Below are 72089 nucleotides of genomic sequence, written 5' to 3'. Positions count from 1 at the left end.
ACCCAAAAGTCTTATTACTATCTCTCAAGTCTCTTGCAAGCAGCTCTGATACCATAAATGTAGCGACCCGACCCGGATTCACTACCTAATCAGAGTTTAGATCATAATTAAGAATGCATTAAATAAAATTGTTGCGGAAGACTTAAATACAAGCAGACCGGCAGAATACAACTGGTTAACAAATTCAATTATACAACCCAATCTAATAAAGTTAAATAAAACCTACAGCTAATCTTGTTATCCTCAAGGGTCACTGGCCTCTCCAAGCTCCTGGTGCTCAATCTTGCATTTACACCTGCCCCGTCGAATGGGGTGTCCAGATACACAGAAAATACTGGACATGAGCTCTCAGCTCAATACGCAAATACGGATAAACATACAAATATGATACATGCAAATGATAGGGTATCCATATTTGGGATAACTATATACAAACTGCTCAGACTGGCGCCTGAGATATAAGCTTGTCACACCGGGGTTGCTAACCACTGTGCGCGACCACTCACTCCTGAATCTTGGATGCGGACCACGGAGTCCTTTGGATGCTAGTACCTGGCTAAGCCCGTCGGCCGCAACGGTACTCGACATCAAAACGTCCAAACAGGGCTGAGCAACCCTAACTGGCTCATCTCAAAAGATGTACAAGTTCAAGATGATATGCACATGCCACATAACCATGCAAACACATAAATGCAACATATAAGCATGCATATTCGCTGTCAATCTCAGTCCGTACTTACGTACCTTTCTACAGGCAGTTCTTAGCAGTCTTACTCTAGGTTCTCAAGCCTATCCTCAGCTCTACAATGCAAATACCCATAAATCATTCAATAAGCTTCATAAGTGCATTTTATTCACTTAATTTATATATTATTTGACTTGAATTTTGTGATGTATCAAGTGGATATTATGTGTATTTGTTGTTGTTTTTGTGAGTTGCAAGGATTTGAAGAAAAGTAGCAAGAAAAAGCGGAAAGATGAATTATAGACAGCAAAGTTCATAAAATTAATGGGGATAATAAAGACATTCAAATCCGATCTCCACCAATCATAATAAATTTTAGGATGTTTTTAAGCTTTTGTCAAAATTTCATATTGATCTGACGGCTAGAACTCCGGATATGATTTTATCAATAATGTTGCGCGCTGGACAGTGGACACAAGCTAAGGCGCCCCAGCGCCATAGAACTAGAGCTCCAGCGCCCGACGTTTTTTTCCGACAATTTTTAATGCCGATCAGCGCCCCAGTGCCTGAAACTGGCTCTCCAGCGCCTCCTGTACGAAAAACCAACAGAATTTTGAAATCTTTAAAGTCTCAATTTCACGGGCTTTATTTGACGGGCTTCGAGGAGCAATAAAAGGGTAGAACACGTGCACACAACAAGGGAGAGCCGCACAAATCAGCCGCACATTTTGGAGAGAATCGAGAGGAGAATAAGCGACCCCCAAACAAGAAAACCACACATAACTACATATTCAAGTAGGCTTGGGACACGGATTTGAGACGTGGGAGCGAACGACAAGGGATAATCGAATCACACGACAGAGGAAATTCATCTGGGAACGGACTGTGATTTTTATTATATGCCTTGATTTATTATGAGATTTTTGAATATGTCTATGTGTTTAATTATTTCATTATAAACTTATTAGTTGTTTCGAGAGATTGACGAATCTTGATTGGAGTTTCATGTTTTGACTATTATTTTGCCTAATATTATTTGTTCTTAGCAATTTATTTGAGTATTTCTGCTTTGATTGTCTTTCAATTATTTGATCAATAATTAAATTATTATATTTATTTGAAATCTAGCACTCGAGAGAGGCGATTTTGAATAGGATTATAGGAAAACACAACATAGGATTTTTAAAGGGTTCGAGAGGTTTACAAGTTCCTTTGAGGTCATTGAAAGAGAACCATAGAACTTGATTAAATTATTTTGTTGTTAGATTTCTGATAGGGATATCGAAATTAGCATTAGAATAATAACATTTACTCGGCTCTCGAGAGAGGCAGTAAATAACAATTAAGGGTTCTTCGCCTATAAATTGGAATAGATGATATAATCAATTGATATGACTTGCACGAATGAAAATTGAGTGATATCTTGTATCTAGAACCCGTCTAAGATCATGTACCCAAAGCCATCCTTCAAATTCTGGATTCTTTATTTTATTTTATTTTATTTTATTAAATTTTAAACTTTGATTTTCTAAACAAAGTTGAGATTATTTTAATTACAGGACTTGGTGTGAATATAAATTTTCAATCCTCGTGGCAAAGATACTCTACTCATCATATATTAAAACTTGACACTGTGCACTTGCGGGCAAAAAATTACGTAACAAAGCTCTAAAATACTTAACTAAGCTATTGCATACTCCTAAATATTTTTAGGAAGCAAAAGTTATACATGCGTCCGTCGTCAGCCCGCTGATGTCAATTGCCTCAAAACTATGTCACAGCTCCGCTACGACGCCTGGATCGCTATGCCACTTCCGGAATCCCAAAAGAACGCCTAGAATTCCCTAGATCTAAATTATAAGGCTAAGGAATTGAGAGAGAAAAAGTGGAAAGGCGCGTTTGAAAATGAAATCTCGGCCCCTTATTGTAGTAGCCCGGTTTCATTTTACAAGATTACGTGATTTTAAACATGTTACAAAATGATATATAATTTTAAAAGTGTCAAAACATGTTTAAGGATTCATTATTTTGGTAAAATAAGTAGAAAATTGGATCCGAAATGTCCGAAAATGGTGGGGTACGTCCCGGGGGTCCAAAACCAGCTCGGAAGCACCCAAAAATAGTTCGGAAGAAGCGGTGCGATCGGAGCTTCCGAACCAGTTCGGAGCTTCCGATACCCGCTCGGAGCTTCTGATCCCTATCCAGTGCCAATTGTCTTCAAGAATTGAACACGTAGATGCAGGTGGAGATTGGAGCTTCCAATTATGGCCTAAAAATAGGGGACGAGGGGGTCTCATTTTGAATGCAAATCACACCTCTCCTTGGCCCATGTTAGCTCATTTTTTATGAGCTTTTGGGTACTCTTATTTTAAGAGTTGGAGTAGGCAGTAGTTTTTATTTAGCGGACAGTGTCCGCAGTAGCAGCCAGATGGAGAAGCTCTGGCGAGGCGTCCAGGGGTCGTAGCTAGGCTATGCCCAAGCTCTGGGGCATGCGATATCAGCGGGCTGACGACGGACGAAGGTATGGCTTTGGTTCCCTATAGTAAATAGGGAGTAGACTATAATTTAATTAAGAATTTTAGAGCCTAGTAGTTGATGTTTGGCATGCTAGGTAATGCATGGTTATTTATGTTGTAGTTTTACATGGTAGGCTTGGACCCAGATGAGAGCTTCTAGGATCTGCCTTAGTAAGGTATGGAAGTATTATTCGAGATATCCAGATTGAGTATGCATGTATTATGTGTTTGCATATATTATGTGATTGCATGTTTTATATGAATTTATATACAGCATGTCATGACTATATGTTGCATACATGAGCATATTGAGCATTTACCTTAGCAGTATCCTGTAGTAAGGGTGCTCACCCTGCGAGTTTGTGAATGGTTGGATACGTAAGTCTTGTGTCAGGTCACCTTTATGGTTGAACACATGTACTAGTATCAGGTCAACATTATCTACTGGGTATATGAGCCACCTCCTGAGGCGACGGCGCAGTGTGCTATATACCCTAGGCTCAGTCTATGAGCTAGTTTCTTGACCTAAGAGTCTTGACACACAGTTCATTTTCATTCATGCACATACAATATTATATACTCATACTCTCGTATTGAGCATATTAGGCTCACTTCTGATTATTTTCTGTTGGCTGGATGCCCTATTCCATGGGGCAGTTGCAGGTAGTTCTCTCGGAGACAGGGAGGTTAGGTGGTGACCAAGGCTGGATAGCAAGGTTGACCATTAGGTTTTGCTTACCTGGTTTTTACTTACTTTAATTTCGTAGTTTCTCTAATTAAGATTATTTTATTGATTAATTGCATGCTTAAGTTCTGATTAGTAGGTGATCACGGCGCGGATCACTATATTTATGGTATCAGAACTTGCAATAAGATTCTTTGGGACATAGTATTGATTTTGGGTTATCCTTTGTAGGATTAAAATTTGGATTCGAGGACGATAGCAGTATCAAAAATTGGAATAGCAAGATATCTAGGCTTTTCCAAGATCATCATCGCCAAGGTCAACATCAAAGTTTTGTATTATGTGGATCCCAGCAGGATGGAGCTGGAAGAGAAGATCCAATTTTCAACGCCAGGCACTGTTGGAAAACTGGCGAGTTCCCAGACCAATTACGATTGATACCCGGTGCAGCGGAAGTTTAAAAATTTTTCATGGAACGTTTCCATGGTATGGGTATCAACCGTTCATCGATTGAATTACGTGTGTGTAAAATTTAAATAACAATTAAATAAATTTTACCTCAAATCTCGCAACGAGATTAATGGACACCAACAGAACAATTCTGCTCTTGTTGTCTCTCCCTGGAACCGATGAACGCCTTCAATCAGGTCCACGAACAGAGGTTTAATCCCTCTGATAGATTGCACTAGAAAATCTATCAGAAGTTTTCTGCGAAGAGAATACACGAATCTGATTCGTTATTCCTTACTGCGATTCAAAATCACAGACCGGAATTTTCTCGGGCAGAGTGAAGGGGGCGGCCGAAATATGTTTGAGAGAGAGGGTAGGGTTTTCGAAAATTGCTCTCAAAAATAATGACCTGTTGTGTGTAATTTCTGTACTGAAATAACTTATTTATAATGCAGGCCACTAACACCTTAGGGCCCATTAGTCATAAGCTGGGGCCCGACAAGCAAAGCCCGCTCGTTCAGAAATTAATATAAAATTCATCGTGACTCCGATTGATGAAACGATTTCACCAATGTGCACAGAAACCATTTCTGCACGTTTTAAAGTCAAAATAAATTTTCCTGAATCCGTATTCAGTGGTTTTCCAAAAATGTCCATCCCTATGTTCATTTTAGGAAATCCTACTCCCTTACTCTTATTTAAGAAGTCCAACTCCTTAGTTCATTAAATTTAACTCTTTAAATTTAACTATCTCAACGGGGATTAAAACTCCATTACACTGTGTGACCCTCAATGGTTCAGGATACAGCTAGCCGTGGGCTCACAACTCCTTGTGACTCGGAACAACACTTTCCGACTTGCCCAACGAATCATGGTAAAGCGCCTAGCAACATCGCCCCATGATTCCCTAGGTATCACTGATAGTGCCTACAAGAACCAGTAGATTTTGGTTAACGTACAGTACGGTCCCTTCATCCATATATCCCGATCGAATCAACAACCATTGGTATATCGAGAGTCGCTCAAGATTCGATAACTATGCAATACATCTTGAAGATCAAATTAGTGACATCGCATGTGCTACTAAGAAACCATTTCTTAAATCACATCAAGTACTCTGGCCAGAGATTTGTCACACTAATATCTCCTCAGATCGCATAGGATATCCACACTCGCAAGTATGTGGTGAATCCTTGACAACAATGCATTGACTCCTATATGTGTCGTAACTGTACCCAATCTCGACACCTGATGACCCCTCAGAGTCGGTAAACGAGTCAAAGCACAGTACTAGCATATAGAGTCTCCATGATGTTTCAAGTCGTAAGGACTAATGGTGTACAACCAAAACCGCGGACTTTATCCACTCGATAAGTGATAACCACTTGGAAAGTCCGGATAGGGTAGTTCGACTATTCATCCTATGAATATCCATTTGCATGCTTCGAACATCTCCATGTTCCCTACCAATGAAACGTGGTACTCCGCATCGCAAATGCTAGTCTCAAACTCGAGCGATCCTTATCCTTATTATCGGACGGCTCAATCGACTAGGAACGGTTTTAGAATATACAGTGACTATAAGATGTATTTCATGATAGACATCTCCATGTTCTACCACATCTTACATACACTATAGTATATTCAAGGTCTTTATCAAAACACAATAGTATATCACAATATAACAATATGAAGTAATATAAAGTCATTGCCATAAAAGTGTAAATAATATTAAACAAAAGATTGTTTATACAAAGAGTCAACAAAGCCCATAGCCACACAGTTGGCTCACTGGGCCCACTCTTACAATCTCCCACTTGCCCTATAGCCAACTAGTCATACTACGTAGACCCATTGCTTCGCGATGTTTGTCAAACAATGGTCCTGGCAAAGGCTTAGTAAGTGGATCAGCGATATTGTCTGCAGAGGCCACTCGTTCGACACTGATGTCTCCTCTTTCCACAATCTCCCGGATTATGTGGTATTTCCTCAGTACGTGTTTGGATCTTTGATGAGACCTTGGTTCCTTTGCTTGAGCAACGGCACCCGTGTTGTCGCAGTACACCGGGACTGGACCAACAAATTCAGGAATGACGCCCAACTCTTGGACGAAATTCCTCATCCAAACGGCCTCTTTAGCAGCAGCTGATGCTGCAATGTATTCAGCCTCAGTGGTGGAATCCGCTGTGGTGTCCTGCTTGGAACTCTTCCAAGAGACAGCACCGCCATTGAGCATGAACACAAATCCAGAGGTTGACTTCGAGTCATCCACATCACTTTGGAAGCTAGAGTCGGTATAGCCTTCCAGTTTGAGTTCTCGTCCTCCATAAACCATGAACATATTCTTAGTCCTTCGCAAGTACTTAAGAATGTCCTTCACGGCTTTCCAATGCATCTGACCAGGATTAGACTGATATCTGCTCGTGACACTCAGAGCAAATGCTACATCCGGTCTGGTAGATATCATACCATACATGATACTACCTATAGCTGACGCATATGGTACATGTGTCATATTCTCTATCTCTACATCAGTCTTGGGACACATAGACTTGGATAGAGAAACTCCATGACACATGGGTAGATGTCCTCTCTTGGACCCATCCATTGAAAACCGTTTCAATATGGTATCGATGTAGGTTGATTGAGTGAGTCCTATCATTCTCTTAGATCTATCCCTATAGATCTGTATCCCAAGAATGTAGGATGCCTCACCCAAATCCTTCATCGAAAATCTACCTGATAACCATATCTTTGTTGACTGCAACATCCCTACATCATTCCCAATGAGTAGGATGTCATCAACATAAAGTACTAAGAATGTCACCGCATCCTTAACTACTTTCTTGTACACGCAAGGTTCCTCCGGGTTCTTGATGAAACCAAAGTCTTTAATTGTTTCATCAAATTTCTGGTTCCAACTTCTTGATGCTTGTTTTAGACCATAAATTGATCTCTGAAGCTTGCATACCTTATGCTCGCTTCCCATGGATGTGTACCCCTCAGGCTGCTTCATATAGATTTCTTCCTTAATGTCTCCATTAAGAAAAGCAGTCTTCACATCCATTTGCCATATCTCATAGTCATACCATGCAGCTATGGCAATAAGGATTCTTATGGACTTGAACATTGCAACTGGTGAAAAGGTTTCGTCATAGTCAACTCCTTGCCTTTGAGTATAACCTTTAGCCACCAATCGCGCCTTGTAGGTCAATACCTTACCTTCAGGCCCAAGCTTTCTTTTGTAGATCCATTTACACCCTATTGGAACAATTCCATCGGGAGGATCCACTAAAGTCCAGACTTGGTTAGTATGCATCGAATCCAATTCTGATTGCATAGCTTCAAGCCATAAATTCGAATCCGCATCAGAAATTGCTTCCTTGAAGCTTCTTGGATCACATCCAATGTCGGGTTCATCTTGACCCTCTTCAAGAAGAAGACCATATCGAACTGGAGGTCTAGAAGTCCTCTCGGATCTTCTAGGTGCAGGCGTGTCCAGCAATGGTTCCTGAGGTGTGGGATCGTTATTTTGTATTTCGGGTTCTTCTCGAACTTCTTCGAGTTCCATCATCGCCTTTCTTATCCAATAAGAACTCCTTCTCCAAGAAGGTGGCATTCCGTGAAACAAACACCTTTGTTTCATCAGGATAATAGAAATAATATCCGATTGAATTCTTCGGATACCCCACAAAATAACACAAGCTGGATCGACTATCCAACTTATCTCCCACTGTCCGCTTCACGTAAGCAGGACATCCCCAAATCCTCAAGTATGAATACTTAGGAGCTTTGCCATTCCATAACTCGTATGGTGTTTTGTCCACTGCTTTAGTGTGGACGTTATTTAACAACAATACCGCCGTTTCAAGCGCATAGCCCCAAAACGAAGGTGGAAGCTCAGTGAAGCTCATCATGGATCGAACCATGTCCAACAAAGTTCGATTACGACGCTCCGATACACCATTAAGCTGTGGTGTCATAGGAGGAGTCCACTGAGAGAGAATCCCATTCTCTTTTAGATAGTCCAAAAACTCGGTACTTTAGTATTCTCCACCTCGATCCGATCGAAGTGCTTTAATACTTTTACCTAGCTTGTTTTCTACTTCAGCCTTGAATTCTTTGAACTTTTCAAATGCTTCAGACTTATATTTCATTAAATATAAATACCCATACCTTGAATAATCGTCAGTAAAGGTAATGAAGTAGGTGTGGCCATGTTGAGTCCCTACTCTAAATGGACCACAAACATCTGTGTGGATCAAATCCAACAGATTCTGACTACGCTCAGGTTTCCCCTTAAAAGGAGATTTAGTCATTTTTCCTTTTAGACAAGATTCACAAGTAGGTAGAGAGTTAATATCAGACATATCAAACATGCCCTCTCCCACTAGCTTGTTCATCCTTCTTGAGAAAATATGACCTAGCCTAGCGTGCCAAAGGTTTGCCGGATTTTGACCATCGTTTTTCCTTTTGTTTGTTGTAGCCGGTTTATCAACATAATTCATTGGAACGTCTTTTAGTTTTAAGTTGTATAGATCGTTTTCAAATTGTCCATTTCCAATTAAACATTCATTCTTGCAAATATTGCAAATCCCATTCACAAAATTACAAGAATAACCATCTCTATCAAGCATAGAAATAGAAATAATGTTTTAATTAAATCTGGCACAAATAAAACATCTCTCAACAATAATTTAAAACCATTCTGCAAAATCTAAATAAATATTTCCCATAGCTATGGATTTAACTCTGGAACCATTCCCGAGCCTTGACTGGGTCTCACCCATCCTTAGCCTATTACTTCTTATCATCATTTGCAACTCATTGCAAATATGAGATCTACATCTGGTATCCAATACCCAAGAAGTAGTATTAAAAATATTTATTTCAATGTATAACATACCCTTTGCAGTTCGCAACTGCTCGAGGTATTCCTTGCAGTTACGTTTCCAATAACCGGGTTTCTTGCAGTGATGGCAAACTTGTTTAGACTTGTCCAATTTTGTATGTAACATTTTGCCTTGAGATCATGGTCCAACCATTTCTCTAGTTACATCAGCCGGGGCTGTTTTCGGAGAAGCCTTTTCTAACACTTAGAAAATCTTTTTCCGAACTTAGGACAATCTTAACTTATGGAATCATTCTGTATTGTTTTGCGTCAATAAGTTTGTTTTGTTGGAGAACAGAAACATGTGGATTACTGAGATAAAACAGACAATTATCGATGATTGTTTAAATAATTTACTAAGACATAAAATTGGCGAATTTTATTTTATGAATCTCACTCCCACTATTTTAACGATTTCACCACCCTCTAGTGAAAACGGGAAACTTTTTCCTTAGTGAGAACATGGAGTCCAATTGACAAACTTATGGTCCCGAATAATATCAGCCAACCATAATTCTCAAAAGGTAGAGCCCAATTGCTTCCAAAGCAACCCCCATGTATTTACCTCATGTCCAATAAGGGCCCAATAATATGACGCCGTTTAAAGTGACATGTCAAGATGACCCATCAATATTAAGTTGTGATGGACGGTCGCCATGTGGATCCCTCAATAATATGAGCCGATCCCATGGGAGTTCCACCCAACTTACAACATTTGTCGATCCAATGTACAGCTTTCCGACGGACGGGCCCCCCCAATAATATGAGCCGGACCGTATCCGCGGGTAGCATCACATACATTGACCGTTGATGGAAGGTAGGAACATTTAAACAATATTTAAATTTCCTTTATTTATCTTGATATAAATTTTAAATCATATTTAAAATGAGGGATTTTATTTATAAATATTTGTCTCATCATATTTAATTTATTGCATGCATTGCCGGATTCACGCAATTTATGTCTAAACATGCATACAATCATAATATCACATATTATATAGGATGATCGATTCCATTTCTAATTGACCCGTGGTTGCCAATCACGGGTCTTAGTCCAATCCTAGGTAATATGCAGTATGCAAATGCAATCCTATTACATATGCTTCCAATTTACATTTCTTCAGTCTTCATTGTCTGCTGGGCCCACCATCTTCAAATCTTGATCTCCCACTAAATCTAATGTATTTACAATAAATAACAATGACAAGTAGGGGATACATTTTTAGGGGGTGGGAACGGGCTATAAACCAAGCCCACTTTTATTACATATGACATTCATATCGGGCCATAAACCAGGCCCATTAATAAAACCAACAACAATAAAGACAAAATGTAAATTCCTAACATACACCTACAAAATTGGTCATGGCAATCGATCATCCTTATCCAATAACATTTAATTCAAAATTAATTTATTGGATAACATGCTGTGGCAATTCAAATTTAAACAAGATAAAAATCATATTTTATATATAAAATCACATTTCACATATAAAATCATATTTTATCTCCATATCAAATAAAATCATATTTTATCTATAAAATCCAATTTTACAAATAAAATCATATTTTATCTAATATATCATAAGATCATATCTTATCATCAATTGTACCAAAATAATTGATTTCAAAATTCAATTTACGGATAAAATATTAAAATTTTCCAAAAATTCAAATTTATCCAAAATCAATTTTAAAATTTACGGACTCGAACAATTCGATCCGAAATCTCGTGAACCAATCAAAACAATTTTTGACCGGACCAAAAATAAAATTTTAAATATTAAAATTAATAAAAAATATAATTTTTTTTCCCGCGGAACGCCCGGGACACTCCCGGGCCGGCCCGCACCCGGGGCGCGGGCCGGGGGCAGCCCGGCTGCCCCCTTAGGGCAGCGCCTGGCGCTGCCCTGGGCGGCGCCGAGCGCCGCCCTGCGCAGCGCCTGGCGCTGCGCTGGGCGGCGCCGAGCGCTGCCCCTGGGCAGCGCCGAGCGCTGCCCTGCGCAGCGCCCAGCGCTGCGCTGGGCAGCGCACAGCGCTGCCCTGGGCGGCGCCGTGCGCCGCCCTGGGCGGCGACGGTCGCCGCCTTGGGCGGCGCCGTGCGCCCCCTTTGGGCGGCGCCGTGCGCCGCCCGGGGCAGCAACAATTGCTGCCCCACCGGGCAGCGATCCAATCGCTGCCCGGGTTTTGCCCCGAAAAAAATTTTTTTTTATTTAAAATATTTATTTTGTTTCAAAAACCGAGACTCAAAAATTTTGTACAATTGATTAATTCAATCGATTGATCTGAGCAACCTGGCTCTGATACCACTGTTGGTAAACTGGCGAGTTCCCAGACCAATTACGATTGATACCCGGTGCAGCGGAAGTTTAAAAATTTTTCATGGAACGTTTCCATGGTATGGGTATCAACCGTTCATCGATTGAATTACGTGTGTGTAAAATTTAAATAACAATTAAATAAATTTTACCTCAAATCTCGCAACGAGATTAATGGACACCAACAGAACAATTCTGCTCTTGTTGTCTCTCCCTGGAACCGATGAACGCCTTCAATCAGGTCCACGAACAGAGGTTTAATCCCTCTGATAGATTGCACTAGAAAATCTATCAGAAGTTTTCTGCGAAGAGAATACACGAATCTGATTCGTTATTCCTTACTGCGATTTAAAATCACAGACCGGAATTTTCTCGGGCAGAGTGAAGGGGGGCGGCCGAAATATGTTTGAGAGAGAGGGTAGGGTTTTCGAAAATTGCTCTCAAAAATAATGACCTGTTGTGTGTAATTTCTGTACTGAAATAACTTATTTATAATGCAGGCCACTAACACCTTAGGGCCCATTAGTCATAAGCTGGGGCCCGACAAGCAAAGCCCGCTCGTTCAGAAATTAATATAAAATTCATCGTGACTCCGATTGATGAAACGATTTCACCAATGTGCACAGAAACCATTTCTGCACGTTTTAAAGTCAAAATAAATTTTCCTGAATCCGTATTCAGTGGTTTCCAAAAATGTCCATCCCTATGTCATTTTAGGAAATCCTACTCCCTTACTCTTATTTAAGAAGTCCAACTCCTTAGTTCATTAAATTTAACTCTTTAAATTTAACTATCTCAACGGGGATTAAAACTCCATTACACTGTGTGACCCTCAATGGTTCAGGGATACAGCTAGCCGTGGGCTCACAACTCCTTGTGACTCGGAACAACACTTTCCGACTTGCCCAACGAATCATGGTAAAGCGCCTAGCAACATCGCCCCATGATTCCCTAGGTATCACTGATAGTGCCTACAAGAACCAGTAGATTTTGGTTAACGTACAGTACGGTCCCTTCATCCATATATCCCGATCGAATCAACAACCATTGGTATATCGAGAGTCGCTCAAGATTCGATAACTATGCAATACATCTTGAAGATCAAATTAGTGACATCGCATGTGCTACTAAGAAACCATTTCTTAAATCACATCAAGTACTCTGGCCAGAGATTTGTCACACTAATATCTCCTCAGATCGCATAGGATATCCACACTCGCAAGTATGTGGTGAATCCTTGACAACAATGCATTGACTCCTATATGTGTCGTAACTGTACCCAATCTCGACACCTGATGACCCCCTCAGAGTCGGTAAACGAGTCAAAGCACAGTACTAGCATATAGAGTCTCCATGATGTTTCAAGTCGTAAGGACTAATGGTGTACAACCAAAACCGCGGACTTTATCCACTCGATAAGTGATAACCACTTGGAAAGTCCGGATAGGGTAGTTCGACTATTCATCCTATGAATATCCATTTGCATGCTTCGAACATCTCCATGTTCCCTACCAATGAAACGTGGTACTCCGCATCGCAAATGCTAGTCTCAAACTCGAGCGATCCTTATCCTTATTATCGGACGGCTCAATCGACTAGGAACGGTTTTATAATATACAGTGACTATAAGATGTATTTCATGATAGACATCTCCATGTTCTACCACATCTTACATACACTATAGTATATTCAAGGTCTTTATCAAAACAACAATAGTATATCACAATATAACAATATGAAGTAATATAAAGTCATTGCCATAAAAGTGTAAATAATATTAAACAAAAGATTGTTTATACAAAGAGTCAACAAAGCCCATAGCCACACAGTTGGCTCACTGGGCACCCACTCTTACAGCACTTCTTCGGGTTGAAAGGAATGTGTGACATGTAGTCATCCATTCTGAGTCGACCAAGGAAGCCACCCCGGAATACTCTCCACTAGTAGTTGGAGAGATTGACGGGAATGTCTCATCTACCAGATAAGGAACCCAACAATATTGGAAGGATCCGGTAGATTAGCAAGATTTTATTCTTTTAGATCTTGCAAGGTAGAAGTTCTGCTGACATGAGTGGCAGAGAGGAAACTTCATGTTCAAGATCAGTAGACGGAATGAAAGACTTGCGCAGGAGTTTAAATACTGTATTTTGTTGTAAACAATATATCAGTTGTAATCAAATGAACCAGATGTATTAAATATTTCAGTATTTGATGTACTCTATTATTGTTGTATTGTACATCTTTCAGTGTATTCTTTTGATTAAGTTATGTATTACATGTGATTTTAATAAAGATTGTACTAGAACATGGATTAGTGGTTCAAGTGTTGTAATATTTTGAGATTATTTTGGTTTTTATAAAGGATCAGTTAATTGTTTAATCATGTGTACTTGGGATTTTGCATGTTTTCATTTGAATAGTTCTAGATGTTTTAACTAGAATATTCTAGTAAGCCAAATGTTTTTCAGGGATGATGTGATTCATCAGGAGGCATGGATGTTTGTTCTAGACGGATTTCCTTAGAACAATTGGTTTTTTTGACCTTTTTAGTTTTTTACCTAGTGGTGATGGATTTTCATCAGGATAACAGGCTAAGAAATACTAGGAGTTGTGGATTGTAACCAGGACTAGATGTGAGGAAGCGCGACCCTTAGTCGGTATTACTCTGGAAGTTTTCATACTTTAGAGGTTGTTTTGAAAGCCTTTGTGCTCCAGAGACTATTTAGGGGAGGCTAATTAGTCTGGGGATTTTGACAATAGTCACAAAAAGGTATAGCTTTAAAATTTGGATAGATACCATATGTGGTATCAGGATTTAGTTATCGTCTGTTAAGGATACAGATGTCCCGTTGTCAGAACAGTCTTGGAATAGATTTTCCTTGACAAGTAATTGTTCTGAGTAGATAAGTTTTTATCTTGATTTATGATTTTGAGGATTAATTTGAGAGTTTAGTTGAATTGATATTCAACAGGATTTAACTTTCATATGTTTGCAAACTCGGGATTTGAGTTGTTCTTCTGTAGATAATTTTCCTTGACCAGTGATTTTGGTCCAGATAGGGATGTTGCATATTATCAGAGACTCAGGGATGAGTTATGCCAGGATGCTCTTGACTGTCGGGTTTCGAGATGGTATAGTAAGTACGACTTTATGCCGGTGTACTCTAGAAGGATTATTTTGTTCCAGTTTGGCATTATAGGAAGACTTACCTCAGTCTCGTTGTATGTACAGTCATTGCAATGGGCATAACTATCAAGAGAGTATTCATTATTTATTTGAGTCTTCTAGAATTATACTTGATGCTGGATTAGTGCCAAGGGAATGTGGTGAGTTATTGTCTGACTTCATTATAGATACAGACTTTGGTTTCCGTGGACAGAATAGTCTTGGAAAGGATTTCTTGACAAGTAAATATTCTTGACGGGTAGTTCTCGCACGTGATACTGGGGGAGAACCAGGAGGTTTTACCAGTATTGTCTGATTCTATCAAGATGTATAATTAGTGATTAGGATCTTGATTTTGGGATGAACAGAAAATTCTAAGTGATGAGTTTACTTAGGTAATTTCCATGTAAGAATTGAAAGATGATTGATCTAGTTAGTAATTGACATATGTCATGAATCTGCTAAGTTATAGCATGGATACGACAATATAAGAATTCACTTGGATGATGGAAAGATGAGCACTTAGGTATTCATGTGTGTGTTTTGAAATGGCCAGTTAAACTGGTGCAAGTTTGGTGCCTAGTGACTATTTGCAACTATTTATCTGAGGTAGATACAGATGTTATAACCCCGTGATGGGGGAGATAAATATTCTTTTGCATAAATAACGATTGAAATTGTTCATTTTTTGGTAGACTAATAAGATGAATATAGTATTCAGATATTCAGTTCTCAGGAGTGATTTGCAGTAATTCTGGGACTTCAGTGTCAGAAATTGATCTAGAAAGCGTTTGAATTTTAATGGATACTAACAGGATAGCATCAAGTGTTTAGATATGGAAAAAGGATCGCAGTTGAGATCTAAGGTTATCAGATCCAGCGGGATTGTTGTCACCAATTTTTCGGGATTTCTATTGGATACGTTAGGTCATTGATATGTTAGAATTGATGAGATCGATTCAGGGGTTTTGCTAGGTTGTATTGGTTTTAGGACCTTGCCTAAGAGGGATGAAACAATTTTGTTCATCTAGTAGCGTAAGTCAGAATTCAACAATAAATTATTGTTCGTGACAGGATAATCAGTATTCTCATTTTCAGGTGTTATCTCAAGTTATGAGATAAATGTCAATATATATTGGCACTAGAGATTGTACTAATCGATTTGTGAATCAACAGAATAATTGTATTGATATTTCCAAGAAGAGAACCTGAGGGGTTCAGGAAATCAAGAATTGTGGACAACGATATTGTTACTGGTGTTATGACAAGTGTTAGTCATAAAGTATAAGAATCCTTTGGTGTACAAAGATTTGCGTATGAGGTTCTTTCTGGTCGAAAGGAATAAAGAAAAATGTGTATCAGTGTGTTTCTAGATGATTGATGTATCAGTAGGTCAAGGCAGAGCACCGACGACCTGGAGTATTGCTTCATAGTTTATCCATTCCTGAGTAGAAATGGGAGTTGATCACGATAGACTTCGTGACTCATTTACCGATGAGCTCGAGGAATTATGATGTTATCTGGGTTGTGGTGGACCGACTCACCAATTCAGCACATTTCATTCCTTAAAACCAAGACTTCAGTTTTGACAGGATGGCACGATTGTACATTTAAGGATGTTGTTCGATTTCACGGAGTTCCTGTGTGCATAGTCAGCGATCAAGATCCCAGGTTTACTTCCAAGTTTTGGGGGAGTCTTCAGTGCGCTATGAGAACTACTCTCAGTTTGAGTACAGCATATCACCCAGAGACTGACGGACAGTCAAAGCGCACGATCTGTACTCTTGAAGACATGTTGCGAGCATGTTCTATGGATTTTGGTCTAGCAGGCTGTTGATATTGTTGGACAGATCAAGAAAAGAATTAAAATTGTGCAAGATCGACAGGCTAGCTATGCGAATGTCAAGCGCAAACCTTTGCAGTTCGAAGTGGGAGAGCAAGTGTTCCTGAAAGTCTCCCCATTTTGCAGAATTTTGAGATTTGGTCTCAAGGGTAAGCTATCTCCTAGGTACATTGGTCCATTTGAGGTTCTGGAAAGTGTTGGAGATTTGGCTTACAGGTTGGCTTTACCGCCGTATTTGTCTAGTATCCACGACGTGTTCCATGTTTCACTATTACAACGGTATGTGGCAGATGAGTCTCATATCTTACAGCCGTCTGAGGTACCGTTGGACTCAGATTTGACATACGTGGAGAGACCTTTGCATATCATAGGTCATAAGGATAAAGTGTTACGCAACAAGACAATTCCTCTTGTTCTAGTTCAGTGGCAACGCCGAGGCACTGAGGAGGCCACTTGGGAACTTGAAAGTCATATGCGTACAGATTATCCAGAGTTATTTTGAATTGTTGTATTTTCAGATTGTAACTTGTAAATGAATCAGTTTGAATAAAAGATGTTTATTCAGTATTTTAACTGCATTCAGTACTTAAGATTGTTCGAGGACGAAATATCTTAAGTAGGGAGAGAATGTAGTAGCCCGGTTTATTTTACAAGATTAAGTGATTTTAAACATGTTAAAAAATGGGGATAATTACATTAATCTCCCCTGTGAAAAGTCTAAATATCATAAAACCACCTAAGAAATATTAATAGGCTAATGCATCCCTCAGTTTTTTAAAATGTAGCACATTTCACCCCTATGTTATACAAACTCGGGCACATTTACACCCTCTCATAGGGGTTTTTATGCTAATTTTTTTAAAACATAGGGTCATGCTATTAATTTTACACAGGGTGTTTTATGCTTTTTAGACTTTTCACAGGGGATGTGGATACAATTAGCCCTAAAAAATGAAATATAGTTTTAAATGTGTCAAAACATGTTTAAGGAGTCATTATTTGGTTAAAATAAGTGGAAAATGAGATTCGAAACGTTCGAAAAAGGTGGGGTAGGTCCCGGGGGTCCAAAACCAGCTCGGAAGCACCCAAAAATAGTTTGGAAGAAGCGGTGCGATCGGAGCTTCCGAACCAGTTCGGAGCTTTCGATCCCTGTCCAATGCCAAGTGTCTTCGAGGATTGAACACGTAGCTGCAGGTGGAGATCGAAGCTTCCGATTCTACGATCGGAGCTTCCGATCATGGCCTATAAATAAGGGATGAGGGGGTCTCATTTTGAATGCAAATCACACCTCTCCTTGGCCCATGTTAGCTCAATTTTTATGAGCTTTTGGGTACTCTTATTTTAAGAGTTGGAGTAGGTAGTAGTTTTTATTTAGCGGACAGTGTCCGCAGTAGCAGCCAGACGGCGGAGCTCTGGCGAGGCGTCCATGGGTCGTATCTAGGCTATGCCCAAGCTCTGGGGCATGCGACATCAGCGGGCTGACGATGGACGAAGGTATGGCTTTGGTTCTCTATAGTAAATAGGGAGTAGGCTATAGTTTAATTAAGACTTTTAGAGCCTAGTAGTTGATGTTTGGCATGCTAGGTAATGCATGGTTATTTATGTTGTAGTGTTGCATGGTAGGCTTGGACCTAGATGAGAGCTTCTAGGATCTGCCTTAGTAAGGTACGGAAGTATTATTCGAGATATCTAGATTGAGTATGCATGTATTATGTGTTTGCATGGATTATGTGATTGCATGTTTTATATGCCTTTATATACAGCATGTCATGAATGTATGTTGCATACATGAGCATATTGAGCCTTTACCTTAGCGGTATCCTGTAGTAGGGGTGCTCACCATACGAGTTTGTGGATGGTTGGATACATATTCTTGTGTCAGGTCACTTTTATGGTTGGACACATGTACTAGTATCAGGTCACCATTATCCACTGGGTATATGAGCCACCTCCTGAGGTGATGGCGCAGTGTGCTATATACCCTGGGCCCGGTATATGAGCTAGTTTCTTGACCTGAGTGTCTTGGTACCCAGTTCATTTGCATTCATGCGCATATAATAGTGTATACTCATACTCTCGTACTGATCATGTTAGGCTCACTTCCGGTTATTTCTGTTGGCTGGATGCCCTATTCCATGGGGCAATTGTAGGTAGTTCTCCCGGAGACAGGGAGGTTAGGTGGTGACCAAGGATAGATAGTAGGGTTGACCACTAGTTTTGCTTACCTGGTTTTTGACTTACTTTAATTCCGCAGTTTCTCTGATTAAGATTATTTTATTGATTAATTTCATGCTTAAGTTTTGATTAATAGGTGATCATGGCGCGGGTCACTACACCTATTTATAGGCGAAGTTCGGAGCCTCCGAACTCGACTTCGAAGCCTTCGATCTAGTTCGGATCCTCCGTTCCTGACTTCGGTGCCTCCGATCCTGACTTCGGATCCTCCGAAGTCCCATCAGTGACGTCACTAATGACGTATTTTTCTCGGACAGCTGGCCATGCAAGTTCGAATCCTTCGATCTCATGTTCGGATCCTCCGAACCCTCCGAACCCTCTGAACCTTCCCGGCCATTTTGAGTGTCCTGGATCCATTTCTGGACTCCATTAATCCATTTGAAATTTCATTAATCATGTTTTGCTTAATATAACATGATCTCATGGTTAATTACTCATTAATAATCAGTTCTGGATACGGGTCACTACAGCACAGATCTCGCCCGAGCCGCAAAAATTTGCGGCTCGGGCGAGCTCACTTTTTTTCCAGCGCGCAGCAATTTTAAAAAATTCATATCTAAATTTCTACTCATCGGATCGAGCCGAAATTTGGACTGCTTCAAAACATCTTGAAATTCAATTTAAACGGTGATGATCGAACTTGTATAAATCTAGCATCAAAAATAAATTTTTGACCATTGCTGCTTTGTAATTCATTCTTGCGGCTCTTCTCTTGCTCCAAATTCTTAATTTATTCAGTGTTCCTTCATTCAAACCGAGAAAAATGAAATGTAGACCACATGCATGAAATAATAAATAAAAAAATGAAAAGCACTCATGAGACACAACAAAATCATGCAAACTAAACATGAAAATGACACAAAATAATGTAAAAAAACATATTTATCAACTCTCCTATACTTAAATCTTGCTCGCCCTCGAGTAAAACATATGAAAACAAACACAAAACACAAAACGAAGGTAGGATGATTATATGGAAAAGTATTAGCCTCAATGAAGTTCAACACAAACTAAAATCACAAACACCCTCAACTCTTCATGATACACTTTTGATTTAACGTGAACGTGTGTGTGTGCAATATCATTCCAATTACATGAAACTTAGACAGAATCAATTTCAGGACTTCTAAGTGACCTATGACAAATCAGTGCAAGTTTCACTCTCAAATATCCATTTCTTCCAACGATCTCTTAACAAAACACACCTCCTTTGAGATAATTAATTGCACACCTCCGGATTTTACACCCGGTTTTGCTTTAGCTCCAATAATTACTCGCAAACTTAGTTATAACTGTGTTAAGATTCGAATTTTAATCCCCTCGTTTATAGCCCGGATGAAGCATCAGCCCCATTTCATCCGCAGATTTAGCCTTGAACGTGGTAATTAGGATTTCAATTCCTCGTCCATGACCCGGATGGATTTGAATTTTTCAAAAATTTGTATCAATTTCATTCTTAAAAATTATTTGGTGCGCCCAAGATCATAAGTGAAATTGTCAGAGGATCATCAAAAATAAAAAATACAATTAATATCACTTAGCACCTAGTGTCGTGCAATGGTCAAATAGACACAAACATCATCAATGGTATCGCTACACTTCACTGGTCTAACATAAGTGCGTAAAATTATTCACGGTTCAACATACGGTCTCTCATGTCAAGTCAAGAGCAACATTTTCACAAAACATTTCATTTTTCTAATGTCATATCATCATTGACTCTCAATTATCATCCTACTCAACACACATGAAAACAATTTACGAAAATGAACGAGATGCAAACAAACACGAAACAAACTATATGCAAACAAACTAAAACATGACAGATGCAACACAAACACAACACAAATAAAAACATAAAAACTAGGGTGTCCAGAAACAAAATAGGGGCGTGAGTATAAAACGCTCAGTACGAGAGTATGAGTATACGGTATTATACGTGCATGTATGCAAGTAAACTGGGTACCAAGACAATCAGGTCAAGAAACAAGCTCATATACCGGGCCCGGGGTATATAGCACTTTGCACCGTCACCTTAGGAGGTGACTCTTATATCCAGTGGATAATAGTGACCTGAGACTAGTACAAGTGTCCACCCATAACGGTGAATTGACACAAGACTTACGTATCCAAACATTCACAAACTCGTAGTATGAGCGCCCTACTACAGGATATCTCAAAGATATGGGATCAATATGCTCATGTATGCAACATACAGTTATGGCATGTTGTATCATATAAATCATGCAATCACATAATACATGCAAACACATAATACATGCATAATCAATCTGGATATCTCGAATAGTACTTCTGTACCTCATATACTAAGGCAAGCTAAACCAGCTCTATGTCCAAGCATATAGTTCGCACTACAATGCAAAGTACTCATGCATTATAATCTTATTCTAAAAGTCTTAACTAAGCTATAGCATACTCCCTATTTACTATAAGGAGCTATAGTTATACCTGCGTCTGTCGTCAGCCCACTGATGACGACTGCTACAGAACTTGGGCACCTCTCCGCCGTAACCCCGGAGCACCTTGCCAACTCCCGGACCAAGCCTAAGAAGGCTAGAAATCACCTAAAAACCCTAAAACCGAGAGAAGAGTTGGGAATTGGTGTGAAAATTGTGAAGCTCGGGTGGCCTATTTATAGGCAACGATCAGAAGCTCCGATCGCTTGATCGGAAGCTCCGATTGCTTGATCGGAAGCTTCGATCCTCACATGCATGCCACGTTCTGGACAGCTGTGATCGAAAGCTCCGATCTTCACTTCGAAAGCTCCGATCTCCCGCATGCAGCTATGTGTCCAAGCCTCCATGTCACATACGGAAGCTACAAATCGGAAGCTCTGATCATCTCCGTTGCTTCCGATCAGGGTTCGTTGGTTCCGATCTCGGAACCCCCGATCTTATTTCGGATGTTCCGATCTTTACCAAGTTCATTTAGCCAAATTCTTCCCTTCCATATCTGATTATATTTGTCTTCATTGTGGTTGAATTTCCATATTGATTGAAAGGATTCAGTTAGAAGCACACTTATATTTAATTAATATAGAGTTTAAATCGCACAAGAAAATTTCAAAATGGTGATGATAGTTAAGATTCAAATTTTTGGACCTCTAATTGGTGAAATTTTGGTGTTAGTACTAAAACAAATTAAACAAATTTCGTCTTGATTTTCAATTTGTGTGAGACATGTACATAGCTATGTAATATGAGTGATCGCGTGTGATAATTTTACATATACTAGTCGCATGCAAATTCATCAGTAAATTATGAAAATTTCCCAGAAAAAATAATCAGTATCTTTTCAAAACCTTAATTATTCGATCTGTTTGAAAATATAAGCATACAAGAGCTCGTTCCAAACATCAGGAACTCCCGGAAGACACCAATGTATACAATCAGCGTAACTAAAAGGGTTAGAAATCTGGTCTTTACTCAAAGGCTCCCATTGTTTCCTGTAAATTGAGGGATGCCCTTCTTTTCTATACTCCGAAAGCTGAGTTATATTTATTATTTCTACGCTTAATCCTCTTTTTCTAACTTCATCGATCGATTTTTCGACTATTCCCATCATTTTAGGATCCGATCCTCTTCCCCTATATCCTTGTTTCTTGATAAGTTCGGTTTCGTTGAGGCAATTTTCACCCACGGACTTTCCCCATTCTTCCGCCCTGAAATCAATACGAAATGATTTAACACACTGATCTAAATGCATGCTTCAATGCGATAGTAAGTGCTATATATATGTACCATGAAAGTTATAAACACGGTTTCACGTTAACTTTGAAATTACAAAACTCTCTGCATACATGTAGTATAATTAATATGGTGATACCTTTCATGTGTAGGAGACAAGGTCATGAAGAACAATTGAGTCTTGCTGCGATTCACATGGATTTCCAACCAGTCGGACCACGTTTTCATCGCCATTTCGTAGCTACGTAGCATGTCTACATCCTTGTAGATTCCATCCGAATTCTCAAACGAACCCCATCTATCATGTACAATTATATATTAATTATAGGAAACTAAATGTCATGATCGATTGAGTTCAACACATGAGATAAAAAAAACAAACAAATAAAGCCCCTATATAATAGTTAGAGAGTTTCATTCAAGTGTCCACCTACCATGCCCACCACCATGCCCATCAATGATGTGGCACTATTCTATTGGATGTGATAAAGATGTGATCCAATAGAATAGTGTCACATCATTGGTGGGCATGGTGGTGGGCATAGTAGGTGGGCACTTGAAAGAAACTCAATAGTTAGATATATATATATATATATATAGCTACTTACAATACTTTCATTTGAGGGCGTCGCCACCAAAGATAGGTGTTGAACACAAGTATTTCGGCATCGGTCCAATGTCGGGCATGCTTTTCAATAGCCTGTGCTCGTACTATCCGATCTGGTAACCGATGGTTCACCGGATCATCCGAATTTGACTCCACTAGCAACGGTTCCCAGTAGAACTCAATTTTCGCATTGTACTCCTTTCATTAATTATTGCATTATAAAAATTAATATAATGATCATTGATGAAAAAATTGCATGCATTTAATTATAATAATTAATGAGACTTACTTTGGCCTTGAAAGTGATGAGAGAGCTGCCATTGTTGTGCATGTATTTTTGGCCTTTTGGGATTGCCTTGTCAAGAAGACATACCATAGACACCCATTGCCCTCTATTCAAAGAATCCCCAACAAATACTAGCCTTTTATTCCTCAATCTCCCTAACAATGTTGTGGCATTGAACCTTTATTTATGTTAAGTACAAGGCAAAATGTAAATATATATATTGTTAATTATCTTATAAATTATATTTTGAAACATTTAGCAAGGGTACCTAGGGAGGTTGCAATGGTGAGGCTGCCATCTCCAATTTTGGTAACTCAAGTCTTTTCTTCCAAATTTCGCGCAAGCCAATTGATCCGACATGAACGTGCACTCTTCCTCCTTGTACAAAGGATACGAAGCATCATCGAAAACCCATTTTCCAGAAAACAGATCACATTCCGAAGACGACTCATTTTTCCTTTCTATCACGTTCGGATCACCTCCATCTCCTTTCTTAACTAGGTATTCGCCACTCTCTGCCGTCAAATAAATGGCTCCAGCCACCAAGGCCGCCACAAGAAGTCCTATAAGGGAGTGGAAGCTGCACCTTATGTCGCATATTCCGGCAAGTGAACCCATCTTTTTCGCCATTAGTTTCGGATCATTCATCGATGCTCAACCTCAAAACATCCTAGCTCTTACATGAATGCATGTGCCTCTAACTCGTCTAGTGCTGATCTTTCTTTAAGTTGCTGGCATTTGGTGAGACTAAGCTTTCAGAATCTGTTGGGATTCAATATTGGGAATGGAAAATTGGGTGGTTTAGTAAAATCAGTACTTTAAAAGTTTTTGGTGTAACGACGACATGGGAAGTATATTATTTAAGGCAATGTCGACTTTTATTAGGTGGTAACAACTAAATTGTTAATTCGATAGATACAATATATATATATGGATAGAGTTGTTGGAACTTTCCGGGAAGTGGTTGTCATATTCATGAATCGTTGGCTTCAAGATATTGCTTCTGAAAATCCTCCATTTACTCCATTATACGTACACATAAGTATGTATGTATTGTATATATGTGTGCAAAATTATTTTGAAGTTATGATATTTAACTCGGATTAATGTTCGAATCGAAGGATAGAATTTGAAATACATCGACCAGGACTAGTTTAGTGAGTTAATTTCAAATTAATTAGAGCCAAAAAAAAAAAAAAAAAAGTCCAAACGTGTTGCGAAGTGTACACAAATTTAATGTAGAGGAGAAATATATATTTTTCCTAGTGTAAATTTTAATATGTTTTTTTATTATCAAAGTTAAATAATAGGTAAAATAAAAAAAAGGAATGATTAAATATTTCAAATTTATCTTTAGAAAAGATCAAATTATTTTTAATATCAAATTTTTTTGAAAAAAAATTCATCTAGTATTATTACGGAACCTAAAAGGCTCTCATAGTTAGAGTTGTCAAAGTGGGTTGGACCCATTGGATTGACCTTCCGTCCCGACATATATAGGCGGATTGGGTTGACAAATTTACAATTCGCCTAAATGGTAGGCCACCCCACCAAGTGATGGCTTGTGGTGGGTTGCGAGCCAACCCCGCTTCAACCCGCCAAATATAACTAAAAATCGATGAAACAGCCTGTCCCGCGCGCACCTCTAAATAGACTGGTGGATTGATTTTTTTCTCAACCCACCTAAATATTGGGTTGGCTCACACCATCCTGCCCTGCGCCGCTCACTAAAGGGTTTTGGTGGGTTGTGGATTGACTCATCTCGTCGGCCCGTTTTGACAGCTCTACTCCAACTTCGTTGTATATTAAACATGCTCAGTACGTTCAAGTGTCAACCACATATGTTCCATAGTTTTAACCTGTTAGGATCCAAAGAACAAATTCGATATTTTTCAAAAATTCACCTAACAAACACACACAACAAGAAGAACACAATCCCATAAATCCGATAAAAAAAAAAAAAAAAACCCAACACACAGATCAATCACCAACTCACGCGAAAGCAATTTAACCAACACATGTATTTACGTGGTTCCGCAGTGAATATGCCTACGTCCACGGAGAGCAACACAATCACTTTATTAATCACGAACCAAGAAGAAATCTAGCTCTAATCATAGTTTTTACAGATCAACCAGAAAAAACTCTAACGCTGAATATAGACTAAATTTAAAACTCAAATCCTTGAATTTTCCTGTCATAATCGGCGCCTCAGTTTTCTCTCTTGAATTCTCTTCTTCTTTCTCTCTCTCGAATCAAACTATGGAGGTTGAAGAATCAGTTGTGTTTCGTAATTCTGTTACAGCAGCTTCCATCTTCTTATATAGAAAAACCACCGACTTTCATGTTGAGCTTTTAGGTTGGTAAGTTGCTTGGCCCATTCTTTAATCAACATGACCCAACCTAATAAGTTCTTTACATCTTGAAGCATTCGATCTGCCCTCACATTTTGATTTTCTTTGATCTGCGTCCTCGCACCAAGCTCCAAACTCCACGGACAATCGATCTGCTAACATAACTCATTTGCCCAGCAACTTCGATCTGATCTCAGTGGTTGATCTGACCATGAACTTATCTGACACTAAGCTCATTTGATCACTGCTCTTCGATCTGATCCCTTCTCCAGTCGAGCTGATAGAAGAACACTTCAGCATAACCAAATCTTTCATAGTTTTAACCAGGGGCGGAGCCAGAAATGTTTAATCTGGTGGGCAAAAAAATTGTTTCGAAATATAAATATATATATATATATATATATATATGTAAATAAAGATTAATTATCAAAGATGTGATGAAAAAATTATTAGATTGAGATTTTGATTAAAAAAAAATATAAAGCAACATGTCATACACTTAGAAAATTTTCATATTAAAAACTCCGAAAAAAACTTGTTTGACAAAAACCCAAAAACAACTATCTTATCACAAGTGAACTTTATATTATCATAAATAAAATTATTCATACCAATACACAAACAGTGGACTAACATTTAGCAATAAATAAAAAAATGTATTATTTTTTTTTAATCCATAAAAAAAATATGTTGTAACTGTAATTAATCTGGTATATATATTATCAATATATTATTAATTTTTAACTTTTGTCTCGATTTATTTCCCAACTGAATTCAAATGTCACGAATTCTGCGACTTAATTCTAATTTGTATTTGCATTTATTTTTGTGTTATTAAATTTAATAAAAAATGAAAAATTTTCTTGTAACTAATTGCACGGTCAACTCAACTAACACAAAAAATTAGAACAAATTCAAAAACAAAAGGTGCCTAAACTAATGGCCAGTGGGTATTAGAAATTTTGGGCAAAATCTGCCGAGCAATTGCCCGGTTTTGCCCATATAATACAACCGCCCCCGGTTTTAACCAAATCATTGTGTTGTACGTAAAAATACTCATGCATGTTTAGCGTTTAATTTCGTTTAATGTTACGTTGAAGGGTAGTTATCGTAAAACATTATACCGAGAAAACTAAGAAATTATTCGGTTATACATTCTCATTTTGTGTTCTTTTCGAGTTTGAATTAATTAGTTGATTTCAAGAAATTAATTATGAGACGTTTATGGAAATTAGAGGCAGATGGGTGAAGCTTAGAGCCGGACTAAGCAAGCAATGGACTCATGGCCCGGACCAATAAGGGGCCCAAAGTTTTTTTAAAAAATTATATGTATATTATGGCCCAAAAAAAAATCAATACATAAAAACAAGTCTTTGAGTCAGGATTAGGGGTGCAAACGAACCGAATCGAGCCGAATAATGGTAAAATTTTAAGGCTCGAATTCGGCTCGATAAGAGTATTCGAGTTCGAGCTCGATTCGAAGTTCGATAATTTCAAATATTTTGGCTCGAGCTAGGCTCGAAATGAAGTTCGAGTTCGAGTTCGGCTCGAAATATTCGAACCTATTCGTGAACTATTCGGATATTATGGTTCGAAAAGCTCGAAATGTTCGAAAAAAGTTCGAAATGTATATATATTTATTATATAATTATATTATATTAATTAAATATTAAGGTTCGCGAACTATTCGCGGACTATCGAACAGTATAATTTCGGCTCGAGCTCGGCTCGAAAAAAAGTTCGAACATGTTCGATTTCGGCTCGAGTTCGTTAAGCTCGAATACGAATCAAATATTTATCGAGCGAGCTCGTAAAGCTCACTAGCAGGTTCAATTCATTTGCACCCCTAGTCAGGATGAACGTTCAATATTAACGGTGATGAGATGAGTTCGGAGTTGATTATTTTGATATGCTATTTAACAAATGGGGACCCAAAAAAAAAAAAAGAAGAAGAAAAAGAAGAAGAAAAAAAATTGATAATTACATTTTTTATTCCCAAATAAGTATATTGTATATAAGATTTTGTTAAACATACCTGTAACAATTGCATAGTAGAAAGCAGCTTCTCGATTTTGAATTTAATTAAAAATTATTTTTGATTAACAATGTCGCATAATAGACTAAATAGGCTCACTATATCTTGTCGATCGAGAAAGAAATATTCCGACACTTTTGGATTATAAAGATTTGATAATAATGATCACCTTTAAAACAACTAGACAAATAGTATGTATGTAGTTAATTATTTCAAATATTTGTGGACTTGTTGCTAACATAATATATTGTTATGGTATATTTATGTATTGTTTAATTTAGGGGTGATTTTTCGGTATACCGTACTAAAAATATTGGTATGAAAAAAAATTCATACCGATAGCGATAGCGATAGTGATAACGATAGCGAAATTCTGAAATTTTGGTATGGAAAAAATCCATATTGATACCGTATAAATACCGAAAAAATTCGTTATACGAAAAAAATGTCTTTATATCGAAAAACTTTCGGTACAATATATCAAAAATTCGGTATTTTGATCTCGTATGTCAGTCCTAGTTTAATTAATTAGTTTATTGTTATTTGCGAATCACCACACCTCTATAATTTGTGTAGGTTAATGTTCCATAAGCTATATATATATATATATATATATATATATATGTATATATATGTATATGGCCCCGTTTGGTTTTAAAAGTTAGGCCAAAAAATCACTTTTTTAAGTGCTTTTCAGTTAACAAGGTGTTTGGTTGACTAAGCACTTTTTAAAGTCAAAATTAGAGTTTTTTTAAAAGCCAAAAATTGTAGCTTTTAAAAGCACTTATTTTAAAAAATCTCTACAAAATCCATACAGGCTTTATATATGCCGTACTTGTGTTCAACAGAGTTCGAAACCGGCAAAGAAAAATAAATGGTAAATAAAATAACTATAAAATTCAATTCCCGGTTCCATGCTTAGACTATAGCAAAGCGACAATGTTGCAAGTACAAGGCTATCCTAGTGATGGCCTTTTTTTAATTTTTTGTTATTTAATTATGGGAATTATTAAATGCAATGTATTTTTAAGTTTAATTATCAATAATCTGATCATATTATTCTGTAGATTTTTAAGTTTTTACTTTAAAAACTATATTTATTCGATAAATAATTAAATTAATAATGTTTTATAATTTTATTTTTAACTGAATAAGATAATCAACCTTTTTAATTAGATAAATATGAAAACCATATTTACTTGGTTAATATTAATATTATTTTCATGTGTAAAATTTAAATTAATTAAGCAACAAATTTAATTATTAAAATTATTAAAATTTATGACATAAGTTAATTAAATTTATTGTTTTAAAATTTTATTTTATTTTATTTTATTTTATTATTTCATCAATTTCAGTACAGAAACTAATGAATTATCTATCATTATAGAAATTAATTAACCATAAAATGATATATTGATATTTTAGTTGATGTGACAATAATTTTTTTTGTGTAATAAATTAGTTGTTTAAATAAAATAGCCGAAAATTTTCTAAGAATATTTTTTTAGTACGGAGTTTAGAGTCGATAAATTGAAGATAAGTTTTATATCTTATAAAAAAATTGCATTATTTTAACGTTAGTACTACGCTAAATTACAGTAATGAGGATGGTAAAAATAACTAATTATCGCATATATGTCGTCGAAAACTAAGAAAAACAACGAGCTTTTAGAAGTCTGAAAAAAAGAATGAGAAGTCGAGAGAAGAAACTCTAACAAAGTAACAAGAGTGCGATAAAATTGGCAAGATAACTTCCACTTTGTTAGATATGAATGGAAGTTATTATTAATATACATATTTTTAGAGAAAAGTGTACTGTGTAATTGTGGAAGTTTACCTTCAAACACCATGATATTTTGATTCAATACTCTCGAATCAAACTATGGAGGTTGAAGAATCAGTTGTGTTTCGTAATTATGTTACAGCTGCTTTCATCTGCTTATATAGGAAAACCACCGACTTTCATCTTGGGCTTTTAGGTCGGTAAGTTGTTTGGCTCATTCTTTAATCAACATGGCCCAACCCGATAAGTTCTTTACTTCTTGAACCATTCGATATGCCCTCACATTTTGATCTGCTTTGATATGCGTCCTCGCACCTAGCTCCAAACTCCACGGACAATCGATCTGCTAACATAAATCATTTGTCCATCAACTTCGATCTGATCTCAGTAGTTGATCTGACCATGAACTTATCTGACACTAAGCTCATTTGATCACTGCTCTTTGATCTGATCCCTTTTTCAGTCGAGCTGATAGAAGCACACTTCAACATAACTAAATCTTTCATAGTTTTAACCAAATCATTGTGTTGTACGTAAAAATACTGATGCATGTTTAGCGTTTAAATTCGTTTAATGTTACGTTGAAGGGTAGTTATCGTAAAACATTATACCGAGACAACGAAGAAATTATTCGGTTATACTTTCTCATTTTGTGTTCTTTTCGAGTTTGAATTAATTAGTTGATTTCAAGAAATTAATTATGAGACGTTTATGGAAATTAGAGGCAGATGGGTTAAGCTTAGAGCCGGACTAAGCAAGCAATGGACTCATGGCCCGGACCAATAAGGGGCCCAAAGTTTTTTTAAAAAACTATATGTATAATATGGCCCAATAAAAAAAGCCCAATACATAAAACAAGTCTTTGAGTCATGATGAACGTTCAATATTAACGGTGATAAGATGAGTTCGGAGTTGATTGTTTTGATATGATATTTAACAAATGGGGACAAAAAAAACAAGAAGAAGAAGAAAAAAAATTGATAATTACATTTTTTATTCCCAAATAAGTATATTGTATATAAGATTTTGTTAAGCATATCTGTAAAAATTGCATAGTAGAAAGTTGCTTCTCGATTTGGAATTTAATTAAGAATTATTTTCGATTAACAATGTCGCATGATAGACTAAATAGGCTCACTATATCTTGTCGATCGAGAAAGAAATATTCCGACAAATGGATTATAAAGATTTGATAATAATGATCACCTTTAAAACAACTAGAGAAATAGTATTTATGTAGTTAATTATTTCAAATATTTGTGGACTTGTGGCTAACATAATATATTGTTATGGTATATTTATGTAATGTTTAATTTAGGGGTGGTTTTTCGGTATACCGTACTAAAAATATTGATATGAAAAAAATTCATACCGATAGCGATAGCGAAATTCTGAAATTTTGGTATGAAAAAAAATCCATATTGATAGTTGATACCGTATAGATACCGAAAAAAAATTTACTTATACCGAAAAAATATCTGTATATCGAAAAAATTTCGGTACGACAAAAATTTGGTATTTTGATCCGGTATGCCAGCTCTAGTTTAATTAATTAGTTTATTGTTATTTGCGAATCACCACACCTCTATAATTTGTGTAGGTTAATGTTCCATAAGCTAAATATATATATATATATATGCCATACTTGTTCAACAGAGTTTGAAACCGGCAAAGAAAAATAAATGGTAAATAAAATAACTATAAAATTCAATTCCCGGTTCCATGCTTAGATTATAGCAAAGCTACAATGTTGCAAGTACAAGGCTATCCTTGGCGGGCTTTTTATTAAAATAATATACAAATTAAAAATGCATATACAAATACAACATTTTAGAAAAGTTGATCAAAGTATTGCAATCCGGGACTAACTGTCCCGGATTTGTCGGACTTTTTTGCTGGCAGAAAGTCTGACATATATATTTATATATATTGTTCCGATTGGATTCGAAACGGGTTGATTGTTTTTAAAAATATATCGAAATTAATATTAGTTTTATTCCAATTTTAAAATATTTAATGAATTTAAATAAGATAATATATGTATTTCAAATTAATAATGGAGATAATAGATAATCAAATCAAATTATACTTACATAAAGATAATAGTAATATTTAATTTGACATAGTTGCACTTGAATTGTTAAATTTTTATTGTTTGGATATATCTACAATAAAAATATTTATTTTTATTATTTTATTATATGTATTGTTTACTGAATTACGGATTCTATTTTTATATATTTAATTATGAAATGATCGGCTAGTTTAACATGTCTTGTTATAGTCAATTTTTTTCGGTCAACCAATCATTTATTGACCAAAAAACAAAAATTACAAAAATTTGATATTTTTTGAAGTATTATAGTTCAAACAAATTCATTAGTTTTATAATTTTTATATTATTTTAAAAAATATTGTCATCTAGTTCTATTTTATTCCATTAAAAACAAAATATTGTATATAGATCGATCTATATACAATATTTTGTTTTTTGTGAAATAAAATAAGACTAGATAACTGGATTTTTTAAAATTAAATAAAAATTATAAAACCAATGAGTTGTTTGAAACTATAATAATTCGAAAAAGATTAAATTTTTGTAATTTTTATTTTGGGTCAATAAATGATCGGTTGACCAAAAAAAAAAAACTTAAAAAAGATATGTTAAACACTTAAACTAGCCGACTTTTCATAATTAAATATGTACTGAATTCAGTAAATAATAGATATAAAAAATAAAAATAAATTTTTATTATTATAGATATATCCAAACAATAAAAAATTTAACAATTAATTCCAATTATGTTAAATTAAATATCAACTATTATCTAAGTGTGAGTATAATTTGATTTGGTTATCTATTATCTCGATTATTAATTTGAAACACATATATTATTTTATTTAAATTGATTAAATATTTAAAAATTTAAACAAAAAATATTTATAAGTTTTGTATTTTTTTAAAAAACAATCGGCTTGTTTCGGAACCAATCTATATATATATATATATATATATATATATATAAATGATACTCTGCACACCCTTACCCTGCACACATATGGGCGCCTGCCAACGTGGCGCGCCCACAACCACACAATTTTTTTAATTTTTGTTTACAAAAAACGGTTGACCAATCATAGACCGCCACGTAGGCGGTGCCCATGTTACCCTGCACCACTAGTGTGCAGGGGATCCATGGGCGCAAGCTGAGCTGGCAGCCCAGCTGGTGCCCACATAATTTTTTTCTTTTTTTTTTTAGTTTATTGGGCCCAATATTGCAGCCCAGATGTAGAAGATGTCTTCTCTGAGATCCTAACGCATAGCTTCTTCGCTATCTTCTTCTCTCGGAACGCTCCGTCGCCGCGACTCAACCTTTTAAGTTCTTGACTAATTTCATTTTTTCTTGATTAAATTTTTGTGTTTTCTCTACCTTTTTTTCCCCCGATTCCCACATACCTTCTCTCCGACCCACCCACCCACCCACCTTCTATTTCCATTATTTGTGTTCATGTTCAGCCCCGATAATCGATCCACCATATTTTATTTGTTGGAATTTCTGTTCCCAGCAGCATGAATCCGGACTCTAGATCTAAACTCTTGAAAACATCACTGGATTTTAATTACTCTGTTTGTTTGGTTATTAAAATTAAGGAATTCAATTCAAGGGTTGACTCGATAACTGTTGATTTGAAGGAACAAAAGTTGACGGTGGTCGGAGAAATGGTGCGGTGGCGGTGGTGGTGGTGAGAAGCTGATGAAGGTGGGAAAGGCGGACATGGTTTCTGTCGGGCCGGCAAAGGAAGAGAAAGCCCGGCTGCCATTACTTTTGCCCCATTAGTTAAAAAAAAAAAAAATTATGTGGGCGCCAGCTGGGCTGCCAGCTTAGCTGGGCTGCCAGCTTATCCCTGCACACTGGTGTGCATGGGATCATTCCTCTATATATATAAAATCCGAAACTTATTGTCCCGTCAAGTTTTCTGCCAACATGGGCCACATGACTGAAAATCTGACAAATCCGGGACAGTAAGTCCCGGATTGCACTACATTGACCAACATTTTACAAATGTTGTATTTTCATATGTTTTTTTATTTTTATAATATTTTAATAAAAAATCCGGCTATCCTAGTGATGGCCTTTTTTTCAATTTTTTGTTATTTAATTATGGGAATTATTAAATGCAATGTATTTTTAAGTTTAATTATCAATAATCTGATCATATTATTCTGTAGATTTTTAAGTTTTTACTTTAAAAACTTTATTTATTCGATAAATAATTAAATTAATTAATGTTTTATAATTTTATTTTTAACTGAATAAGATAATCAACTTTTTTAATTAGATAAATATGAAAACCATATTTACTTGGTTTATATTAATATTATTTTCTTGTGTAATATTTAAATTAATTAAGAAACAAATTTAATTATTTAAATTATTAAAATTTATGATATAAGTTAATTAAAGTAATTGTTTAAAAATTTTATTTTATTTAATTATTTCATCAATTTCAGTACAGACACTAATGAATTATCTATCATTATAGAAATTAATTAACCATAAAATTATATATTGATATTTTAATTGATGTGATAATAAATATTTTTTGTAATAAATTAGTAGTTTAAATAAAATAGCCGAGAATTTTCTAAGAATATTTTTTTTAGTACGGAGTTTAGAATCAATAGATTGAAGATAAGTTTTATATCTTATAAAAAAAATTGCATTATTTTAACGTTAGTACTGCGCTAAAATACAGTAATGAGGTCATGTCTCATTTGGATGACATAAAAATATGGACGGCTGAATGTTGCTATTTTTATCCTTTGTTTGAAGGTTATTTATTGAATTTCATTTCTAAATATCATACTATATATATATATATATATATGTATATATATATATATATATATATGTATTTTTTTTGTTTCAAATCAATAAAAAATTTGAAAAAAAAATGAAAGCGAAAAAATAGAGAAAGTCATAGACAAATGAAGTTTTATATAAATATAGAGATTTTTTATTTTTTGTTTTTGTTTTTTTAAGGATAGTTTAGATATTTTGTTTTGGTTTCACGAAATTAATTTTAATTCGGTTATTAAATGGTCATCTTCTTTAATAATATAATAAGATAGTAAAAATAACTAATTATCGCATATATGTCGTCGAAAACTGAGAAAAACAATACACGAGCTTTTAGAAGTTTCTAAAAAAAAGAATGAGAAGTCGAGAGAAGAAACTCTAACAAAGTAACAAGAGTGCGATAAATTTGGAAAGATAACTTCCACTTTGTTAGATATGAATGGAAGTTATTATTAATATACATATTTTTAGAGAAAAGTGTATTGTGTAATTGTGGAAGTTTACCTTCAAACACCATGATATTTTGATTCAATACTCTCTGCGAAATGCGAACAAAGTAGCTTATGTTTTAGCTACACGTGTCTTTTCTACTAATCAAAGTGTTGAATTTTTTTGATTCACTAACTCCATATATAACCGATATCGTAAACAATGACTTCTCTGTTAAGCGTTCATGAAAATTTTAAGTTAAAAAATGTTATATCTGGTACTAACACATATATTATATATTAATTGAATATTTTAAATCGTACAATTATGTAAAGATCATGTGTTTATATTTCTTAGCATGAAAAACTTTCAAGTCCTCAGAGAAATCAGAATTTAACATTAATTATGTCTTACAAAAAAAATTATCCAAAAAAATTATTATCTATTGTTTGGTATATTAATTTTTTTGTGGTCAGATTAAACAATCTAAACATAATGCTTGAATTGTTGTGCAGTTTTAAAATTTTGAATTACATAGTTAATTAGCACCGACTAAAATTTTGATAAATGGAACGTTTGATTCTTCGTCTTTTAGGTCCAACATTTTAGGGAAAAAAAATTAGATAATAAAACTCGATATGGTTTGTAAACTTGAGACCATGAGCATTACTATAATATAAATAATACAAGTAGAAGCAAAGCTATTAAAAGACAGCTAGCTCGAGCCACTTGCTCTCCAAGTTGCAGCCAAAACACATAAACACAATTCGCAACTTGCATGCATTGATTAATCGCCACAACCCATAAATAATATTACGTCCAACTTGCCTAACCTACTGTATGTTACACACTTTACCGTTTTGGATAATAATAAATATAATATAATACACCATAAAATTTAATCATTATTATCCAAAAACGTAAATTTGGTGTTTTATGTTTCATTATTCGTTTTTAGCTGAAAACGAACCGTACAAACACATAATATATGTTACACTCATATATTAGTTACTAGTTATATAGGGATCGATTAATATAGATCTTATACCAAACTTTGAATACCAACTGGATTATTATTGTGGCAAAAACATATTCTTTCATCATGCTAGCTGTTTATTGCCTTCACGCATATGCTATGAATAATAATTCAGTTTAATTTCCCCCAACTATTATGTCATTGAGTTTTATGCTTCATTTCTTGAACAACCAAATTGCAAAAATTTAATTCTTGGTTCATTTTTTTTTGGGCTACTATTATATATAGATTGGAATTAGGCTTTCAGTATTTAATATTTCTCTGACTTGTTCATAGCATTTTTCAGACATCCAAACGTCGTCGGCCTTTCGATTTATGAATTGTTCCTAAAAAAAAAAATCACTTTAGAAATAATATTATGAATATGAAGATATCGATCGAAAGATTGTAAATAAAAACGAGTTTATACAAAACATAGGGAAAGGATAAAAAAAAAATATAGGAAAATTAATCATCACATCCCAAACATAAACCACATTTACAATTACATTATACAAATTTCATCACAGACAATTAATAATTTTGATTTGTGGATGAAATCTGATGTAAAAATGGAGAATATAATTATTTTCAAATATTTATTTATGTAGAAGCGTTACGCCTAGCTGAAGCCTGGGCAGTATGCGCCAAAGACTGGAGATTGCATTTGACGATAGTGTCCACAAAAACACAGGTTTCTTCTTTAGTGTTCCCTTGCGGCACGTCCACCACGTACGACTCCACCACCACCGTGCCTCCTCCGTCCTCCGCCGCATGCAGCGTCGTGACGGACCTGTAGTTCGCCAGGCGGTGGTCCCCTCCGACGACGCTGAAGCTGATGACGTGCCTCTCGTCGTCCAGGATCTCCAAACGCTCCGTGCTGCTCACGGCGGGGAGCCCCGAGATGACGTGGATCTCCCGGAGAGTGCCCACGTCGCCGTCGCCAAGGATCACGTGGCAGCTCTTGATGAAGTGCTTGTACGCCTGCGGGTTGTCGAAGCGGCGGACGACGGACCACACGGTGGAGACGGGGGCGGAGACGTGCTGGGAGACGGCGGAGCAGCACTGGTTCGACCCCACGGCGTGGTTGTGGTGATGTAGCACGTGGTCCGGGACTTGTGCGGCGGAGGGATGGCGGTAGGTTTGCTTGCAGACGGCTGCGGCGGCGGTGGTGGGGGTTTCTTTGATTCTCTGGAGGAGAAGAGAGGATTTGGGGAGGTCGGAAGGCATTTTCATATGGGATAGAAGAAGAGTACTGGGTAGTTGGTTTATATTAATATGTGACAAATACAAGAGAGCAAGTGGGGTTTCGTTTCGATCATTTTGGTTTCTTGTGTAATGAATGAGATCATAAGTCGCATGTTGAGTACTACTTCTAATATTTTATTAGGGGAGGAGACATACGCAAAATTTGTACCAAGTTCGCAGTACAATTTCATTGTTTACTAAAAAAACTGTTGGATCAATATATTATAATATAATATAATATAATATAATATAATATAATATAATATGTAACTTCAACCTCTAAAATAATAAAATTTAAAGGGTGTGCATGCACTGAGTTTTTACGGTTATCATGTTTTGATGCACTCATTTTGAACTTTTTTTTGGCTTTCGAGATCTTACTCCTTTACGGTGCATGATAAGATATAAAAAATTGTCGTGTTGCTCCATGTCATATTAATAATTAGATCCAAAAAAAAAAAAGAAAAGGTAACGATTAGTGTAGAAAATCAAATATAACAAATTTAGTGGATCATAATCCAAAAACATTTTTATCTTTCAATAATATAGTATTTCCAAAATAATGGTAAAAAAAATAAAACAAACCTACTTGCTTTTGAGTCAAATTTATTTTATCAACTGCCTTGAATTATTTGTGACGAAGAATACGTCTTGATTTTGGTGATTGTTGGTATTAGACCCACACCAATAAATCTACCAAGCACACAATCAGCAACCAAGAACAAGAATTTATTCGACACTAAGAAGGAATGAACAAAGCAGATAAGCACACACGGAATTTACTTGGTTCGGATTATCAACCAATCCTATATCCAAGGTTCTGGGATTCACCCATATGAATTCACTATAATACGATCAGTGCGCACAATCGTTTCAATCCCCCTTTTGTGTACAACACATTAATCAACAGAAAAAGCTAGGAACAAAAGAAAAGAAACTTGAAAACACTTTGAAAGACTCTGATCTTGATGGTTTCATCTCTGTCAAGAAATATCTTCGAAGATCAATCTTGTTTCCAGATGAGCAATCTTTTGTTCTCCTTTCTATTTGGGAATACGATTTCAGAGAGATAAGAGAAATATGAACTTGTTCCTTTTTTAATCAAGAAGTGAGACCCAAAACCCGATCTCTCAGCTCATAAAACCGATTTACATCCCTGTAACTAACCTAATGACCAACTCCAACCATTGGATCAATATTCAGTTAAATGATGAATCTGAGCCATTGATTGGCAACTAATAAAAGTCAACTCAAGTCTTCACAAATCTCCACCTTTGACTGAATTTGTTGCACACATAATGAATCCAGCTGAGATCCCATAAACATGAAGTTACAATTACTCCATCATGTTGAGCATACCCAATGCATGATTGAGTTTGCTCCCTGGTACTGTTTTTGTCAATATATCAGCCGGATTAACCATGGTATCTATTTTCTGGACTTTAACCAGGCCATTAGATACGATGTCTCTTACAAAATGCAATCTAACATCTATGTGTTTTGTCCTTTCATGAAAAACAGAATTTTTGGACAAATGTATTGCACTTTGTGAATCACAAAAGATTGTTACATCCTTCTGCTCTAAACCCAGTTCATTGACAAAACCAATGATCCAAATACCTTCTTTTACAGCTTCAGTTAGACTGATATACTCAGCTTCGGTAGTGGATAATGCAACCACACTTTGTAAGTTTGATTTCCAGCTCACTACATTGCCTCCAACAGTAAACACATATCCTGAAATCGATCTTCTTTTGTCTAGATCAGCTGCGTAGTCAGAGTCACAATAACCAGTGATCTCACATGTGTTTGAAGTGGATTTGGAGTACTTTAGCTTAAGCTTGGAAGTTCCCTTTAAGTATCTCAACAACCATTGTACTGCCTTCCAATGTTCTCTGCTTGGTTTGCTCATGAACCTGCTTACAAGACCCAAACCATAGGTAATGTCTGGTCGAGTTGAAACCATCATGTACATGATACTTCCTACTGCATTTGAATACGGAACATTCTTCATATGAATAGCCTCCAACTCCTCTTGATCATGTACTGCCTTCAGTTTAAAATGAGCACCAATAGGTGTGCTAGCTGATTTTGCTCTGCCATTTTGAAGAGATTAAGAACTTTATTTATGTACCTTTCTTGTGACAAAGTTAGAATTCTAAGCTTTCTGTCCCTTCTAATCTCAACACCTAAGATTTTTTTTGCTGCACCAAGATCTTTCATTTCAAATTCAGAGTTAAGTTGATGCTTTAGATTCTGAATTTCCATAAGATCTTTACAAGCAATGAGCATATCATCTACGTATATCAATAGGTAGATGAAAGACTGGTTTGGCAACTTCTTGTAGTACACACAACTGTCAAACTTTGATCTACTATATCTTTGTTGTAGCATGAAGTCATCAAATCGTTTGTACCATTGCCTCGGTGATTGCTTTAGGCCATAGAGTGATTTTTCCAGCAAACACACTTTTCCAGATTGGTCCCCAGCCTCAAAACCTTTTGGTTGAGTCATCAAAATCTTTTCTTCCAGATTTCCATGTAAGAATTCTGTTTTTACATCTAATTGTTCAAGCTCCAAGTCATGAATTGCAGTCATTGCTAGTAAGATTCGGATAGATGAATGCTTAACCACAGGAGAGAAAACTTCATGATAATCAATCCCTTCCACCTGTGAGAATCCCTTTGCAACCAATCTTGCTTTGAATCTTGGCCCTTCAACCCCTGGAATTCCTGGTTTCCTTTTGAATATCCATTTGCAGCCTATCACTCTTTTGTCCTTAGGCTTGTCCACTAATACCCAAGTTTTGTTCTTGATTAATGACTGGAATTCTTCTTTCATAGCTCTCAACCATTTTGCACTGTCTTTGCTTCTCATTGCCTCTTCATAAGTTGATGGTTCTTCTAGATCCATCAATTCTGCTACATTTAGTGCAAAGACTGTAAATTCAGATGATGCAAATATAGATGGTAATCTGATCTCCCTTCTGATCCTATCTCTTGCAAGCATATAATCCTCTAGATGCTGGTCATTACTAAGATCATCACTTTGTTCATCTCTGTTTGCATCCAATATATCATGAGCTTGCTGAGATATCTGAGTTCCAGCATGTTTAATTTCACAGGAATCTTCGGGTAAGACAAGATCAGCTCCACCTTCTTCCTTATTCTCATTGCTGTAATTTAGAGGTTGTTCCCTGTCACTCAAAATCTGCTCAGCTTGTTTAAAGCTGGCTGTATCTAGCACAAGTTTGTTAGTTTTATAAAATTCAGATTCATTAAAAACTACATCTCTACTGATAACACATTTAAGTTCATCTAAAAGCCAAACCCTGTAGCCTTTTATTCCAGTTGGATAACCAAGGAAAATTCCCTTCTTTGCTCTAGGTTTTAACTTACCTTGGTTAGCATGAATGTATACAACACAACCAAAAGGTCTTAAATGTTTATAATTCGGTTTTAAGTTGGACCACTTAAAATCTGGAACCATGAACTCAATAGCAGAAGAAGGTGATAGATTGATCAGGTAACAGGCAGTAGAGGCTGCCTCTGCCCAAAACTTAGGTGGTAGACCACTCTCACTTAGCATGCATCTTACTTTATTCATGATAGTCCTATTCATGCGTTCTGCAACTCCATTTTGTTGTGGAGTGTATGTGCAAGTTCTATGTCTAGTGATGCCATGCTTAGCACAATACTCATTAAACTCACGGTTGCAAAACTCCAATCCATTATCTGTTCTTAATGTCTTAATTTTCTTTCCAGATTTGTTTTCAACTAAGGTTTTCCACTCTACAAACTTATCAAAAGCTTGATCCTTAGTTTTTAGAAAATAGGTCCAAACCTTTCTAGAATAATCATCAATTAAAGAAAGAAAATATTGGCATTTGGATAGGGATTGAGGTACCTGAGAAGATCCCCAGAGGTCTGCATGTATGTACTCAAGTGGTGACAATGTTTTGTGGGTTGCTGTACTGAAACTTAGCCTATGAGTCTTGCCAAGAACACAGTTCTCACAGAAATCCAGCTCTCTGACCTGTTTGTTGTCCAGTAGACCTTGTTTACATAGCTCTTGAAGACCCTTTAGGCTCATATGGCCAAGTCTCTGATGCCATAACATTGTATCATTCCCTTTTGATATAGACACATTGATTTCTGAGGATAGGGTATTTCCTTGGAGTACATAAAGGCCTTGTTTCAAGATTACCTTCATAACAACCAGTGAGCCTTTTACTACTTTCAGAATGCCTCCTTGAGCTTTGTAGCTTAGCCCCTTGTGATCCAAGGTACCTAATGAGATCAGGTTCCTCTTTAGATCAGGGATGTACCTGACATCAGATAGGATCTTCACTGATCCATCCCACATCTTTATCTTTACTGATCCAGCACCCTCAATTTTACATGATTCATTATTTCCCAGTAGCACATAACCTGTTTGTGTTTCTTGAAAATCTGTAAACCAGTCCCTTCTTGGAGACATGTGGTAAGTGCATCCTGAATCTAAAATCCACTCTTCTTTTGGGTCATCAGTGGAAATGGTTAGAACCTCAGCTTCCTCATACCCTTCCAACACATTTGCTGCATCAGTGACAGTGACTGGTTCTTGGCCTTGATTGATTTTCCTTAAAGGACAGAACCTTCGGATATGACCTTCCTTTTTGCAAGACCAGCATGTTCTCTTTGGTCTTGACTTAGACCTGGATCTAGACTTCCATCTGTTATTAGAATTCTTCCTTTCAACAGACCTACCCCTCACATTTAGACCTTCACCAGAAGGCTTTTGAAGTTTACCATTGGCTTTCAATTCTAATTCCTTAGAGTATGCAGCCCCTGTTACTTCTTCAAGTGTGAGTGTTTCCCTGCCATACTTCAATGTATCCCTTAGTTGATCATTGGCTCTTGGTAATGAATTCAATAAGAATATTGCCTGATCCTCTTCATCGATCTGAACATCCATGTTCTCAAGATCTGACAGTAACTTGGTGAACTCATCAAGATTCTCATCAATTGACCTATTCTCATCCATCTTGTAGCTGTAGAATTTCTGTTTTAGGTATATCCTGTTAGGCAAAGCTTTTGACATATACAGTTGTTCCATCTTTAGCCACATATCTGCAGCTGTCTTTTCCCTAACAACCTTTCTCAGTATCTGATCGCTCAAGCTTAGAACAATAGTGTTTCTTGCTTTCTTCAATACTTCAGTCTTGTTTTCAATGGTGCTTGGAAGTTTGGATTCACCTTGTAATGCATCATCTAATCCAAGATTTCCAAGATGAGCAATCATCTTCTCTCGCCATAGATTAAAATCGTTCTTTCCATCAAACTTCTCCACCTCAAATCTCGAAGAAGACATTGCTAGAGAATGCCCCTGGCCAGTAGAAATCCTTCTTAAAAGAATCCTCAAAGAGAGTCGAGACAGAGATCACAAGTGAATAAGAGGAATTGATTTAACAAGATCGAATCCTTGAGCCCAAGATTTTAGAACCTCAGGCTCTGATACCACTTGTTGGTATTAGACCCACACCAATAAATCTACCAAGCACACAATCAGCAACCAAGAACAAGAATTTATTCGACACTAAGAAGGAATGAACAAAGCAGATAAGAACACATGGAATTTACTTGGTTCGGATTATCAACCAATCCTACATCCAAGGTTCTGGGATTCACCCATATGAATTCACTATAATACGATCAGTGCGCACAATAGTTTCAATCCCCCTTTTGTGTACAACACATTAATCAACAGAAAAAGCTAGGAACAAAAGAAAAGAAACTGGAAAACACTTTGATAGACTCTGATCTTGATGGTTTCATCTCTGTCAAGAAATATCTTCGAAGATCAATCTTGTTTCCAGATGAGCAATCTTTTGTTCTCCTTTCTATTTGGGAATACGATTTCAGAGAGATAAGAGAAATATGAACTTGTTCCTTTTTTAACCAAGAAGTGAGACCCAAAACCCGATCTCTCAGCTCATAAAACCGATTTACATCCCTGTAACTAACCTAATGACCAACTCCAACCATTGGATCAATATTCAGTTAAATGATGAATCTGAGCCGTTGATTGGCAACTAATAAAAGTCAACTCAAGTCTTCACAGTGATGATAACATATCATTTGATAAGATAAAACAAAACCAAGAACAGAGTACATAAGCTCAAGTAGGTCTAATATTATATTGGTCTGGATGGATAAAAATGTTTAATAATCTATCTTGAGAAAAAATCGTAAATCAGATCGGATAAAAATGATTTTAGATCAAAGTCATACCAAATCAATCTACGCAGCTTAAACATCAATCCAAGTTGTTAGACTCAAAGACAAGAGAATTTGTTGGTGATATAGATGTTATTCTCCGATGATGTTTGTTGCGAAATTTACGCTCGCAAGCGCACGATTGTTAAGTTTTAATATAATGATGAATAGAGTGTCGATCCCACGAGGAGTAATATGAAATTATCTAGTACTTGTAATTAAAATAGTCTAAAATTTATCTAGAAAATCAATAATTGAGAAGTTTGCAAAAAAATAAAATAAGCAATGGATTTTTATAGCACATACACAGTTTTCAAAAATTATCAATCAGATGAAAAATGGTCTAGATGTTTAGGTTTCTCCTGGTTTCGACAACAATCACTCCTAATTAACTTGTTTTCATGAATTCCTTTAAATTAATAGCCAAGAACACTTAGATTATTCTATTTCCCTCTTCCGAGTGTCAAATAGATTTTATCAACTACAGTTCAATTTCAATATCTCTATTAAGAATCTAATTGTAGTGATATATGTGTAAAACAATATTCTTTTAAAGGCCCTATTAAAGTTATATACTCTCCCGAGTTATATAAACAATTAACAATGTTATTTCTATCGGTCATATTCAAAATTTCCTCTCCCGAGTGCCAGATTTCAAATAAATATAACAAATCAATTATTGATCAAGTAATTGAGAAGACATTCAAAACTAGAAAAACAATTAATCTAAGGAAATTCAATTCAATAAAATTAAGAACTTGTAAAAGTGTCTACACTAGGTTACATCGTCCCTCTAGACTAATGAAATTTAGTTCATGATCAAAATATTGCAAAAATAATTCATGTTCACAATAGACATTAATTCAATAAAAATAAGTTCAAAAGGATGAAAACAAATCCGAATATTCGATGTCGTGTCTGGTCGATCGATCTTCGTCTCTGTTCCTTTTGTTCTTCACGTCTTCATATTTCTCTCGCCTTCAAATTCTCGTTCAAGCTCTCTCAATTGTTCTAAAGTTGTGCGTGCAACTGCTCCTATTCTCCTCTGAAAATTCCCTTTTTATATGTATATAAAAGCCCACAATAAAGCCCAGAATCTAGAGTTTCAGATTTCCAAACTTTGATTTTTTTCCCTAAATTTCACAGATGCGCAGATGCGCTTGAATTTATGCGCAGAATTTCTTCACTTGTGGCGGAAACTTGCCTTCTTATAAGCGCATATGCGCTTGTTCAATCTCAAGTTTTTTGACTTTTTGCGCGGCTTCTCTTCTCTTGAGCGCATATGCGCTTCTTCAATTCCTCATTAGCCCAGTTGCTCTATTTCTCTTGCGCTTCTGCTTCTTTTTCCTTCCATCAGGTGCATATGCGCTCCAAGCAAAGAGCAAATGCGCTTATTCTCTTGTTTTCCCGTCCAAGTACTGATTTTGGTGCAGCTGCTCCTTCGATTTCGCGCAGGTGCGCTACAGCTCACTTTCCAGCTGAGCGACAATTTTCAAAAAATCATATCGCACAATCTAGCCGTCGGATTGAGCTGATATTTTGACAGAAGCTTCAAAAAATCTTAAATTTAATTATGAACGGTGTAGATCGGATTTGGTTGTATCTAAAAAGCCCAGTAAGTTTCTGAAATTTGCTGTCCAAAATTCATCTTTTCGCTTCTTCTCGCTACTTTTCTTCCGATCCTTGCAAGTCACAAAAATAACAACACATATGCATAATATCCACTCGATATATCATAAAAGTCAAGTTAATTCATATATAAATTAAGTGCATAAATTGCACTTATCAATGTTCAAATTTTTCCACTATATTTGGAAGGCTACGAGGACACGTAACAATTTCAGATTGAATATCGGACATATCAGAAACAAATATTCTACCGGATACTTTTTCGAACGATGAAGAAAATCACCTATAAATACCTGATGACATTTAATGATTCAACACATTCCGAATTAAAGATCATAAAGTCTTCATAAAAAATTTTGAGATCACACATATAGACAAGAAACAGATCCAACTTAGATTACAAGTTTATTGCTTTATCAGATCGATTGATTGAGATAATTAATTCTGTGATATTTAGAACATCTTTTGAAGCATATCCCACACTGATTTTAAGTTGTAACTCAGTCAGATAGTGATCTGATTTAAGAAGTTGTTACTATGAGTTCCTTTCAAGTGTTGATCGGATCAGATTTGTACAAGGTGTTGTGTGAATCAAATTCTTATAGTGAAATCTTTCTGGAAACAGGAGAAGGTAAGACGTAGAAATTTTAGTTTCGAACTTCCATAAAAATCTCTTGTTCCTTACTCTTACGTACTGCGTTTAGTTATTTGATCTTCGTAAGCGTAACAGTTCAATTTTGTAAGAAAAAAATCTTCCACCTGACCAGATCCGTTCTTTCGAGCAAAATTTGCTTAACCAAAAATATTTATTATTTGAGCTGATTAATCAGCTTAAGTTTTCAAAATTATTTAAAGTACATATTCACTCCTCCTATGTACGATCTGGATACTTCGATCCTAACCATGAGCATTACCCCCATGGGATAGGTAGAACTATTTCATTGGTCCAAATCATGAGGGTCCCAAATTATAATTTGACCAATCATGTGCTTCCACCTATCACATGGGGTAAAACCCATAGGATAGGATGATATTTTCCGTACGATCCTAAATATTTGTGTTTCAATCATCAATATCATATACAGATTACCATAAAAAGTGTACCTTTTAGCTAAACAGTTAGTTTAATTAATGAATTGAAACAGCACTTTTCAGGTAACTCTCTACCATAAATGATAACTTTCGAAGTAGTTGTTTACTGTACCCATTATGATATTTGGATATATCCGAATGCAAATTTACTTGAGAAATATTTGGTATCATGCTTGTACCGAAACTATGAGAGTTTTATAAAAATTTTGAAAAATATTTTTATTTAGAAAAACAATAAATAAACTTAATTTTTAAATAATTGATATGCACAAATGGTCTCAGAGAAAATCCAGTGTACTTTTAATACAAAAAATGAATAGATATGTTATGAATCTTTATTGTGTAAACTATTAAATGTTCAGAAAATTGATATATTTTTACATCTTGATCTTGTAATATAATCGTGATTTCTGTATCCGTGCAATGTACGGTCCTAAATAATAAGCAACAAATATGTACACAACTTTTCAGTTACCAAAGTTGCAATAATATTGTTTCGACGAATAATTACTGAATGAAAATTAATAGAAAGTACTGCGCCTCGATCTAGCCATATAGCCTTTTTAATCATATCGACATTGTGTCAACTTAAATTAATTATCAAAATAATGAACTTCTTGTCAAACATCAATCATTTTCAACCCAGAAGTCTACTTACATGTATTCATGATATGCAAAATCTATTTTACATAATATTAATTATTAAATTAAATACGATATATAATCACTCAATAATTTCTATTTTTTTATGATGTGAAAACATGATGTTAATAAGATAATATATTTTCGACCAAGAATTCACATACTCCATCAATTTAAACACCACTTTAGGAGCTCTATTTGTATAACATGGTGTAATTTAGATAATATATTGTCGAAATATGTCTCACATCGATCGAATAAAGTTCCCATGAGTTTATATATAAGATGGTGTTATATATTTAAACAATATATTCTGAAATATGTCACACAACCCTTTCTCATTGAGCTAGTTTTTAGGATATAGTTAAGTCTAAGTTCAAAATTTTAACATTATATCAGAACTCAGATATTCCGTTATGTGTTGGACCGGTCACAGTTGAGCTTCATATAGTTAGGTGACATGTTAATATCTTGATCATGCTCCAAATGTTCATTCTTGAGAGTGTGAGTTATATATTTATTTATGGAATGACATCGTAAACCAATATATTGAGACGTGATTGAAAAATAATCAATAAATTTGAATGAAAAATGTATGAGATTAATCCTCTCATCCAAACATTATTTCATGATAATTTTAAAAATTTATCTGAAAAATAAATAGATTTATGTATTTGAGACAGAAAAAAAATATAGTTTAAACTAAATTTAATCAAAATCCTTGCACTGCACATGAAAAAAATGTGAATTAAATAATCACGAGAGGCAGCAATTGGGATAATGTAAAAAGGAGGCAAATGGGTTCAACTGCCCCCACCCCAATTAAATTCAACTGGTTTAGCTTTAAAAATTAATGGGGCGGTCAACTTGTCGCAGATGACCTGCCTTGATGGGATTGGACGGGATGGGATGGGATGGGATGGGATGGGATTAATAATGTTACAAAGTCAAACAAACTTCATTCCACAAATTTATCTACGTAATCAACGTATCATTTTATTCAACCCTGTTGGAGCTCTTGTTCAACACAAAAACTTACGCAATGCAATTTTATGAATCAATTTCGTGAAAGAGATATTTTATTTGAATTATTTATTAAAAATATTATTTTTTATGTTAAAATAATTATTTTTTTTATTATAAATATGAATGCGGTTGACACGTCTCACGGATAATAAAATGCGAAACCGTTTCACAAAAAATCTAATTCAACAATACATCCATATATATGGATAAACAGTTAAACACAAATATTTCTAAAATTTTTGGATATCTGCAATATTGCAACAATTATATGTGTGTTAATAATTATTATCATTTCATGTTTATATACATTTAAATTTCAACATACTTTTGTGTCAAAATATAATTGTGGTATTAATTTTTCTATTTAATATAACGTCACGCACTAATTGATACTATATGGATATAAAATATGAAATACTATTTAAATGGATATAAAATTAATAATAGAATGACGCAAAATTTGTACAATACCCCATTTATAAGGTTCGAGTTAAAATAAATTGATGTTACTATCACAAATAACAATAATTTACTTGAGTTATATATATATATTTAAACCATGGCCGCAGCCGAGACAAGTATATTTATTTGCTCCAAATAATTGCATTCATTCGTTGTAATAAATAAGAATCGAACTCGCGATCTTAATTTTGATATCAATTATAGAAGTGATCGTTTATTACTTTACCAAAAATTATAGCTGATGGTAATTGTGCAACTTAATTTTTAAAAAATACTTTTGTCTAAATTACAAATATCATGATTCGATTGCTCTATGAGCAGAGTGATGCACTCAGACAACAACACATAACATGATATATATGGTAATTTTGGTAGTATTGATAACTGGTAGGTTCGTGGTAGCTGGACAATATCAATCCATCTATTCTTTGGTTAAAGTAAATATAATAGCATTATTCATCGACAGTGATGAAGTAACCAAGATTCATGTATCATCCTTGTGTTGAAGGAATCTTCCAACAAAAACAAGATTTCTTTATCACCCTACATATTTGTGCGTGAGAAAGTGTTTCTCATTTATAAATCACATACATATTAATTTAAATATTTATTGAATAAATAAGATTTTTAATACTTATGAACAATACTTTTTATTTCTTTTTTGAGTAGGTCAATTATAAAACAGTTCTATGATTTTATATCCGTGTGGTGATCAATTCGATCCATATTAATATTAAAAAATAATATTTTTTACAAATCGCTTAATCCGTATCATAATTACCATGTGAGAAGATTCTATCAGAGTTTTTACGTTGTGTTTTAGACATGTCAAGAGATTCAACCTTCCTTTCTATTTATCGGTGAGAAAATGTAGATAACAATTAATAATTAAAAATAAAACTTGAATTTAGTGTTCGGTTAGGTTTGATTTAAATTAAGTTGAGTTTAGGGGAAAAACTCAAAATAATTATTACTCTTTAATTTGTATTCGGTTTCATTTTGTTTCCACGAACAGATTTTTGGAGAATATAATATATGGGTGATGGGTCAATTTAAGTTATTGTAAGACACTAAGACCCAAGAACAATAAAATAAGATACATGATCATAATATAAATGATAAATTTAATTTAAAATGAAATAAAATATTTTTACAATCAACAAATTTCAATAAAATAACCACTTTTTTTCCAATTTTTTTGCAATGTATATCTAATCATTTGTATATTTACCGTAATCGTTTGGTTCGCTTAGATTTGAATTTTTTGTATATAAACTTTGATTCAAACCAATTTTTTTACCTTCTATTTTTTTTAGAGTAATCTAATTTTAAACTAATTCAAACTATATATGATAGACTAAAAAACATATAAAATTAGCAACCCGGTTTGGTTTTGTTTCTGGTTCCGATCATCCATACCTTACATAATTAATTATAGTCTGCTTGCATTATTTATTTATGACAAAAATTTCTAGTAGTTTTTATGTAGTAATCTGAATTCCATTTTCACGAGTTTAAATGATTAAACTTGATTAAGGTATTTTAATACGATGAATCGGACCAAGAAATCGAATCCAAGATATCAAAAAATGGTCCAAGAGTCAAAGTTGATCAGGTAGTTCGGAAAATCCGAACATGAACCATGAGATATTGAAAGACCCGAAGTAATCGGACCAAACGAACGAGTTCGGAAGCAAGATCAAAACTTTCGAACCAGATATCGGAACTTTCGAAGATTTATGCCATGCGCACTAGTGACGTGTCGCCAGCATTTTGATACCCAATTACATGCATTGCATGAGATCGGAATGTCTGAAGATGCAGATCGGAGCTTCCGAACAAGGCAGTTCGGAACGTGGAAGACATGCGAGTTTGGAGCTTTCGAAGTAGGGATCGGAGCTTCCAAACCCTTTCTTATAAATAGGGGTTGAGTTTCTCACTTTTGGAGTGTGTTTGGAGGTATTTCAGTACATTTCAGTGTATATTCTTAGGGTTTTAGTCATATACTCAAGGGTCGGGCATTAACAAGGTGCTACGAAACTTGTAGCGAAGTTGTGCCCAGGAGTTAGGGTTTGAAAACAAAGGGCTGACAACGGATGCAGATATAACCCTAGAATCCTAATAGTATTAAGGAGTATATATTAGCTTAGTTAAAGCTTTTAGATCAGTAATAGTGATATGATAATTATTGACTTGTAGGCTTTGACCCTAGAATTGTGTTACTAGGACTGCCTAAGAGAGGTACGTAAGTACTGACTGAGATTGCCAGCGAGTATGCATGTTTATATGTTGCATTTTATGTTTCATGATACATGTTTTACTGCTTTGATATAACATGTTGCATGAGCATATTCATGTTGAGCCGAGTTTTCTTCGAGATAGCCTTGGTAGTAGGATCGTGACCGCTTAAATTGGTGTGATAAAAATCTACTGGCAAGCGTACCAGTTCAAGTAATAGTAAAGTGGACAAAGGTTCATATGTCGAACCCACAGGGACTGTATACGTATGAGTACCAGAATATGATTATTCTACTTAATCTAGACTAATCAATAAAAAAGATGAATTTTTAGATTTAAGCTAAGAAATTAAATTGCAAATAAAATTCAATTAAAAACGCAACAAAAATTTTGGATTAACTTCAAATATGGAAAAAGCTCGATCAAGGACACACGTAGGTACCAAAAAAATTATGTAACAAGTAGTAGATTTAAGATTCAGAGTTAACCTTAGATCATGAAAATTATCCTATCTTGTTCAAAGATCTATTTCTAGAACAATCAAACCTACTCAAATATTGACGGATTAATCTTTCGTAATTCAAATCAAATTTGAATGCATTAAATATTTGTGAAAATTCAGTTTACACCCAAACCACACACTGAAACCGAATTCTATTTCTAGTCGGTTTTACCATGTGTTAATTATCAAAGTGATCAAAATCAATCCCTCCTCTGTCGACTTGTAATCGATTAAACATGCAAGCAAACAGTTGATCAGGCTATTCACAAGACAAATATAAATCTGACAATCAATAAAATAAAATCAACTCTGAAAAATCCCAAACAAACATCCAAGTTTTCTACATAAATTTGTTCGGCCCAATCACGTGGCCTTGATAAAAAAGAAAGAACTACTCCATAAACGAAATCATGATTCAAACAATGTTTTTAACCATGAACTAAAAAAAATAAGAAGAAAATAAGAAAGAAAAGAGAAATATTATCTCCCAAGCCTGTAGCCGCCTCTCTTCTATGATAGAACACGTCTGAACCCTTCATCTGATGATAAAAAGCCTATTTATACGCCTCAAATCTTCAAAAGATTGCATCCTTCGGGAATAAGAGTTTCCAAAAATAAAAAGTCAGCACGCCGTCTCGCTCGAGCGGGCTCAAGGTGCACTCGAGCGAGAGATATTCTGTATTATTTTTTTTCCTGTCCGTAATTCTCGCTCGAGCGAGCTCAAGGAGCGCTCGAGCGAGCAGTTTTCTGTCCCAATTCTGAAATTTTCGCGATGTGCACGGACCCTGTGCCAGGTCCGTGCATGTGTTATTTCCAACGCCCAATTTTTTTGAAAAAAATCATATCTCAAGTTCTAGCCGTCGGATCGAACTGAAATTTTGACAGCAGCTTCAAAACATCTTGAACTTTATTTTGAACAGTGAAGATCGGATTTGGATATCTCTAAAATTAAAAATGAATTTTTGACCAAGGCTGCTCTGTAATTCATTCTTCAAAAATCCATTTTCCTACAAAATTAACCCGGAGAGTTAAATACACACAAATGCACTAAAACACATAAAAACACATAAAACCAATATGAATATACACAAAATAGACATAAAAATATCATGAAATATTGCATACAAAATGCACTTATCAGATCGCTCAGTCCTACCTTCCTTGATATATTGTCTGACATCGGGAGACGCCATGATGACGGAGACTGACGCTTTGGTGGTTTAGATAAGTGTGTGGAGGTACCCAACAGAGTTGATACCAGATGTTAATACATACTCATTGGTGCCCAAATTAAGCAGATATCATATTAACTAGTACTGAGTCATTTACATAAATCATACTAGGTTTGTACACTCGTGATTATCGTATTGAGCATAGTCACTCACGTCCAGTGTTTTTGTTTCTTGGACACCCTATTCGACAGGGCATGTATTAGGTTGGACGACGTCGGTTGGTCGAGTCAGGGTTGAAAGTTGGTGCTGTGGAAGTAGTGAGTTTATTAATGTTATTACTGGTCATTAGATATGGTTGTTTTAAACAGTTATTACCTTTGGTTTAAGTTACCGGTTGTATACCGCCGGGTTGGTTTGTAACACAATTTTAGTTTCCACTATTTTATCTATTCCTTAAGATATCTTGATTTCATGCTTATTAAGGTTAATAATAGGTAATCCGGGTAGAGTCACTATATTTATGGTATCAGAGATGCGTAGGATTTTTGGGACTTAGGTTTGGACCTTTTGGATTTTTGTTGATCACAAATCCTTTCAGATAGCCGGTAGAGACGACGAGAGCCACGATAGCGTAGGTCGTTGGGAAGATGATGTAGTGACCCGCTTCGAAATCACCTACTAACAAAGACTTTAAATGCAATTTAAACTTAAACAACAATAATCAGATATAACTGTGGAAAATTAAATCGAATGCTAACCCGGCAGAATACAACCGGTAAATAACTGCAACCCGAAATAATAATACAACCTAATCAAAAAACCAAATACAAGAGGGTCAATCCTAAATAGATTTGCTGGCAACAACTAAGTCCAAAACTCCCTGGTTACCAAATACAAACTGGTCCCCGAACCCCAAAAACCTGAAACGGTCCCATCGAATGGGGTGTCCAATAAAATACGCGGACCTGAGCGATAACTATGCTCAGCACAGAGGTATGAGTATACAGATGCTATGAATACAAATTCAAATGAATGGGTATCGGGAACCTATCAAGATAATATCATTGCTCAGATAGAAGACGTCATGGTATGTAGCACGCTGGGTCGCCGCATCAAGAGGTGGCTCTCATAAAATAAACCGTGGACATAGCCAGACCCAAATCCATGAAATACATCCACAATATAACTTGAGGCTAAGCGACCCCTCTACTAGTAATATCAAGGTATATGCTCAACGTGATAATGCATGTAGCAGTAATAACCATGGTATAATAAATGAAAACATAAGACATGCATATAAACCATGCAAACATAGAATATGCATACTCAATCAGGATATCTGGGATAGTACGTTCGTAGATCAAATCAAGCAACCTGGCAACTCGGGTACTCTAGTCCAAGCCTATAAGCAGATAATCATCATATCACTTATCACTTACTAAAAACCTTAGAATAATAGCTACTCACAGAAGCTAATCAAACTTTGTTATGATCCTACTAGCGTCTCATTGTCAACTGGCCTCCGAAACGACTAAAAACCACTAGAAACAAGTAGGAACCGAGAGAGAGGAGAGAGAAATGGGCAAGGAAATGTGGGCCTTGGCTCCCCTATTTATAGACCAAGATCGGAACGTCTGATCTCTCGTTCGGACCTTCCGAACGTACTTCAAAACTTCCGATCGTCCTTCTGAACTTCCTCCTCCAAACGCGTGTCATTTGATTGGACAAATCAATAGCCGACAGAGTTTGGACCTACCAAACTAGGGGTTCGAAGCTTACGAACTCCGTCTTGTCCAATCAAGTAAATTCACCAATCATAAATCCCATATCTTTCTATCTGGGATACATCAGATCTTCCAAACTCATGATTGGAGATTTCGAACTGCCCGAAACTATCGAACTCCAATCTAGCTTCCGAAGGGATCAAAATCACCGAACAGTTCCTAGCTCAAGTTCAGACCTTCTGAAATGCTCGAGCACCTGAAACCATTCGGACTATTTCCGAACGTCTTAAATCAAATTTTCTACCAAACAATCTCATTTGATAATTATTAAATCATGTTTTAACCATTATAAACATGCTTAGATAGTTAATTTATTATTTATGGAAATCAAGTTACTACAATAAAACATGATTAAACAGTTAATCACTTATTTCTAGAAATCGGGTTACTATAGACAATGATGCTCAGAGACATCCCCGTGCGCACCGCCATCACCGCGAGGGTGGATGCCATTTCGATTTGCATAGGTTCATTCAGATTGGGCCTAAGCCTTTGGTGGGAGGCGAGACTCTGGAGGAAGCTGAGGTGGAATTGATCGCATGGAGAGCTGTTTCCATGCTTTTGACTACTCGGAGGAGCAAAAGATGGAGGCTACCACTTTTCACTTGGAGGGTCGTGCCCGCAAGTGATGGAGATCCGCGTCTGCACAGTTGCTCTATGAGAAGGGTCGTATTCTGTGGACTGATTTCCGTAGGCTGTTCACGCATTTGCACTTTACCCCAGCACTCCGTCAGGCGAAGGCGATCGAGTTGCTTAATTGAATCAAGGGTCCATGAGCGTCAATGAATATGAGCAAAAGTTCATCGATCTTCTATCGTTTTGCCCACACATTAGCGCCAGTTCCGAGGCGAATTATGATCACTTCTTGCGGGGTTTGAATAAAGAGATCTTCGACCGGGTCAATGTCTGTGATGAACCCATTTCTTATAAGGGTTTCGTGAACCCTTACTGGTAGGTGGAGATTAGTATGAGCCGAGCGAGGTTGTGGCAGTCTTCTCGTCCTACTAGATCTTTGGGTCCACATGCTTAGTCGTTTAAGAATTAGACATCTACGTCTTCTTCTTTCTGATCTGGTGGTGTCATCCGTTTTGGTAAGAAGAATAAGAAGGAATGTAGACCCATATCAACTACTAATCAGAACTAATTAAGCATGCAATTAACTTAAGCAAATTAAAATCAGAATTAAAAGCAAAAATTTTAAATATCCAAAATATCCCACTGAAACGACCCTAGTTCTACTTTAAATTAAACAAAATAAAAATACGGGTTTTCAAAAATTTTCAGCATGACCTCTCTAATTATATTCAAACCCGCCTGTCACAGACAACAAACTTAAAAATACAAACAACAACACTAAATCAACTAGACCGAGAAAAGAAAAGAAAAAAACGAAACCTGAGAAAAATATTGACACTCCAAACTATCCAAAAATTAACAATATGATACATAAGTGCCCACAAACAATTCCAAAGAATATTATCTTTACATTTTTATTTACTAAATTAACAAGATGAAGGACTTTAAAGTGCTAAAGTAAACTTTTGCGGAAGACTGGAATGGTCAGAGGGAGGTTTCGTGCCCGCATCACAGTCCACTCGATAGTCCTGCCCCGCAATCTCAATGATAACCTAAACCTGCACCAAGTAGATGTGGTGAGCCTAGGGAGAATATGGGGGAATAACGAATAATAAATATACATGCACATGCCATTAAAAATAGCTTATAGTAAAAATACATTTTTCTTTTCTTAACTGAACCTCTAGCAAAGAGAGTAACTTGAAATCATCGCATGCAAGACTGAATATGAAGACTGAAAAGACTTAACTGAGAACTGATAAACTGAAATGTAATCTGAAAATATAAGATGAAAACTGATAAACTGAAATGTGAACATATAAACTGTATCTGTAACTGTAAACTTAGATCCTTGATTGTGACCCTGTGGTTTCGATCATGATCATGGCTGCAGTGCACTATGCCGCAAGGAAGTCAGGATGTCTCCTAAACTCATCTTGCCCTGTGATTGGCAACGGAGGCCAAGATTTCTCTCAACCCCACGCTTACACGTCTATATTTGGCAAGGTAGGCCAAGACGTCTCTAAACCCCACACATACACATCCTTTGATAAGGTAGGTCAGAACGTCTCCCAACCCCACACATACACGTCATTTCTATAGTCACAATCATTTCACTTCGTTCTTAAAATATTTTCTTTCATTCTTTCTTGACTTGATTCACAGATTCAGCATGAAAATTATGGAAATGAATTTCTTTGAAAATATTTACTCGATTACTCGATTCACAAATAAATGATGAAAGATGGTTGACAAGGATGGTGCTTTAGGTGGCAAACCATAGCTAAGAATCTAGACTATACTTTTTGGCACTTAGGACGTATCCCGAGCAATCCACTTGCAAAGCTTTTAACTTATACAATTCTTAGTCCAAAACGACTTCCGCCTGAAAACACAGTTCCCATGCCCTTTATACTTAACTAGAAAGTCATCCTTGAGGTACAAGTCTTACCCAGTAATTCCTGGAAAGTAAGTTTCTGGGCAGCACACTTATCACCTAAATTCTTGCCCCTTAACATTCAATAGCCTAGCACTTAACCAAGACTTGATCAAATTAATTCCCGCTTGAACCGACATTCCCTTAGCATCCTAGGCTAATTCCAAACCCGTGCCCTAAGCCAAAACACAATTATAACACTGTTTTACTCGACCAAGACCGGACAGCCCTTCAACCCTTAGTATTTTTTTTTGTACGAAACCCATCTTCCCTCTAAGACAGCCAGACCTTGATCTTCCATTGTCGAACCTTTAAACTAAGACCTACACCACCTCTTAAACTTTGCATGACCATTGAGACCAACCCCTCGCTCCCAAACTAAATTCCCACCTCGATCAGCCCCTTTCCTAAGCCAAATCCCAGCTCAAAACAGCCCTGCTCCAGCCCACAAAATGAAAAAAAAAACCCAACTCTTACAACACCCCCTCAACAGCCCCTCGCCTCAAATATTTCCAGCCATCTCACACAACCTAGGTGCTATCATGTGAGCTACATCTCAACCATGGCAACCACTTAATCACCAATCCAAGAAACACAATAAATCAAACCACACGAGCCTGACAGCAATGAAGCTTCAAAATAGGGTAAATGGGGCAATAACCGAGACTCATGACCAGTACCCATTCAACACAATAAGGCATTATATAAATCGATCGTAAGAAAGAAACGACACAACAAATGAAACCTGGAATATTCGAACGACTAGTTACAACAGAGACAGAAACTCATTCAACCCATCAATGACCAGAAAATCGGGCAAGCATGCATAAACGCATAAATTTCAAAAATGCAAACATGGAAAAGCAAGCACACACATAATAATCTACTTGGTGGCCAAAGGAACCCATAAATCTTGCCTTAATCAAATAAAATCAGTAAAAGGGAATGGGAGGGAAACTCGACGAGTTGGAAACCAAGCTGAGGGATGCCGTAATGTGCTCGCACAGTGAGTTAAGGGGAAAGCCACGCCGGGGAGGTCAAGATACTGCGGCAAAACTCCGGGAATGAAGATTATGGGGGTGCTGATTGATGCCAAAGGAATGAAATCAGAGAAGGGTGTCTGCTTTCGATTAAAAGGCTTGGAGAAGGGGAAAGCTTATCGGTCGAGAGATTTGGGATGATGAGTTAATGGGCCGAGGTTGGGTAGGGAAAAATCCTTTGGGCCGATCAACACAATGAAGTGGGTGATGATTATAATGCATAAAATATATGTATAGTATTTATAAGAGTTAGGCCCAAATTCCGCAAATACTGAAATTTGAAAATATAAGAGTTAAATACTTAAATTCTATTTACCGGGTTTGAAAATGATAATTTTTAATAATTAAATGTTTTGATGTCACAGTGATAAATAAAATATTTAAATAGTAAACAGTGCGATTAAAATAATTTAAACAAACCAGGCTAACGTTTCAAAGTAATTTAAATAAATACACTAGCGGAAATAAAAATATTTAAAATGATTTGGACAATTAAAAAGAATTTAAATAAATAATCTAGACATTTAAAATAATTTAAAGTAACTGCTAAACTTATGCTATTTAAAATAAATAAATTGGACACTCGAAAATATTTAAACAAATAAGCTAAACAATTAAAATCATTTAAAAGAATAAACTAAACAATTAAAATCAATTAAATATGCAAGCTTAAACCTTTAAAATATTTAAAATAATTTAAATTGCACAATAAAATCATTGAGACAAATAAACTTAAACAACTAAAAACATTAATTAAGTAGTTAGTAAAATAAAATCATTTGAATAAATAATAAAATATTTTATTAGAACATAATTAAAATAAAGAATTTAAATCAATTAAACTTAAAAATAATAATACTAATATTTATTAAATTTAATGCATGAGATTTAGTAGATTGGATTTTAGGTACTACAATTCCTTTCCCCCTTAAATGAAATTTCGTCCTCGAAATTCAAGATTTACTAACTAGGTTCGAATACCTTAGACCAGATCAACACTAAGTTTTCCAACTTTGCACCTGCATGAGTTGGCCCAAATCAGCTTTCGCTGCGCACTCTGATGCTTATTGATATCTACATTATCAAATATCTGACTAACTCTTATTGCAATATAAAATTTACAATTCTTACCTATTCCCAAGTGATCTTATCCTCAAGGAAATTCTATCACTCCTCAAATTTACTTTCGATCTAAATTACAAACTTAAAAACGTCATCTTACCGCAACTGATAAGTTCTACAACCTACATATTCTTAGATCTTTAATTTATTGCGCAACTACCTCTTGCTAACTTAATACTCTTTGTCGGAATTCCAAGCAATAGAGTCCATATAACCAATAAATAACTTATGTCGACCTTACTCATAACTTAAAAACTTTCTAAAAACGAAGCTATGCTTAATGTCTAATTACTAATTAAACTCAACTCATATAAATACAACTCGAGCTCTTAAGAAATTCACAAGTTCCCAAAATACTTATCAACTATCACTAAACTTCCCTAAAGAGGATAGCTAAGAGACTATAAAATTCTACCTCGACGGTCACATAAGGGCCGACAAAACAAGTTAATTTCTTTATATTCCCAAATCGTTAATATCACGGGACAAATATACCTTCAAGATCAACTTAAGAACCATTTCAAAATTCTAAAGGTTTACGACACTTATTAGCAGTGCCACGCTTATTGATTCTGATCTATGATCAATCCTTTATTAGTTACTATAACTCGCAACGCTTCTAAGGATGCCTAAAAATTTCCTTAAGCAACGACTCTAGTTCAGCTAACTTACAAGCGGGCAACTGACTCTCCTCAACTTAGAATTGATCGACCTATTTCTATAAATAAATCTAATTCAATCCTTGATAAGAAAATATAACCGTAAAATCCACTGTTATTATCCAATTATTGAATTAGACAGGCTCTAAGTACCAAATAATTATAACATATCACCTGAAGACATATCTCAAATCTCTATTTCAAATTGTTAGCAAGTTTGGAAAATCCAAAAATTCCCAAATTATTATATGGTACAACCTGAATTCATATTTCAAGAACTTAGTATACAATTGGACATCTCGAAGAGTTTGCAATTCGATGGTAAATGCTTACTCATTGTTCCTCAAATACCTTAGCATTTCACTGGTAAATAATACTACAGCTTATCCGAAAAAACTTCATATTTATCTATTCATCATTCTATGCCCATAGTTGGTGCATTAGTCTTACCGGTTGTCATTCACAAAATTTTAGAATGCTAATTTAATGTACCCAAAAGTGTCTAGGGACAACTTTATTTCCTATCTCGTAAGTATTCACCCATTCAACTTACTTACTCTTAACGATCATGTTTAAAATTGAAACAAACCATTCAACTAATTCACTAACTAGCAGTCTACTCGCTAGAACTAGTTATAATTAGTAGTCGACATTCCTCGGATCACAACAATAACTTAGGATTTTATCTAGTACTAATACTAAATTCCAATAGTCTAAACACTTACTAAGCGGCCACGAGTCGATTCTCTACACCAGAATAGAAATGATAATTTGAAACTATGATCCACCCAAATAATTCAACATGATGGATCAGGAAAGAAAAACAGACATACAAGTAATGCTGCTTAATATGAAATCAAATAATGCAAGCATTACAAACAAATGAGCTGAAAATAAAAATCTAGATAAGTGAAAACAACTAACTCCTAATTAAATTCTAGGGATGAATGAATAACAATGGAGGCTCAATGATTAATGAATATGAGCCAACAAGTTACAAATCTCGTGATCATTCATCCATGGATAGTGAAATCATGCTCAAACAATCGAAGCACAATCAAGGCAATCAGTGTGACTTCAGTCGAGAGAAGTCCACACAATACAATAATCAATGGAACCAACGGTCTCAAGGTAAAATCAAATGTCAGCCACACGACATAAGTAGATTACCATGAAGGGAGGCAAAGTTAATCTTACTCACCTCAACATGTGGCTCTAGAACTGAAGAAAAATTTCAAGAAGTGTGAAATATAAACAATATTTTATTAAGAAGTTTAACCAAGGTCAAAGTAGCAGAATACAACGTTGACCGATGACATACGAATCCATAAATGGACAAGGGATGCGGAAAAGATTTTGGATATTTGAAAATATATGTTGCAATGGATATGTGCACAAAATATGGAAAAAGAAATAATATTCGGAATAATAGTTCATGAAATCAAAAGACTCATTAGTAACCGACTCACTATTTCCAAAATCATACTTGCCCAAATAAACAAAGAAAACTCAAACTATCCATAATAATATAAACCAAGTTCGTAACCCAAGTCTTCATACGAGTTCGATTCAAAAACTTAACTGAAAAAACATACATCTATCAATTTCTAAGCAAACTATTCTGATGCGATCATGGATGGCTCGCATGCTGATCAAGTGACTAAGGATCCGTTGGAGATACCACGAGGACCGGTTACGAGAGGCCGAGCTCAGAAATTTAAGGAAGCACTTCAATCTTTGTTGCTGAAGACACAAGAGGGCATTGGATTTCTTGATATTCAATTTGGAGGAAGTTATAATCTTATTGATGTTAAAAGAGGTCAAGAAAGTGAAGAAATGGAAGACCCTGCTCGAAGCCAAGGCGCGCCCGCGCCATTATTTTGCGAAGAAGAAGCGCGCCCGTGCTTACGGATGCAAAATTGACGATGTTTTGCGAGCTCTCGGCACGCCCGCGCTACCTTATCGCGCGCCCGCGCCATTGTCTGCGCAACTTCGGCGCGCCCGCGCCTCTCTCTAGCGTGCCCGCACCATGTCTTTTTACATGCACCGAAGGTGTTTGTGTGTGTGTTTGGGATTTTTAATATTTTGGACTTACTTTGTTTATTTTAGGTCTTTTATTCCTACTAGAAAACTTTAGGAGATATCTTTGATATTTTTTTGATTTATTTTGCGTTATCTTTCAATATTTTGGGTTGTAATATAAATACTACAACATTCATATTTTTAAGGATAACTAAGATTTTCAGATTATTGATTATTCAATACAAAAATTCTCTTTAGAATTTTATCAAAGCTTTTGCTTTACCCAAAATCAAATTTATCAAAGTTTCATAGCTTTGTGGCGTTTGTCAATCGATTTTCAATTGGGTTGTCAAAGATAGGTTCCTTTGAAGGTCTAATTGAATCTTTGATTGTTTTCTATCGTGAATTCTCTGTTGCTAGTTACAGGTTCAACTAGAGGTGGAGATTCCAAAATCTGTTACTTGTTTCAAAGTCAGGACAACATTATTGAATTCTTTTGTTATCGAATTGAGGTGCGATTCGTTGAAATCGTGTTGCCTTTCATACATAAGATTCATATCATTTGGTATCAAAGCCCAATGTTTTGAATCAAGTAAGTACCTATCTTCATCTATCTCTGTTCTTCGTGTTCTTCGTTCTTCATCTAAGTCCATTCTTTATAAAATTTTTGTGTCGTGTCTTTCAAACTTGTTATCCAAGTCTCGTGTCTTGTGCTACAAGTTATAAATTTCAAAAAAAAAAAAAAATCGGTCAAAAAAAAAAAAGTGAAGAAAAGTAACTTGTGGCCAATTTTCTTTGTCTATATTCATCCTTGAAGCGAGTCAGAGTCAAGTTGTCCATAAAATTTCCTACTTGTGTTTGTGTAATCTTCGAGAGTCGATCTTCAAGCGTCTAAAAGTTGTGAACTTGAGAGTTTGATTCACTCTTACACAAAGCAAAAGCCTACATAAATTGAGTGGAAAGAAAAAAAGTGTTGGAGTGATTCGTTTGGAGTGATATGTGAGAACTTGTGTGAGAAATTTTACTACTAACCTTTTTCTTGCAGGTACCATGAATCCTAATAAAGATGCTAGTGAAAGTGTGAACCAAAGAATTTCCAAGGTTCAAATGGAGGCATTGATGGGGCAATTTACTAGGATGATGAGGTCGGAGTTGGAACCTCTTCATGAGCGGATGAGTAGATTGGAGGAGAGTAGTGGTAGTGGAAAAAAAATTAAAGATAGGAGGGGGAATAATTTTGAAGGAGATGAGGAGAGTTTTGATGAGAATTAGGATGGAGAGAGAAGAGTACATGGGGGTAGACATAGGCGAGAGGCAGTACGAGGAAAACATACGGAGTGCAGTAAGGAGGATGGAAATATTAGTAGTATTAAGATGAAAATTCCAGCGTTTCATGGGAAGTCTGACCTGGAGGCATATTTGGAATGGGAGAAGCGTGTGGAGTTTGTGTTTGATTGCCATCACTATTCTGACCTTAAGAAAGTGAGGTTGACAGTGGTTGAGTTTGTAGACTATGCGTTAATCTGGTGGGATCAATTAGTGACCACTAGAAGAAGGTGTGGAGAGCCGCCTATTGAGACGTGGGAGGAGATGAAGCGTGTCATGAAGAAGCGGTTTGTGCCTAACTATTATTATCGTGACATGTACAGGCCATTACAAACTCTGAAGCAAGGTCCAAGAAGCATGGAGGATTACTACAAGGAGTTGGAAACCACGATGATCCGGGCCAACATTGAGGAGGATAATGAAGCTACAATGGCCAGATTTTTGTGCGATTTGAATAGAGAAATCCAAGATCAAGTGGAGCTTCGCCACTGTTTTGATTTGGATGAGATGGTGCAGACAGCCATGAAGGTAGAGCAGCAGCTCAAGAGGAGAGGAGCTGGTCGACTTCCTACCGGTGGAGGATCGTCAACTCCTTGGCGTCCAAGCGTTGCAAAACGGGAGGACAACAAGTCGGTGTCCAAGCCAAAATTTGACACCAAATTGGAGGCACCAAAACAAGTGGGTAAAGGTACACCTGAAACTACTAATACTCGTTATAGGGATATTAAATGTTTTAGATGTCAAGGACTTGGTCATATTGCCAGTCAGTGTCCTAATAAAAAAATTATGATTATGAATGCTGGTGGTGAGATTGAGTCGGAGAGTGAGGATGAGAAATATGATAGTATGCCTGCGTTGGAGGATCCTGATGAAGAGGGATATGATGCGGTGGTTGGAGAATTGCTAGTGACCAGGAGAGTGTTGAATGTACAACAAAAGGAGGAGGAAGAAACTCAAAGGGAGAATTTATTCCATACTAGATGCTTTGTGAATAACAAAGTATGTAGTGTTATTATTGATAGTGGGAGTTGCACTAATGTAGCGAGTTATGAGCTGGTGGAAAAGTTGAGTTTGCCTGTTATAAAACATCCTCAACCTTATAAATTGCAGTGGTTTAATGATAGTTCGGAGGGGAAAGTGCATAAGCAGGTGGTAGTATCATTTTCCATTGGTAAGTATGTAGATGAAGTGTTGTGTGATGTGGTGCCTATGCAAGCTTGTCATATTTTGTTGGGTAGGCCGTGACAATTTGATAGGAAGGTGATACATGACGGCTTTAAAAATCGTTATTCTTTTACCTTGAAAAAGGAGCCTATTGTATTGTTACCGATGACTCCAAAGCAAGTGTTGGAGGACCATTTGAAAAAGAAAAAGAAAGAAGAGGCCGAAAAAAAGAGTGAACAAAAAAGTGAGATGGCCTTAGAAAAAAATATTGAGAGGAAAAAAGATGAAAAAAAAATTGAGAGAAAAGAGGCCGATAAAAAAATATTTATGGCCCAAAAGAGTGAGTTGCGAGAGATTTTACATGTTCATACTCCACTTGTGTTGATTTTCTATAAGGATTTTCTTCTTAACATAAGTGATATAGCCGAAAATCTTCCGAGCACTATTGTTTCTCTTTTGCAGGAATTTGAAGATTTATTTCCGGAGGATTTGCCTCAAGGCTTACCACCTTTGAGGGGGATTGAACATCAAATTGATTTTGTGCCCGAAAGTGCGTTGCCAAACCGTCCAGCGTATAGGAGCAACCCGGAGGAAACAAAAGAGATGCAAAGACAGGTAAGCGAACTTTTAGATAAAGGTTTTGTGCGTGTGTAACGCCCTGTTTTTATCTTAAATGAGTTTATTTGAGTTAATCAGAGATTACAGAGTTCTCGAGCCGGTTTGATTTTGATCAGGGTCCTTTTTGCAAATTTTGGAAATTTCAGGGACTAAAACGCAAATATTGATTTTTATATATTATCTACACTTAGATTTTGTTGACAAAGTCTTCTTCTTCCTCCTCCAAACCGTGAGCTCCATTGAAGATGCCTCCAACCTTTTCCAAGCTTCCAGATTTCAGTCCGAGCTCGATCCGGCTGTTGGAATTTATTTCTGAAGGCAGATTATCGATCACTGCAGTGAGAGATCTGTTATATCGTAAGTTTTTCTACGATCGGATACATTCTAGTTTTTGGATGTTGTTAGAATCGTTCTAGATTCGAGTATGTTGTTCTAGACAGAGTTCTGATCGTTTATTATCTGTCGGTTTTGAATTAGAGCGACGTTTGGATTTGTTATGATTTTTGGAAGCCATTTTCGAAAATGTGAATTTTGAGATTGATGGGTTTGCTTTGTTATTGTTGTTTTGGGCATTGAAATGAGATTATATCAGTATTGAACTGCTGTCTGCATTTCTGGTTTGTTCAGTTTATAGCCGTTATGCCGTCGGTTTGAGTTTTGGGTTTTCGAATCGTTTTTGGTATTGAGCGAAGCCTTGGCTTGTGAATGATCGTGGTTGTTGATCAACTCTTGTATTCGTACAGATTCGTTGGAGTGTGTCGATCACAGTGTTAGCAGCATTGTTCGTCGAGAGTTGGACGAAAAAGGGTAAAGAGATTTCCTTGAACCGTTGTTTGTTGTTTAGGTTGTCTAGTTGTTGATACAATATTTTGTTGTATCTTGTCCGGAGTTGGATCTACGGCATTGAAAGGTAAAAGCAGTCATCGTAGCGGGATAGCATACTCGGGACAGTTGGTTCTCGAGTTTTCCCTTTTTTTAAACCACATATTGCATTGATACTTGTTCTAGCATGTGGAACTTGTATTTGTGGATTGATTGAGTTTTTGTTATGTTTATGTTTCTTTTATGCATTCATCTTGAGCCTACTTTGATTTCAGCGGGCAGAACCGCCCTTTTTGTTAGACGTTTGGGAACTATGATTGAGTGGCCTAGGTTGTAGTATTTCTCCTAGTGCTAGCATACTCATTATGGTTGCTCAAAGTCTAGAGGAGTGGGATACGTGGCACCACCTCGATTGGGAGAGTCGGTGAGTCGTTACGTGATCTCATCCTCGGGATCCCAAAAGCAGAGCAATACTCCCGTGTTTATCAGAATCGATATCCTGGTTTTAAAGACATGCATATCATTAACTTCGACTTGAATATGTGGTTTGATAGCATGTTGTATATTCATTACTTGATATGTTGCTTTTACTGGGATTATCATTCTCACCGGTTATCCGGCTGTTGCTTTGTTTTGTATGTGTACTTGGCAACAGGAAGGGCAGGATCAAGTCAGCATAGACCTGGTTAGCGTCCAGAGCAAGAGATAGAAGTGAGACTCGTTTAGAAGTCAAATCAGCATGTCAACCTAGTTATGTTTTGCGATCATGTTTAGTCATTCGAACTTCTCGTATATGTTTTGTAAGCAAGAGACGATGTAGGTGCTATCGAATTGAATGTTGCTCTCCCCTAAAACTTTCTTGTATTGTTATTGGAATATCAAATACTCTTAATGCTAGTGTTTAGGTTTTGATTGAGTTTATTTCAGTGCCTTAACTTCTCTGGGCGAGGGGACGGCGCGGGCGCGCTAGTTTTTGCGAGGTATGAGCGCGGGCGCGCTTCCTTTGGCCCGGGCGTGCTGGGATTTGCGGGGCGTAGGCGCGGGCGCGCGAGCCTCCTTTAAAAAAAAAAATTACTTTGGGTTCTTGTTTACTTATCGCATGTCGTCTGATATTAGTTGATTAGAAACGAGGTCTCACATTAAGTGGTATCAGAGCGTTAAGATTCTTGGTCGAACTAGAGTGAGCGGGTAGATCGAGTCTGCGTGTATTGGCTCCTCGCATGTGTTTGAATTATTTTAACTATGTACTTAATTCCATGCGAGCATGCTTTATTATTGAGAATTATTGAATTACATGGTTATGTGATTTAATTTATAAAGCATGATCTACTTGAGATATAACTGTTTCTGTTACCGACTGGTATCCGGTATTCCAAGCGGTTGTAAGGGCACTGATTGTAGCGATTGAGATATCTCGTGTCCTAACCTTTGATTATCAGATGGGTCCTCGTCGAGTGATAAACAGAAACACACCGCCAGTTATCCCTGCGACTGAGCAAGCTAGCACTAAGGTTGATTAGTTGGATGCTTAAGCGACTCCTATGGAAACCTTGCTGAAGAGGTTTCAGTAGTTCAATCCGCCGTTGTTGATGGGTTCAGAAAATCCAGTTGACTGTGAAAGTTGGTTGGATGATATGGATCAATTATTTGATTCCATTGACTACACAGATGACCGCCGAATCAGGTTAGTAATTCATCAGCTGCGTGGTGGTGCTAAGAGCTGGTGGATCATGACAAAGAAAGCATTTGAGAGTAGAGGTACAGAGGTTACTTGGACTCTTTTTAAATCTGAGTTTTATAAGCGGTTTTTCCCTATCTCGTATCGTAAGGATAAGGGAGCAGAGTTTGCAAATCTGAAGCAAGGGAATCTGAACATTGAAGAGTATGTGGCTAAGTTCGATAGTCTGTTGCGTTTTGCACCGCTAATTGCCAGAGATGAAGAAGCTAAGGCAGATCAGTTCATCAACGGGTTGAACCCCGATGTCTTCATGTTGGTTAACACCAACAGGCCTAGAAACTTTGCGGATGCCATGAATTACGCAAAGGGAGCAGAAGCAGGCCTGTGGAGGCAAAGAGGTAATCAGGGGGCACCTCAGCAGCAGAGGCAGTATCAGAACCAACCATCTCAGTACCAGAATCAGCCACCTCAACATCAGAACCAGCAGCAGAGGTATGAAGGTGGTAGCAGTGGGGGAAACAGAAAAGATCAGTACAAAGAAAGAGGTAAACAGTTCAAGAGGCAAGGAAACAGTTCGTCCAATTCCAGTGGTTTGAAGCAATTCGGTTCAGGACCGAGTTCTGGGTCATCATCCTTGTACTGCAGCAAGTGTGGAGGAAGACACTCATCGAATCAGTGTGTGGGAGTCTTCGGCAATTGTAACACCTGTCAGCAACCGGGACACTTCTCTAAAGTGTGCCCACATCGTAACAGAGATAGAGCTCAGAGTGGGAGTTCGTCTAGATCTGCAGCTCAGCCTGAGAGGCAGTCTTCTGCAGTGCACTCTTTCCAGCCTCAGCAGCAGAACAGACAGGGAGGTAGTACCAGTGCAAATCAGCCTCCGAGACAGCAGGCACGAGTCTTTGCATTGACAGAGGATCAGGCTCAGGCAGCACCTGATGATGTTATAGCAGGTAACTGTTCGATCTTTGATCATTCTGCTCATGTTTGGATAGATACAGGTGCTTCCCATTCCTTTATCTCTGAGAAATTTGTATTATTGCATGCTTTGCCAACTGAATTGTGGCCTACAGTAGTAGCTGTTACTTCACCTTTGGGTGGGGAAATTGTTTCTGTCAGATTAGTCAGGAACAGTGAGCTCTGTTTTGAGGGAAATTTTCTAGAAATTGACTGTATTGTGCTTGGACTGTCAGATTTTGATTGTATTGTCGGTATAGATGCTTTAACCAAGTATAGGGGAACAGTCGATTGTTTTCAGAAAGTGGTCAGGTTCAGACCTGAAATGGCAGACGAGTGGAAATTCTTTGGTAAGGGTTCTCGATCTAGAATTCCTTTGATTTCAGTGTTATCTATGACTCCTTTGCTACAGAGAGGTGCAGAAGGATTTTTGGTGTATGCAGTTGATGTACTGAAATCTAGCCCAGCTTTGGTAGATTTACCGGTGGTTAGAGAATTTGCGGATGTGTTCCCGGAAGATGTTCCTGGATTGCCGCCTATTCGAGAAATCGAATTCAGCATTGACTTAGTGCCAGGTACTCAACCTATTTCGAAAGCTCCTTATCGTATGGCACTTGTTGAATTGAGAGAGTTGAAGGAGCAGCTTGAGGATTTGATTGCCAAGGGATACATCAGACCTAGTGTATCGCCTTGGGGTGCTCCTGTTCTATTCGTTCGGAAGAAGGATGGTTCTATGCGACTCTGTATCGACTACCGCCAATTGAATCAGGCTACAGTCAAGAACAGGTATCCTTTACCCAGAATAGATGACCTTTTTGATCAACTGCAGGATTCTTCTGTCTATTCTAAGATTGATCTGAGGTCAGGCTACCATCAGCTGAGAGTGCGAGAGGAAGATGTTCCTAAGACCGCATTCAGAACGAGGTATGGTCATTTCGAGTTTATAGTCATGCCGTTCGGATTGACTAACGCTCCAGCGGTTTTTATGGGTTTGATGAACCGTATCTTTCAGCGTTATTTAGATGAGTTCATCATTATTTTCATCGATGATATTCTTATCTACTCGAAGAACCGTACTGACCATGCAGAGTACTTGAGGACCGTACTGCAGATTTTGCGAGTTGAGCAGTTGTTTGCCAAGCTGTCTAAGTGTGAATTCTGGTTAGATCGAGTTGTCTTTCTCGGTCATATTATATCTGAAGATGGGATTTCTGTCGATCCCAGCAAGATTGAAGCGGTTATGAATTGGCCTAGACCTACATCAGTACCTGAGATCCGAAGCTTCATGGGTTTAGCTGGTTATTACCGTCGTTTCATCGAGGGTTTCTCGTCTATTGCCAAGCCTATTACCCAGCTGACTCAGAAGAACGCGCCTTTTGTCTGGACTGCAGATTGTGAGGCTAGCTTTGTTGATCTGAAGAGGAGACTGACCAGTACTCCAATTCTTTCTATTCCGAAGGGTACTGGAGGTTTCACAGTCTATTGTGATGCTTCTAAACGAGGCTTGGGTTGTGTTCTTATGCAGCATAAGCATGTGGTGGCGTATGCATCGAGGCAGCTGAAACCGCACGAGACTCGTTATCCGGTTCATGATCTTGAACTAGCTGCGATCGTCTTTGCTCTGAAGATCTGGCGTCACTATCTTTATGGTGAGTCTTTCGAGATCTTTTCTGACCATAAGAGCCTTAAATACTTGTTTTCACAGGCAGAGCTGAATATGAGACAGAGAAGATGGTTAGACCTATTGAAGGATTTCGACTGTGAAATCAAGTATTATCCGGGGAAGTCGAATGCAGTTGCAGATGCGTTGAGCCGAAAGCTTTGTTATTTATCTCTTTCTACTATTGGTGTTTCTCAGTTGATCGATGATTTTTGCACTTCTGGTTTAGAGTTTGAAACAGATAGGGAGACTATCAGAGTGTTTGCTATTCAAGCCGAACCGGAGTTGTTTATTGCAATCAGAGAAGCACAGAAGTCTGAGCCGAGCATTCAGGTTTCAGTAGAGAAAGTCAGATCTGGGCATCAGTCAGAATTCCAGGTTAGAGATGACGTCTTGTTTGTGAATAACCGTATTGTTGTGCCTGATATTTCGGAGTTGAGACAGCGTATTCTCTGAGAGGCTCATTGCAGTCGGTTCAGTGTTCATCATGGAGGTCGTAAGATGTACAACGATCTGAAGAGTCAGTTCTGGTGGAAGAGAATGAAGGGCGATGTTGCGAGGTTTGTATCTCGGTGTTTGAACTGTCAGCAAGTAAAAGCAGAGCGGAAGTGACCAGGTGGTCTATTGCACAGCTTATCTGTTTCTGAATGGAAGTGGGATCACATTTCCATGGATTTCGTCATGAAGCTACCACGATCCGTTCGAGGATGCGATGCCATTTGGGTAGTGATCGACCGATTGACGAAGTCTGCGTGTTTTATTCCGTACAGGATGACGTATCGTCATGATCAGATGGCTGAGTTGTATGTTAGCAATGTTGTGAGATTGCATGGTGTGCCGAAGTCGATCGTTTCAGACAGAGATCCTAGATTCACTTCTCACTTCTGGCACAGTCTTCAGGGGGCACTTGGTACTCGTTTGCATCTGAGTACAGCTTATCATCCTCAGACCGATGGACAGTCAGAGCGGACTATCCAGACGCTAGAGGATATGCTGCGAGCGGTAGTGCTAGACTTTGGCACTAGTTGGCAGGATTCTTTGCCTCTTGTCGAGTTTTCTTACAACAACAACCTCCAAGTGAGTATCGGTATGGCGCCTTTCGAGGCTTTGTACGGCAAGAAGTGCCGATCTCCGCTGTTTTGGGATGATTTATCCGAGTCACCAGATTTGGGACCGGAGATGCTTAGAGATATGGCAGAGCAGGTTAAGATCATTCAGACCAAAATGAAGTCAGCACAAGATAGACAGGCGAAGTATGCGAATGTCAGACGTATACCTCTGAGTTTCGAGCAGGGAGACCGCGTTTTCCTTAAGATTTCTCCGTTCAGAGGCACTGTCAGATTCGGTAAGAGAGGGAAGTTATCTCCGAGATTCATCGGGCCGTATGAGATTCTCGAGAAGATAGGCGATCTTGCCTACAGACTTGCACTTCCTCCGTCTTTATCTGGTATTCACGACGTTTTTCACGTCTCTATGATGCGAAAGTATCATCCAGATCCTACTCACATCCTTCAGCCTGACGAAGCCGAGTTAGACGAGACTCTGAGCTATTTTGAACGACCGATTCAGATCCTTGATCGGAAGGAGAAGCAACTCAGAACCAAGTTGATTTCATTAGTGAAAGTGCAGTGGAGCCGTCACGGCGTCAAGGAAGCGACTTGGGAGACAGAATCTGACATGAGACAGCGATTTCCGGAGCTATTCGGATGACGTGAGTTCTTCTTACTGTCTTTAGTTCTTTATTCTATCTTTGAGTTGTGGTTCTCGTTGATTTCGAGGACGAAATCTCTTCTTAGTGGGGGAGAATTGTAACGCCCTATTTTTATCTTAAATGAGTTTATTTGAGTTAATCAGAGATTACAGAGTTCTCGAGCCGGTTTGATTTTTATCAGGGTCCTTTTTGCAAATTTTGGAAATTTCAGGGACTAAAATGCAAATATTGATTTTTATATATTATCTACACTTAGATTTTGTTGACAAAGTTTTCTTCTTCCTCCTCCAAACCGTGAGCTCCATTGAAGACGCCTCCACCCTTTTCCAAGCTTCCAGATTTCAGTCCGAGCTCGATCCGGCCGTTGGAATTTATTTCTGAAGGCAGATTATCGATCACTGCAGTGAGAGCTCTGTTATATCGTAAGTTTTTCTACGATCGGATACATTCTAGTTTTTGGATGTTGTTAGAATCGTTCTAGATTCGAGTATGTTGTTCTAGACAGAGTTCTGATCGTTTATTATCTGTCGGTTTTGAATTAGAGCGACGTTTGGATTTGTTATGATTTTTGGAAGCCATTTTCGAAAATGTGAATTTTGAGATTGATGGGTTTGCTTTGGTATTGTTGTTTTGGGCATTGAAATGAGATTATATCAGTATTGAACTGCTGTCTGCATTTCCGATTTGTTCAGTTTATAGCCGTTATGCCGTCGGTTTGAGTTTTGGGTTTTCGAATCGTTTTTGGTATTGAGCGAAGCGTTGGCTTGTGAATGATCATGGTTGTTGATCAACTCTTGTATTCGTACAGATTCGTTGGAGTGTGTCGAGCCCAGTGTTAGCAGCATTGTTCGTCGAGAGTTGGACGAAGAACGG

The 72089-nt window shown here is 36.7% G+C and overlaps 2 protein-coding genes across 2 annotated transcripts; both read right to left on the bottom strand.

Annotated features, from left to right (window-relative positions):
• Window positions 1-22119: 22119 nt before the first annotated feature.
• LOC140889617 (protein trichome birefringence-like 34) lies at window positions 22120-24053 on the bottom strand. The gene is made up of 5 exons (XM_073297334.1): window positions 23661-24053; window positions 23396-23570; window positions 23108-23304; window positions 22639-22797; window positions 22120-22474 (listed from the first exon to the last, which is right to left on the bottom strand). The coding sequence occupies exons 1-5, from the start codon at window positions 24038-24040 to the stop codon at window positions 22120-22122; spliced, it is 1266 nt and encodes a 421-aa protein (XP_073153435.1). The 5' UTR covers window positions 24041-24053.
• A 12280-nt stretch (window positions 24054-36333) lies between these two features.
• LOC140890631 (abscisic acid receptor PYL4-like) lies at window positions 36334-37109 on the bottom strand. The gene has a single exon (XM_073298553.1). It carries the CDS (start codon window positions 37107-37109, stop codon window positions 36477-36479), a length of 633 nt encoding a protein of 210 aa, XP_073154654.1. The 3' UTR covers window positions 36334-36476.
• Between the last annotated feature and the right edge of the window lie 34980 nt (window positions 37110-72089).

This window comes from Henckelia pumila, chromosome 3, assembly GCF_033568475.1.
Source record: "Henckelia pumila isolate YLH828 chromosome 3, ASM3356847v2, whole genome shotgun sequence".
Lineage (NCBI taxonomy): Eukaryota > Viridiplantae > Streptophyta > Magnoliopsida > Lamiales > Gesneriaceae > Henckelia > Henckelia pumila.
The sequence above is the reverse complement of the archived record's forward strand: the minus strand, read 5'-3'. Positions and strand labels throughout refer to the sequence as shown.

What these genes read in the sequence shown, in the direction of transcription:
- LOC140889617 (XM_073297334.1), bottom strand. Translation starts at nt 24,040, where the DNA reads ATGAATGATCCGAAACTAATGGCGAAAAAGATGGGTTCACTTGCCGGA. An exon ending in CACCATTGCAACCTCCCTAG is followed by an intron (nt 23,571 to 23,660) that starts GTACCCTTGCTA and finishes ACATAAATAAAG; the next exon opens with GTTCAATGCCACAACATTGT. An exon ending in TTGTCTCCTACACATGAAAG is followed by an intron (nt 22,475 to 22,638) that starts GTATCACCATAT and finishes TATTGATTTCAG; the next exon opens with GGCGGAAGAATGGGGAAAGT.
- LOC140890631 (XM_073298553.1), bottom strand. Translation starts at nt 37,109, where the DNA reads ATGAAAATGCCTTCCGACCTCCCCAAATCCTCTCTTCTCCTCCAGAGA.